The sequence below is a fragment of the Equus przewalskii genome, chromosome 14 (genome assembly GCF_037783145.1).
Source record: "Equus przewalskii isolate Varuska chromosome 14, EquPr2, whole genome shotgun sequence".
NCBI classification, from domain to species: domain Eukaryota; kingdom Metazoa; phylum Chordata; class Mammalia; order Perissodactyla; family Equidae; genus Equus; species Equus przewalskii.
The window spans coordinates 6,106,544-6,178,632 of NC_091844.1; positions in this window are offsets into that span (position 1 = coordinate 6,106,544).

Genomic DNA, 72,089 nt, shown 5'->3' on the forward strand with positions numbered 1-72,089 from the left:
TGTGCAATAAGCAGGTTAGAATTGGCGAAATTCCTAAGCAGTGAGAAAACCTCTCGCTTGTTTCCCATTGATATGCCACAAAAGAGCCAAACTTGGAAACCAACGTGGTTTTTCGGGAATAACTGAATAGAAGCCGCAGGGGCATTTCATTTTCAGGAGTTGGCATGTTGTTCAGTTCTGTCCAATTATCAATAAGTGAGAGGGATTAGCTGTTGGTAATAGAGCAATGGATAAAAGGCTCAGGTCATAAGCAGAGAATTTAGAAAAGTGAGAGTGTACTTAGGGGGGGAAAAGCTTTTCTAAATTAGCAATAAAATGAGATGATTAGGTTAACTGTTTAGTTTCTAAAGTGGATAAATCCTGGCGATATGAATTATACCCTGAGTGGTATGTCAAGGTTCATCTAACTTTCATTTCCTTGCTGAAAAATAATCGTTTAAGCCTTCACCTAATAGACAACAGAAGACTGGGTAAAATTTAAAATGCTTTTGGAAATGGTAGAGAATGACCTTGAGAAGAGAAAAGGAAAAGACAAACAGAGGAAAGTAAAACTCTGAATGGTTAATATAAAGTTTAGATTCAGATTAATGATTTTCTTTGTTTAAATGCCAGTGCCTCTATTCACATGAAAATCTGTCCTTAAAGGTACAGTTAGAACGCATCAATCCTTAAATGCTGCATACCAGAGATAAATGAAAACGCATTGTGCCAAAAAAATGTTGATTTATGGCTGGCAGGAGCTGACTACTAGCTTTTCAATCATCATTTTGGGGTATCAGTTTAACAAGAAAAATGCGCAAAAGTAATTAAGAAAAGCAGAAAATTATGAATTTCGAATGCATTTGGAGACTTTTCTAATCATCCACAATGCTCACATCACATTAGCTAAATATTAAAGCAAAAAAGATAAAAAAAACTTCAGTTTATTCCTTAATCATTTAAAATTAACCTGTATTTACAGTTTTTCAATGGATCATACTTGTCTCTAGGAGGTGATCCAAACTTAATTTTGGAGGTCATAATCAAAAGCCATCTAACTTCATTCATGTCCCAAGTTGTTTCTAAAATATTGTCTACTGGACAAGTGCAATCTGGATATCTAAGGATATTCCAAAAAATGTCACTTTTTTAGAGATTTCTAAATGCACAGAGAAAGCAATAGTTAATATTTGTAAAAGCTTAGCAATAGAAACCCAAGCCAATTGAACATTATGTGAGTTCTGACATCATGTGTTGTATAATTAACTGATAAAGTCCAGGCATTCTCTCTTTTGTACTGTGTAAGACATAACAGTACTTGCAAATCCAATTCACAAGCTGTCTGAATGAATAATTTGTGGGAGGAGTGAGTAGAAAGATGCTAGTATTGTAATATATTTTCGTTTAAAAATGCCAACTTTTCTGCAAGCTGGGCCCCTGGACATAGCTAGTTTCACTTCAGCACATGGAAATTGATATTTCAAGTTAGGTTAAATCTCTAAATAACACCACAGTCATGGAAATGTCCAATGGATGTTTTGTTTTTAAAAATAACTGGTTTAGTCAGCTGCCTCTTAACTCATCTAATTATTGTGTCTGTAATGAGTGCACCTAGTAGGGAGATAAAGGCCAAACTTCTGTCTACTTCCTCTGTGTGATCTGATCTACAAGGGAAAATAAATTTGGAGTAAGGCAGATGGGGAATTCTGTTTTACGGAGAATCTCCTGGTGTTACATAGTTTCAGATATCAGTACATTTGAAATTGTCTATATTGGTACTAGAAGAAGAAATACATAATGTCATCTTATTATCAAAAATGCCCCACCCCCTCCAACCCACCCTCTACTACAATGACCTTCTTTATTGCACTAATAGTACGTCTCTTTTTTTGACTGGACAACTTCCTTTTGACTACCTAAGATATAACTAAGCTTTTTTTTTTTTTTTTGAAAAGAATAGAGAATTATATGCTGTTAGCTAAAGTTTGAAATTTGGGTTAGTGGTCTGGTATATTCTAGTTACGTATTCTGGGATATGGCAGACATTTGCTAAACAACTTATGTTTATTAGCAAGAATTTAATGAATAGAAAGGAGAGACACAAAACCAACACAGGAGGATTGAGAAAAACTGCTGTTTGATATTGAGATAAACAAACTTTGAATAACAGATTCATTTCTTCTTATATGGAAAATTTCCACCCAAAGACTGAAGTCAATGATGCCAGTTCACTAGTTCCAAGAGTTCACTGTGTATTCAGCAGACATTTTTATGTGCCAGGTACATGGGAAGCAATGAAACAAACTGCTGCCTGCCCTCCCAAAGCCCCTAAACCATGACTCTTGGTAATTAAATGCCAACTGAGTGTTGTGCATTGCATGGGCACCACACACATCATTTCTAAGCTTCACAGTTACCCTACCATAAGGTAGGCACAATCAAACTTAATTTATATGTGAAGGAACCAAGATTTAGTGAGCTTATGTAACTTGCCCACATTCACAGCAAAATACTGCGGAACTGTGACCAAGTTCATATTCTTTTCTATTACCACTGAAGAATAAGACGAAGTCCCTGCCTTCAGGGAGGTCTAATGCAGGAAGGAGGGACAAACATGGCAAAGATAATTCAGACCCCAGTGATAGTTGCAGTAATCGCTAAGACTTTATGGTAACAGCACAGCACAGGAAGATAGTGAAGATGACTGAGATCTGAAGAATGAGCAGGAATTCCCAGAAGTGTGGAGCAAGGAGGCGTTTTACAGACATCCTAGCAAGTGTGATGAGTTGATTTCTCTGGGATACATGCATTCTTAGAGGAAAATGACTTGGTTAAGTCATACCGTCTGAGAAGTCAGACAATATCGTGACTTTTGTTTACATACTCTAGAACAATAAAAAAGCATACTTCAAGATCAGTACTGCTGATGTAGGATAAACAGATGTACGTTTCAACCTCTCTCTCTCTCTCATCTCTCTCTCTCTGTTTCTGATAGACATAAGATTGCAGATTAGTACATTCTTCTTTCCACATGAGATATATCCAGTTGTCCTTTCACAGACAGAGAGCTCAGATAAGCTGTTTTTGCTTTTTGTTTTATAGAAATCCATTATTATTATTTACTAGAAATAGTAATAGAATTTAAGACAGTCTATGACTATTACAAGCTAAGGATTCACAGCTAATAAATTAAATCTGCATAATCTGGGTCATATCAATATACTACACATCTCACCTTATGAATAAACTAATTTTACTTCTAAAAATCAACTTCTCTGAAGAAGTCAGTCCTCACCATGTCCTTATCCCATTGCCATTCTTCTGGATGTGTGTAATTGTGATTCCTTACAGATGCCAGCCCTTAGAAGACCCACCTTCCTCTACTACAATCGACAATGTTGAGTTCTTAATCTAAGCATGGGATTCTTTAAAAAGTAAGTTTAGCTTTCTGTTAAAGTATAAGATTAATAGAGAAACAATCACAGATCAAAAATGAAGAGCTTGGGCTAGCCCCGTGGCCGAGTGGTTGGGTTCGTGTGCTCCGCTGCAGGTGGCCCAGTGTTTCGTTGGTTCGAATCCTGGGCGCGGACATGGCACTGCTCATCAAACCACGCTAAGGCAGCGTCCCACATGCCACAACTAGAAGGACCCACAATGAAGAATATACAACTATGTACCGGGGACTTTGGGGAGAAAAAGGAAAAGAATAAAAATCTTAAAAAAAAAAATGAAGAGCTCAATATATCTTCACAAAAAGAAAGAAAAAGAACACTACCAACTCTCCAGAAGCCTCCTCAAACACTCTTCACATTTCTGTGAAGATACTCAAAGATAATCATTATCACCAATGATTTGTTTTGCTAGTTTCTTAACTTTATACAACATGTACTCTTTGATGTTTTCCTCAACTTTACAGCTTATTTGCTGTTTTTGTTTATAAAATTTTCAAATTTTTACAATAATAAATAAAACAATGCAATGAACCCTCATGTTCTCATCACTCAGCAATTAATTTCAACAATTAAAATTCATGGCCAGCCTGGTTTCTTCCATACCCCTCCTCATTTCCTCCTCTCCATATGAATTCAAAACAATTCTCGACAGTATTTTTTTTCATGGAAGAATATTTCAGGATAAGTTTTTAAAGAAAAGGGCTGTCTTAAAGCATAATCACAATGTCATAATTAAACTTGAAAAATTAACAGTCATTCCTTAATATGCTTATTCAGGTATAGAATTTCTAATTGTTTTATAAACATCATTATTTTTAACAGACTGGATGTTCATGTCAAATTCCATAAATGTTTAAATATTATGATTGGTTGATAGATCTCTTAAGTGTTTTAGTCTAAGACTCCATTTCCATCTTTTCTTTTTTCCCTAGCAATTCAATTTTTGCAATAAATTAATCATTTACTTATAGTGATTTCTACAGTCTGGATTTTATCTTATTGCCTCTCAATGATACGTTTATCATGTCATTATATTTTCTGTATTTCCTGTAAATTGGTTGTTGTGTTTACACCACCAATTGTAGGACAAAAGGAAGGACTCTTCCTTCTCTTTCCTCCCACCCCACCCCAACCCCCCATCTTCTTCCTTTCTTTCTTTTTCTTCTGGGGACTATTTAACCGAAAGTGCTATGTTCCTCCAGCAAGAGGCACATTGTGTCTGGATTTTCCCTTTTTTGGAAGCTAACCATTGATGATTAAAGCGAAATTCCATTATATTTTTAGTGACTGAAATATTTATATTCTAATTCTGTCATTTCTTATTCATTTATTATTTGGACTAATTCAGTGAATAGTACCTCTAGAAATTTTTTACAATATGTTTGTAATACAAATACTTGTAATACAGTTTGTATTTAATGAGAAATATAAATGCTTCTTTCCTGTACTTACCAGATTTCAAAAAGTTTGTTCACAGAGACTAATTTTTTTATTGTTGTTGTTGCTTTAGTATCATTATGAGTTTAGCGACTTAAATATATCCAATGTTTCAATCCATTGCAATTATTATTCTTACTGATGTTCAGACTATCCCATTATTAGCAAGAGGGGGTCTCTTCCAGTTGACACAGCCCTTTTGACATGACCCTTTGTGGTCTTTGTCAGTTTCCTTATTTTCTGGTTTGATAAGATGTTCAGGTTATTTATGTATTCCTACTGCCTTTTCAAGGAGCCCTGGGGATAGTATTACAACACCATGATTTGGATGGTGGAGTGCTCATTGTGACTGAACTAGTCATTGCTTCTAGGCATTTGCAGTGGACAAAGTAAGGGTAAAGATAAACATAAGTTTATAGTGATACTTGAAAATAAAATTCAGGATTATAGCCTTGTTTTCATTTAACTTCCTCCATATTACTCCCTCTTCCCAATGAGTCCTCATTCTCATTGACCACGGAAATAATAAAATCAGCATACCTTATAAGTTATTCATTTGCTTTATCCCCTATTACACACACACAGCAGTCTCATGATAATAATACTAACAATACCACCAAAAATACGGTTACAGAAAACAGCTTAAGATTTCTTTTTCAGTTATTTTTGTTCTCAGTGCCTATTAAACTAGAGATGTACAGTGAATTACTATGTTTTAAACTTCTTCAGCGTAATTCCTTTCTTATAGTTATGACACAAATCAAATGTATATTTACATTCATGGCTTCCTAATTTGGGGAGATTGCTTTTAGCATTTAACTGTCTTTTACAATTATATATTTGCATGATTCTAAAGTCAAATCTCAGTAAAACATGATATATCAAAGAAATCCTCCAAGGACAACCTTCCTCCCTATAGGTAGCTACTTTAAAATGCTATTATGGTTTATTCTTTTACTTTTTTAAAATATAACTATACATCTATATCTATCACCTATCTAGTCATTTATCATCAATCTACATAGTTATTTCCTTTCATAAATAGTAGCACACTATACACACTTTTTCTACCTTTATTTACACTTACTAATATAGCGTGGAGATTGCTTATTAGCAGTATATAGTAATCCATCATTGATTTCCACAATTTTCTAGAGTCCACTGTGTGGATGCACCAGAGTTGATTCAACTGGTCCAGTTTGATTGACAGACTTTCGAGTTGTTTCCAGTCTTTTGCTATTTTTTTCTACAATAACAGCCCTGTGCATAAGTCTCTTCATATTTTTCCCAAGGTATCTTTTGGGTAAACTGGGATTGCTAGGTCACAGGTAAAGGCATATGTACTTTTGCTAGATACGGCTGAGCTCCTCTTCATAGGATTTGGCCCTGAGCTAACATCCGTGTCCATCTCCCTCCACTTTATACGCGGGACGCCTACCATAGCATGGCTTGCCAAGCGCTGCCATGTCCGCACCCAGGGTCCAAACCGGTGAACCCCAGGCCGCCAAAGAGGAACGTGCAAACTTCGTTGCGCCACCAGGCCAGCCCCGATTTTTTTTTAATTTTACTGTCTGATAGGTGAGAAATGACTTCTAAGCATGGATACTTTAGACTTGAATTTTTTCTATCATGAATGAGATTAAGCATCCTTTCATAATAAGAGCAATTCGAATTTTTCTGCTGATGCTTTCATCTTTATTTTTTTAAATGTTATTAGGTATATAAACAATTTTCAGTAATATTCACATATGTTTACACACACCACTCATAATCCACTCATACAGGTGTGTGTATACATATACATATATATCCACAAATACATATATATATACACTGGGAAAATATACGTGAATATAAGTACATACATGTACACATACAATACATATGTGTACACAAATATAGACATATATATTATATATGTGAATATATATTTATTCATATATATTTTCCAAGTGTATGTGTCTTTTATTTTGTTTATGTTTTTTTTGGCCAAAGTTTCCTTTTTTCTGTTTTGGCAATCTAATTTTTCTAGCATCAATTACTCCTTTAGTATTTTTAGGTCATGATTATGAAAATTCCCTTCTCTCAAGTTATAAAAGAATTCGCCTATGTTTTTCTTAGTAATTGTAACCTTTTTTTTAACTTTCCATTTTATTTATTTATTTATTTTGTTGGGGGTAACTTTGGTTTATAATGTCATATAAATTTCAGGTGTACATCATTATATTTCAACTTCTATATACACTACATTGTGGCCATCTTCAAAGTCTAGTTTCCATCCATCACTGTACAAATTGTCCCCTTTTACTCCATTTGACCTCCCCCCACTCACTCCCACTTTGGTAACCACCAATCTGTTCTCTGTATGTAGAATTGTTCTGACATAATCTTTTATGTTTCTACATGGATATCCAGTTTTATCAAAAGTATTGACTACCTTTAAAGGGTCAATGTTTTCATAACTGATTTAAGATACTACTTTTAATATATACTAAATGTGTATGTATAATTGGGACTATTTATGGATTTTTTCTCCTGTTCCACTGGCCTGTCTTTCTAAATTTGTGCCAAAACCATGCCATTTTAATTACAGGAAAATTAGGCTATATTTTAATCTGATAGGGCTACCTCAACTCTTTAAAACAAAATTTATTATCACCTTGTCCAACTGCATAGAAATAGTATTTTTGTTAGGATTATATTTAATGTGTACGTTAATTTAGAGATAAATAACAGGCTAATGATCTTGAGTCTTCCTACACAAGAATACCATATGTCTTTCCATTTTTTCAGGTTGTGATTTCTCCTTTCTCAGGCATTTTCTTCCCTCAAGAAAACCATAGGGGCTGGCCCTGTGGCAGAGTGGTTAAGTTCGCATGCTCCAATTCAGCAGCCCAGGGTTTTGCAGGTTCGGATCCTGGACGAGAACATGGCACCACTCATCATGCCATGTTGGGGTGGCGTCCCACATGCTACAATTAGAAGGACCGATAACTAAAAGTATACAACTATCTACTGGGGGGCATTTGGGGAGAAAAAGCAAAAAAAAAAAAAAAAAGATTTACACGTTGTTAGCTCAGGTGCCAGTCTTTTAAAAAAGAGAACCATAGTTTTTCCTCATATAGGTTTTAAATATCACTTCTTGAGATTACACATAGGTACTTTCTTGTTTGATATAAAAATGAGATACTCTTTCTTTATATGTTTTATTTGGCTTTTGTTCATGTATATTAAAGATTATTTAAAGCCATCAAATATACTAAAGAAACAATTCAATTTTCCAGATATGTAATCATAATGTCTTTAAATCTGAATAGCTTTACCACTTCCTTTCCAACATAAATGAACTTTGTAAACATAGCATTAAGCAAAAGAAACCAGACATGAAAAAGTACATACTATATGATTACACTTTTATAGAGTTTGAAACAGGCAAAACTAATCTTTGGTGGTGAAGGTCAGGAAATTTGTTACTCTTGTAGTGTGTGGTAACTTAAAAGGGCAAAATGTGGCTTCTGGGCTGCTGGCAATATTCTGTTTTCTGATCTAGTCACTGTATACAGGGGTGTGTTCCACTTATGTGAATAATTGAGCTATAAAGTTATTATTTTTGTGCTTTTCTCTCAGTGATAAATTCCTCTTTAAAGTTTAAAAACAAACGTAATAAAGTAGGAATTAGTGGATTCTTCCCTAATGTAATTATATAGATCAGAAAAGCCAGCATATTGCTAAGTTGGGAAACACCAGAATCTTTCCCATTAAGTCAAGAATAAGACAAGTCCATAATTTTCACTTTTTAATATTACAATGAAGGAAACTATTAGATGTGCCCTTCTCATCATATCATATCAGGGGCACATGATACCAGTATAATTTGTCATTGGTGATGCTAATCTTGATCACTGGTTACGGAAGTATCTGCCTGCTTTCTCCACTGTAAAATTACTAATTTTCTCTTTTCACTCTTCTTATTAGAAGCGAGTCACTAAGTCCAGGCTTTATTCAAGTAGAGAGACATTAAATTCTACCTCCTGGTAGGGAAGAGCTTCAAAGAACTGTGGTCATATACTAAAATGACCGAAATAATTGGTAAATGAAGGGGAGATAATTTGAGGCTACGTAAGTACCCTATTTCCTTTAAAGTTTCCCCACATGATTTTAACATCGCCTGCTGCATTTGGTACTGTGGTATTCCAGTAGAGAGTTTTCGCTCAGGGATATTTAGGTCCTTCTTTTGGTTATAATCCAATATTATCATTATTTAGTATGTTCTTCACATTGTTCCAGACTTGGCCATTGAGAGCTCAGTCAGGTTGGCCTCTGTGTCCTTTTGACATGCCTTCATATCTTTTTTCTTTCTTTTTTTTTTTTAGCTATTCTTTTTTTTCTAGCACTACAAAATGCTACAGGCTTATCTTGTGTTTTCTCTGTCTGGGCCCTAGAGTTAGCCATTTCTCCAAAGATCCCTGGTTTCTTTTATTGGAGAATGGTATCAGAAACCAAGATCTGGGTACTGAGTATACTCACTACTACTGGAATATCACGGTTTCTAGTTCCTTTCAGGGAACACAATTAGGAAATATATGCATTTATACTAACCAGTTTCTACACACATGTCTATATTTATTTCTGCTCTACTTATCTATATTTGTACATTAAAGTGAACATGAGTTAATACTGTAATCTCCGACTCTAATTCAGCACCAATGGTCCATTCTAGCCTTCCTCTCTTGTTATTTGTAATTTCTTTTTCTTAGAGAGAAACCAGTTCTCATCATCTAAATTTTATTTGCATATTTTTTTACCTCTAGTATACATGTGAAATGGTTTCTGAATTGCTAACCTGTACTCTGTGATAAACAAATGTAGCAACTCCTACTCTGTGATAAACAAATGTAGCAACTCCATAGTAATGTTTATGTACAGTCCTTTTTGTTTTCAGCTTTGTGGCATCAGATGAAAGCACTTTTTCCCAAAGTTACTTAGTTCAACTTCTTTTTTCTCCCCCCTTTGCTGTAGGGTTGTCACACATTTGTAATACAGTTAGAGTCATTTGTCACGATGCATTCAATCTTGGAATTCCCCAATATCCTAGGTAATATGATTTTATTTGAATACAGTTAAGTTCATTCTTTGTTGTATACATTCTATGGGTTTTAATAAACCCACTAGGTTAGTTATCCACCATATGGACCAGTTCCTTCACTTTAGAATTTCAGTTTTGTGGTTCCTTTATCGTCAACTCACCTACTTCCTCCAAACTCTGCCACTCATTAACCTGTTTTCTGTAGCTGCAGTTTTGCCTATTTTCAGAATGCCATGGAAATGTAATCATGCAGTAGTACCATTGGTGTTTAGCTTCTTTCACCTAGCAAAATGTATTTAACTTACATTAAGACTATTGTGTGATACAACAGTTTCTTACTATTGCTAGTTGTGTGAGCATAAGTCTTCAATTCAGTTGTGCAAATACCTTACAGTATGATTGTGGGTCATATGTAAGTGTTTGATTGTCTTTATGAGAGGCTGCCAAATTGTTTTCCAGAGGGGCTGTACAATTTTGAGTTCTCACTAGTAATAAATAAGCATTCCTGGTGCTTAGCGTCTGTTATGGGTTAAATCATGTTCCCCTTAAAATTTGTATGGTGAAATTCTAGCCCTTAGCACTTCAGAATTTGGATATAGCATCTTTGCAAAGGCAGTCAAGTTAAAATGAGGTCATTAGTGTGGGCCCCAATTCAATGTGACTGATGTCCTAATAAAAAGGGGAAATTTGAACACAAAGGCACACCTAGAGAGAAGATGATATAAAGAGACATAGGGACAAGACGACCATCGATAAACTAAAGAGAAAGGCCTAGAATAGATGGCTCCCTCCCAACCCTCAGGAGGAACTCACCCTACTGACCCCTTGAGTTTGGTCTTCTGGTCTCCAGAAGTGTGAGACAATAAATTTCTGTTGTTTAAGCCATCCAATTTGTAGAACTTTATGACAGCAACCCTAGCAAACTAACACTGAGTCCTTGCCAGCATTGGATATGCTCAAATTTATTTTTTTTTGATCATTGTAATAAATGTGTAGTGGTACCTCATTGTACTTTCAATTTGCGTTTCCCTAAAGACAAATAATATTGAGCATATTTTCATACGCTTACTTGATGTTCATATATCTTTCTTGGTGAAGTGTCTGTTCAGATTTTTTGCTCATGTTTTTAAATTGGGATTTTTCTCTCATTGCTGGCTTTGTTTTTTATGTATTGTAGATATAAGTCCTTTATCAGATATATGATTTGCAAATTTTCTCCCAGTTTGTTGTTTACTTTTACATTCTCTTTACAATGACTTTCACATAGAAAATGTTTGTAATTTTGATAATATTAAATCAATAATTTAATTAATAATCTCAGATCATGCAAATTTTCTTATATGTTTTGTTTTAAATATTAATAAATTTTTTACCTTTTATTTTTAGGTCTATTTTCCATTTTTAGTTAATTTTTGTATAAGGTGTGGGGTATGTAGTGAAGTTTATTTCTCTTGCATATGGACTTCTAAATGTTTCAACACCAATTTTGAAGTCTATATTTTCTTCACTGAATTTCCTTTGCACCTTAAAAATAATCAGTTGGCTATATTTGTATGGATCTATTTATGGGTCTCTATTCTGTTTCATGGATCTATGTGTCTGTTCTTTCACTCATCCCACACTGTCTTAATTATTGTAGCTTTATAATATGTCTTGAAATTGAATAGTCTTAGTTCTTCTTTGTCAGAATTGTTTCATTGTTTTAGTTCCTTTTTCATATAAATTTTAGAAACAGCTTGTCACTATCTACAAATAAGATCACTGGGATTTTGATTGAATTGCATTGAATATATAGATCAAATTAGGGAAAATAGATATCTTAACAATTTTGAATTTTCCAGTCCATGAATATGGTATATCTTTTGCAGAATTTCACAAGGAAATATTGAATTTGTATGTCAATAGGAAGAACTCAGAATAGCCAAACAATTTTGAAAAAACAGAAGTTGAAGAACTTACAGTTTTTTATATATATGTAATATATATTATATATAAATATATTTATATATGTAAATATAAATATATATATATATATATATTTGCATGGATCATGTTTTTGGTGTTGTGTCTAAAAATCTGTCACAAACACAAGGTCACCTAGATTTTCTCCTGTATTATCTTCTGAAGATTTTGTAGTTTGGCATTTTAGATCTATGATCAATTTGGAGTTAATTTTTGTGAAAAGTGTAAGGTCTATACAAGGATTCACTTAATTTCTGCTTTATTTAGGCTAAATTGTTTATTTTCCCCTATAGTTTCCTAATGTGAAAATGTAGATTATTATCTTAAATCTTTCTCCTTTTTTTGGTGTGTGCATTTAACGCTATAAATTTCTTAACACGGCTTTTGCTGCATCTCATATATGTTGATGATTTATACTTTTATTTTCATGTAGTTCAAAAATATTTTAAAATTTACTTTGACTTCTTTGACCCACGGGTTATTTAAAAGTATGTTGTCTATTTAAAAATATTTAGAGATATTTTTTCATCTATCTTTCTTTTATTGATTTCTAGTTTAATTCCATTATGTTTTGAGAGTATACTTTGTAGGCTTTTTACAAAATATGTTAAGGTGTATTTTGTGGCTGCTAATGTGGTCAATTTCAGTGGATTTTCCATGTAAGCTTGAGAAGAATAAATATTCTGCCACTATTTCTCGAAATAGTCTATAAATAGAAATGAGATCAAGTTGATTTGTAGTTCATCTCCAGTCTTCTCTATCTTTACTGATTTTCTGCCACTTGTCTATCAATTACTGATAAGGCACTATTGTAGTCTCCAGCGTTTGGTTATTGCATTTGTTTATTTCTCCTTTCAGTTTTCTATTTTCTTTGTTTTATTTATTTATTTATTTTTTTTAGGAAGATTAGCCCTGAGCTAACATCTGCTGCTAGTCCTCGTCTTTTTCCTAAGGAAGACTGGCCCTGAGCTAACATCCGTACCCATCTTCCTCTACTTTATATGTGGGACGCCTACCACAGCATGGCTTGCCAAGCGGTGCCATGTCCACACCCGGGAACGGAACCGGTGAACCCTGGGCCACTGAAGCAAAGCTTGCAAACTTAACCACTGTGCCACTGGGCCGGCCCTCTATTTTCTTCTGTAAGGTTTTACTTCATGCATTTTGATACACTATTGTCACATCAGGTGCATATACATTTAGAATGTTTATGAGTTCTTACAGATCTGATCTCTTTACCATTAAGTAATGCTTCTCTTTATCCCTGATAATCTTCCTTGTTCTGAAGTCTTCTGTGAGTGAAATTAAAATAGCTCTTTTCATTTTGTTTTGATCAATTTTAGCACTATATATCTTTCTCAATTCCTTTGTTTTTAACTTATCTGAATCTTTATATTTAAAGTGGTTTTCATGTACACAACATTTGATTGGGTTCTTTTATCCATGCTGAAAATGCTTTTTAATTGATATGTGTAGGCTATTCATTTTAAAGTAAATATTGATATAATTGGATTAGTCACGTTTGTAAGTTTTCTGTTTGTTACATTCATTCTTCTATTTATTTTCCCCTTTTCTTCTGCTTTCTCTGGTTTTTATTGAGCATTTTATATTATTCCATTTTATCTCCTCATTAGTTTACTTTAAAAAAATAGTGGTTGTAGAGTTTATAATAATATGTTTACCAAATCTCAGTCAAGTATCACCATACAACTTTACATGTAGTGAAGAATATTCTCAATTCTTCTCTTCTATCACTCGTGTCATTGCTGTCATTTATTTCACTTACATATGGAAAAAATCATACAATACATAGTTATCATGACTGCTTTAAAACAAACAGTTACCTTTTAAATCAATTAAGAATAAGAAAACTAAAAACCTTTATTCCTCTCTGGTGCATTATCTTTATATAGATTCAAGAAACCAAGTTTCTTCTCTATATAATTTTCCTTCAGCCTAAGGAATTTCTTTTAACATTTCTTGCAGGGCAGATCTGAGGGTGACAAATTCCCTCAACCTTTGATTGTCCGAGAAGTCTTCATTTCTTTTATACTTTTGAAGGAAAATATTTTTGTATATAGAATTATAGGTTAGCATTTTTTCTTTCAAAATTTTACATATTTATCTCCCCTCTCTTCTTGCTCACAGGATTTCTGGTGAGAAACCCAATGTAATTCTTATCCTAGTTCATTTATAGATAAATTGGTTTTTTTTTTCTGGCTCCTTTCAAAATTTTCTCTTTTTCTTTGGTTTTCTGCAGTTTGAATATGATATATCCACATGTAGAATTTTAAGTATTTTCCTGCATAATATTTTCTGAGATTCCTGAATTCGTGCTTTGTTTTCTGTTGTTATTTTTGAAAAATTCTCAGTCATTACTGCTTGAGATATTTTGCATATATTACGTGTATGTTATTCCTTCAGAAATTGTCCCACACTTCTAGTTGATCTATTCTGTTTTCTTTCATTTTTTTTTTTTCTCTCGGCATTTGAGTTTAGGGAAGTTTCTATTGAATGATCTTCAAGCTCACTGATTCTTTCCTCAGCTACGTCAATTTTATCGATGTGCCCATTAAAGGCCTTCTTCAATTCTGTTACAATGTTTTTGATTTCTATCATTTCCTTTTGATCCTTTCATTAAGTTTATATCTCTCTTCTTACACTACCCATTTGTTCTAGAACATCATCTACTATTTCCTTGAGAGCCCCTAATCTATTAATTATAGTTATTTTCAATTTCCTGTCTAATAATTCCAACATCCAAGTCATATTTGATATATTTGATGCTGGTTCTGATGATTGCTTTGTCTCTTCAGATTGAGGGGCTTTTCTTGCTTTTTGGCACAGCTTTAACTTTTAGTTGAAGACTGGATATGTGGTATTGAGTAAAGACTGGAGATAGACCATTAGTGTGAGGATGTACGCTGGTCTGTCTGGAAGATGGACTATGTTTAAAGTGTACTGTAGGTATACAGGTCAGAAATTTCTATTTCTTCTAGTGCCCTGTTTTTGCCTCTGCTCTTCACTTTGGGCTTCCCTAAGGACTCCTCTTCAGAGACTCTGTGTCTTGTAGCTCCCTCAGGTATACACCATTATTATTATAGTGGAGCCCTGTTGATTTGGTAGTAAAGTGTGATGGAAAGAGGTGGTTGTATAATCTTCTAGCTAAGTCTCATTCTGTAGTATACCTCTCCCTCAGGGCTTTCAGCTTCCAAAGAGTTTCTCCAGGTGTACAGTTTGTCCCCTGTCACCTACTCCCTTCCCTGGCTGCAGGGATCCCACTGTGCTTCCTCAAGATCCTAATCTCCGTTAACAATGTGTTTTTCCCCTTTAGGAGAGGTAGGAATATCTCAAAATATGCTTCTCCTCCTCCTGCCAAAGCCACAAGGATATTGCTTAGATCCTCACCATGAGAACCTGGTAAGCTTCCTGGAGGTAAAGCCCTAAAGAGTGTGGGCTTCACCTAAGACTGCCACCCTTAGAAGTTCCTGACTCTCACAGTAGTCCATACTCTGCTCCAGCAATTTGTCAAAATTGCCATGTAAGCTTTCTTTTGTTTTTCTTTTTTTCACCAGTTTATGACCCAAGCAGCTTCTGTTCCAGAGAAGTAAATCTGGACTGTGTCTTTGTGAATGTACATGCCTCTCTAGATTTTTGAGTTGTTGTTGATGAGTCTATGAAAAGTTACTGATTTTCAACTTCTCCAGCTCTTTCTTATTATAAGACGAAGAGCTGTAAATTGTAAGCTTTTTACATGTTAGAGATGAAAAAAAATCTGGGCAATTTTAATTTATTTTATCCAGTGACTTTGCTAAATTAACACATAATTCTAGGATTTTATCTTTAGGTTCTTTTGAATTTTCTTGTCTTGTCTTTTTGTTATTGCTGTTGTTTAATCTTTTCGTATCCTGTTTAGCTAAGCCTTGCCTAATCCAAAATTGTGAAGATGTTCTACGTACACAAACATGTTATGAGTGAATAATGAGATTCTTCTATTTCTAGCCATGTAACTTGTGTTTCTTTCTCTTGATTAAAGACAGTGGCTCAGTTATCCCAGTATGGCATTGGAACACAGTGGTGCTAGGAGCATCTTTTTCTTCTTACTGTTCTCATAAGGAAAATTCAATATTTCTCAATCAATGTGATGTTTATAGTAAATTTTTTTGTAGATACCTTTTTCAGATTTAAGAAGCACCCTTACATTCTTAGTTTGCTAAAGTTTCTCTTTTATAATCATAGAAGGAGTTTAATTTTATTAGTCATTTTCTAAATCTCAGAGCGATCATATATTTTTATTTCTCCTGTTTTATGTTAATGTAGTGAATCACATTGGTTATTTTTTGAATGTCAAGTCAATCTCTCATTCCTAAAATAAAACTGACTTGATCTTGCTATATCATCTTCTTTATACAAATTGGATTTGGTTTTGATAATATTTAGTTTAGGATTTTTAAAAATCTATATTGAAGAAGGACTTTCGCCCCATTACTTTCCTTTCTTTCCATGCCTTTGTTGGCTTTTGATATCAGATTATCTCGGCCTCACTATAAAAGTTGTGAACTGTTCCTCTTTTTCTACTGTCAAGATGACTATGTGTCTAATGGATGGAGATTCTCCATGAAATACCAACTAATACAGGTCTGTTAAAAATCTCCCACTATAATTGTAGATCATATGTAGTATGGATTTTTTTTGGTCAATTTTTACTTTATAAATTTTTGAGGCTATGGTGTTAGATATAAAATAACAGAATTTTTATATTTTCCTGAAGTATTATCCCTTTTTTATTTTGAGATATTCTTATTTATTTCTAATAAATGCTTCATGCATTGAAAACTATATGGCTAGGCAAGCAACATTTTGGTTTGTATTTCCCTGGTATATCATATTTATTCTTTTATTTTTAAATTTTTGATATTTATCTATTGTAAGTAGAATAAGTTCGTTTTATTCTACATGAATATCTTTTGATTTTTAACAGAAGATTTATTATATTTACATCTAATCTTATTTCTGGTATACATGTGTTTAAATAGATCACTTACTATTTGCATTATATTTTTCCCACTTGTTCTATAGTTCATATACTCTGTTTAATTGCCTCATTTTAATTAATTAAGTGTGGTTTACTATTCCTTTCTTACCCTATATTAATTTCTTAGATTACTGTTTTTAACAACTATTTTAGAGCTTACACTAGGTATTAGAGAATATCTGTCAATATAAATTTGTAGATTTACCATTTTCTGGTCAAGAAAAGGGTACTATAGGTCTTCATTTTTTATTTGCCCTTCAAATTTTGTATTTTCATCATTCATATCACTGATATATATAGTTTAATTCTACATGACATTATTCTTAGTATTTTATACAGTTAATATTAACTTAAGGTTAGCCTTATAATTATTCTTTCTGCAACTCTTTATTTCTTCCACATTTTCATTCTGAGAACAGATTCTTTTAATCCAAAGAAATGTTTCAAAATGACTTTGTTTTCCTTGTAAAATTTGTGTCCTAGTGATATTTTTTTTCAATTTTGGAGGGAGGAAGTGCAGAAATATCTATATTTTTGTCTCTCTAAGTTTAGAATTTTAGATTGGAAGCACTCTAATAATTCTCTTCAACTAACGTCACACTTCCATTGTTTCTTTTAATTATTCAACTGTTATTATTATTGTTACTTGTTTTAATGCAATATGTCTCTTTTCCTTTTTATGGCAGTTTTTACATTTTTAACTTCTCCTTTTCCAGCTATTTTAAAGTGAAGCGCTAAAGTGATTTTCTATGTATTTATCCTACCTGGGATTTGTTGCTTCTTAAATTTGTGGTTTGATGTCTTCCTTCAGTTTTTGGCTGATATTTCTTCAACTAATACTTTTGTACTATTGTATCTCTTTTCTCCTTCTTTGATTGCAATTACATATGTATTCAGTTTTTCATTGTGTCCTAGATATATTTTATGCTTTTTTCAGTGTGTCCTTTTATACGCTATCTTTCAATCTATACATTTTCTAATTAGCTGTATTCCAGACCAAGTGTTCTCTCTTTAGCTATGTCTAATCTGCCCTTAAACATAACTGTTGCGTCCTTAATTTCAGTCAGTTTATTTTTAAGTCATACAGCCACAAGAAGATGAATTTGGTCAACAACCTGAAGGAGCTTAGAAACACACTTTTTCCCAGTTAAGCCTCCAGGTGAAAACATAGCCTGTCTAACATAGTGATTACAACCTGTGAGACCCTGGGCAAGAAATCCAGCTAAACTGCCCCCAGACTCCAGGCCATGGAAACTGAAAAAATCAATGTGTGTTATTTTAAGTCATTACATTTGTGGTAGTTTGTTATTCAGCAATAGAAATGCATACAAGTTCACTGGTTATGCTGTTCACATTGTCATCTATGTTCTTGAATATGTAAATCAATTATTCTAAAGACTGTGTATGATGATCCTAATAGCTTGATTGCCTTTTGGTGTAGTTCTTTGTCATGTATCTTAGAATTCTCACTGACTTTTTAATGAATAATACAAATTCTGTATTAAAAATATGTATAAACTCTGGACAAAACTTTATCTTCCAAAAGACATTTAGAACAGAATCAAGTAATCCTAATCCAATCAGAAGCTGAGCTACTGCAGGCCTAGGTTTCCAACCTCAGAAGGACTCATTCATTTCTTATTCCCTCTTACTCAGGCCTCATATTTCAGGTCTCTCAATTGAAGATCACCAGTTTCCTGGATCCTGTGGAGAGCTCTGAACTCAGTCTGGATCTCCTCAGTCCTTTGAGACAACTAAAAGCTGTATCTAGCTCGTCCATTTCTTGGTTTCTCATGGCTAGTGGCCATAAGGGAGAAAAGCTTGAATAATAAATCAGGGCAGGCTTTCAGGCTGACTTCTCTGTGACTCTCTTCTCCAAGGGATCTTACCTCCCTTCACCCTTCCCCCAACCACACGCAAGTTTTGGCTGCCATAATAGACCCAAATTTCAATTTTTTTCCCCTTAGGCCAGTGAGATTCCCAAAATATCAGGAAAGATTATGTGCCTTTTAGTGTTTGCTTACTTCTTAGCTTCTCAAGATTTCTCCTGTAGTGCTTTAGAAGTACCAAATGCTTTGAGGGAACAGTTCTGTAGAATGTTAGGCCCACTTCAGTGAGTTTCCTTTTTTTCTAGGATATTAGCCTCTAAATTTCTAATTGCATTGGTAGTTTCCTGATTCCTTCAAACAGATGATTTTTTTTTTTATAAATCTAGCTTTTCCAATATTGCATGTGAGTATTGTAATCAGCTCCAAGCTAGTCTACCATTTCCGTGAAGGGAACTCTTCCCCTACCATAGTCAGTGCTGGAGTTGGTTTTACTGTCTTGCAAGAGCTGAATGTACACATCTTTGTCTCAACTCCTTGCACAGTGGCATCATGTCGATGACCTGAAAGTGTCCTTGGTGAGAGTATTTGCAACATGGATATTGGCAAATGCTACAAATCAAAGCTTTCTATTTTATTTTTTCCTAAAGCCAGTCTACATTCATACCACTAATGTGGTGTGTTGTTTCAAGCTTAAGAAAAATTTGGCAAATTGAATGTGCTAGACAAATGGTTCACAAATTTTTGTGTGGAGAAGAAGCTACTATTCTTATCTATTTCCTGAGCTTATCTCTGAATATTCTGATCTCAGAACTCTGGGATATGGCCCAGATATCTCATTTTTTTATTACCACCTTTGTGACTCTGCATCATGTGACTGAACTATGAGAAACACTGGCCTAGGCATTCTGTAGGCATGTGGGCAAAATCTTGACATTCTTTAACTTCCTTCTTTATTGTCTTTTTTTTTTTTTCTGGTTTTATTTTAACTATCTTATCCACTGGTCTACATTCATGATTTTCCTGCTCTAAGGTAGATATTTCCTTGTGGTTTTCTCCTGCTTTTATCCCCTCTTTCTTCTGTCCTAATGGATTTAGCATTTCAAAATAATTTGAGGAAGCAGTTTCCAAATGTGCACCCCTGAAGTATCCTTGGGTTTTCCAAGGAATTTTAACAGAACCAGTTCCAAGATCCTCAGCTACAACATGTACTTTCCTAAAGTCGATCTGCCTGAGAACTCTCGTGTGCCATGCTGGTTCTCAAGTCTTCTCTCATTTCCTCAACATTCCTGTCATCTATTTCCCCAGCATGGAAAATCCCTTGAGATATCAAACAAAGGGATGGCTTTAAAAATTCATATAGGTATTATAAAAGTGAAAAACTCCAAAGTCTAGGTAATAAATACTTTTGCAACTCAGGCGATTTCCAATTCTTTGTTTTCAGTAAAACTCAAAAAAGACCTAATCCAGCAGGAAGTTGATAAATCTCTAGAAATATATGTTTTTGTTTTTTTTTTTTTTACTGAGGAAGATTAGCTTTGAGCTAACATCTGTTGCCAATCTTCCTCTTCCTCTTTATTTTTGCCTGAGGAGGATTAACCCTGAGCTAACATCTATGCCGGTCTTCCTCCACTTTATATGTGGGTTGCCAGCACAGTGTGGCTGACAAGTGGTGTAAGTCCCCACCCAGGATCTGAACCCACAAACCCTGGCTGCCAGAGTAGAGCATGCCAAAATTGACTGCTACGCCGTGGGCTGGCCTCCTCTAAAAATAATTTTGGCTGACAGATCACTATTAGATTTTTGGAAAAGAACGTGGATGGAATGTAAAGGAGCAACACTGTCATGACAAAACTTATTCCATTTCCATTTTCTTATTTATGAACAAGTTTTCTCATAGCTTACTATGATAGAAACAGAAAACAGGAATAAAAGAGGATAGAATACAGGTGAACTCTTGCTTATTCCAGCAAAAAGTATTATTTATTCACATACCCATAAACTAATTGAAAAAATAACCTCCATCTATCTCATTAAAATATTTATGTTAAAAATTTATTTTTATTTTTAAAATTTTTGATAAAAACAATATATTTTATAGGTTTTTACTAATTTTAACTATAAATATAAAAATCTATAATAATATTTTTAACATTTAGAGCCTATGGTCACATAAAATAAGATATATTAATATTAAACTTTTATTTACATTTTTATAGCAGAAAAAGATGATGGAGTGATAATAAAATACTTCTAAGAGTCTACTACTCAACTCAGTAGTAAGAAGTAAGTTTTTAGTAGGAGTTTTAGTAAGTAAAGTTTGTGATGCTCTGTGTCTCCCCAGTCCCATCCCCTTGCCACCCCATCCAGGGTCAAGAATATCCTGAGCCTCATGTTTCTCATTTTCCTGCTTTTTAGAAATGTGAGTTTTATTTTTTATGTATATTTTTAAAGTTTAAAATAGGAATAACATTCCTTTACTTACTTAGGATTGATGGGACATCAGAAAATGATTTTCCAGGACTAATGAGAAAAAAAAAATTCTCTCTCTTCCCACAAGGACTGCTGAAGGTAATTATTCTCTTACTCATGGGAGGTTAGCAAAAAGCCTGTAAATTCACAAGAGAAGCCAGTCTCAGTGTTAGACTATGGAAAGTAAGCTGACAGAAGAAAAGAAATCTGGTAGTGACCATTAGGACACTGGAAATATCATATCTGGAGTCCACCTTACTCTTTGTTTGTTTGGTGTTTTTTGTATTTGAGTCAATACATTTTATGACCACTTTTTTCCCCTTCAGTTTGAGTTTGTTTTAGGTTTTCTGCTTTCTGCCACTAAAAACTGTTAGCCTGTACAGATACTGAATTTGGGATCCTTCAGGTCTTACTAAAGATCTGGTCTTGCAATTTCATATTGCCCAAGTGTAGATAAAGTGTACTACTTTCCAACTCTCCCCCACCCAATCTCTAATCCACTCAAACCTTCTGAATTATGCCTCCTTGTCTGCATCTCTCTGCAAGCCCTCATTCCATCCCTCTGGCACATGATACTATCCGTGATGGGTCTGTGCATATTTGTGTACCAAACAGTCAAAATAAACCACTCACCATTCAACCATATGCTATGGATAGAGAAAGCCGTTTCCCTGAAGAAGAATGCCACAACATGGTACTGCACATGGCTGTTGTTCAACAAGTCACCATGATAAGTTTCTGTGTTCCCAGTGCTCTGAGAGGAGGATGGTCGAGATCCTGAGAGCAGGTACCCAGGGTCTCTGCTTATCCCTGCCCTTTCTGTACCCATCATAGCACTTACCATGTCCATGTGTGTGGTGACAGGTAATCATCCGAAACAGGAGACTTTGGAGAGTTAAAGAGAGAGAGACTATTGATAATTATTTCAGATCCACAAGTGAAGTGTGCCAGGAAACCTGAGATGGTTGGTCACCCTACCCATGACTCCTTCTGAGAACACAGGGAAGGAGACTAGGAACCTGCTGGCATTCCTTCTAACAATATTCTAGCTCTATTTTTTTTTAAAAGATAGAATCTTTTGACTTCCATAATCTCGCATTTCTAATAAATTGCCTCTCTACACAAGGGGGTTATTTTTACATCTGTTGTTATTTCTAAATGAGCAAACTGAAATTCTAAATGAGAAAACAAATAACTATTTCATAAATCAAAATGGGGCAGTGGGGTGGGAGTCGGGGGCATTGTAAAGCACGAAAGGTCCTGCTGGCTAATTAGACATCCTAATCTGCTCCACAATCCACGCGGAAGCTCAGGAGTAGAGGAGTCAGTTGATTCACCGCAGGGCCTAGTGCAAAATGAATATTGGGGCCACTTGTTCAAAACGCAGGAAAGAAATGCTGTTAGGTACTGGAATATAAAGTTTCACCTTTTTCCTTGGTCTCTCTCTCAACTTGTCATAGTGTTTCTATTTATATTCAAGAAAGCTTTGCATCTAAGGGCGAATTCATTTTTGGTTCCAATCAAGATTGAACAGAAATATCAGTTAATAAATTTTTCAGGAAAAGCATTACATTTTATTTTAACATTTATTGATTAAAAAACAGTAATGATGCATATGGTTTTATGGTTAGTTTCAACTTTTTTTTTTCCATTTAGTAAAGTAATCCTGACAAGGACACTGATAAAATGGCTCATTGCTGGTCATTTTGATTTATTCTTCATAAATTAACAAGCAAAACGGGAGTTTGCATTATAAATCTGTTTATCAGAATTACGGAGGGCAGAGTTCACTAATGGGCAGGAGTTTGCATACATATCGAGGTTATAAATAACCTCATGCGAGAAGACCATTAGGTTTAGTTCTGTGCATCTGATAACATAAAGATGAGGTCAATAAATAGTACTGGAGGAAGTGGATGAGTAAACTGGTGTTTGAAAAACAAAAACAAAAACAAAAACAGATAATCCTGACTTCTGTCTATATCACTGCTCTTGACTAGAAATAAATGCATCTTTATGCTGCTATTTACATTTCCTGGAGCTGTATAATAATGAAATAGAAATATATGAAATTATAATGCAGTGGGAATCAAGATGCATTCATAGGAACAGCAATTTGAAAATATGTATTTTGTGTGCCTCTGATTTTTATTTCTTTCCATACCCAATTCCCAACGTTCCCCCTGGATGTGGTTTAAAGACTGCTGCCTCATCTCAGTTCCCTAGGGACAGCAAACATAGACAAAGGGCTGCAAAATGCAAACTGAAGCCTCTTTACAGCCACTTCCAGTTTGATAAAGAAGAAAACCACTGGAACACAGATAGACTTTAGAGCATGTTCTTCAGACGTTTGTGGAGAAGGCTTTCTTAGGTTTACTTCAGCAGCAATCAAGCAACTCAGCACTCACTTAGATACAGCCATTTCACCCAAAACCGAAACTCGTTTCTGAGCAACATGCACTATGCCAATGCTGCTCAGCCTTGAAGCACATGAACTCCGAGACAATCGTGGTAAAATGCAGGTTCTAATTTAGCTGGCCATGGGTGGGCCTGAGAATCTTCTTTTCTAGAGAGCTCCCAGTATGTGAAGTTGCTGGTCCTGGAACCAGACTTGGGGTTGCAAAGTGCTAGGAGATGCCAATGCAAGTATACTGTAAAGACCAATGTAGTCAGATGAAATAGTTGGGAAAGGTAGTTTCTTGAGAAAATCCAGCCTAAGGAAGCTCCTGGTCTCACACTGGCACAATATTTTCCCCCACATTTGCTCTCTGCTATGGAGAGAAGGAGGCTCTTCTATGTCCTATTAGCAGTTTTTTTGCAAAACCAAACTATTCCTCAGAGGAATGCTTTGTTTGGATACAGTATAAGCAATATTAAATGATGTCACAGAGATGCCTTTGAAAGGAAATATGGATTAGATGCAAGAATATTCTCCAAATAACTGATTATTGCTTCATTGTCCTACGCTCAAAAATACGGCTGTGTCTTCAGTTCCATCTTCTTTGTTTTCTACAGATTTGCTTCCCTCATATCCTCGGTCTGGAAGAACAGTAGCCCCCACTTCACCACCCCATTCAAGACTCCTTTCAACAACTACGTAGAAAATTCTGCTCTTTTCCTGATCCTTTCAATGAATCTAAGATAAAAATCACTGACATTCCCTCAGATAATTTGATATATTAATACATGAGTGAATGATAAATTTTGCCTAATATCTATAGGTAATGCTTATATATCCCTGACACTATTCTAACTGCTTTACAAATAATTACTAATTTAATTCTTAAAGCAACCCTGTGAGGCAATTCTTATTATTCTCATTTTAATGATGGAGAAATTGAGATACAAAGAGGTTAGTTCACTGTCCAAGGTCAGATATCAATGTAAGGTGCTGAGACGTGGACCCAGGGAAGCCTTGCCCCGGGGTCTTCACTCCACAGCACTATATTGCTGTGGTATCAGCGATCTTCATTATTGAGCACCACGTTGTGAGGGCTTCTCACTCTTCCCGGAGGGTCTGTGAGAGGTGGTGTCAGTAAGCAAAGCTTGTGGCCTCTGTTTTCAACACCTCTGTGGCTCACCTGACATCCAGTGGTCTCTTTTCTGATTACAGTTATGGTTATGGTGAATAATTCTTTGAAGCCTTCCAATGGTTTTGTGGATGCAGTACTTCACCTTAACTGTCCACATATCTCTTGCTGCCCTCACCAGGCTGCTTTGACAATCCCCTCTTGGTACTTCACACATATGCAACCTGGAAGTGCAAAGGAGCTCATGTGAGAGGGGCAACCTCAACCAACGGGGCAGGGTGAGCATGAGTGGTGTTTCCCCTTGCCTTCCCAGATGGACAATTCTGAGAAGATCCTATCAGCAAACTCTTATGTCAGCTATGCTCTCGGGGGACCATGACCAAAAAATATTCTTCCCACTCTATTGAAAGTTGCTTCCTCAGTGTGAACTTACGCTTGGTCCTGGCCTTAGTCTTGTATTTGTTTCCTTGAGAATTAGGAAACCTGGGTGTCCACCATTTTGTCTTTTTGTTGATAGATGGAATAAAACATTAGATTTACTTAAAACACTTAGAGGAAATTGAAGTTCCTTATATTGCATTTATGTTTAAATATTTGATTTGTGAAGAGATTACTTTAGAAGAATACAGTAGTGCCTTGAAGACTTATCTGGTAGAGAAAGAACATTTGGTCCTGTTGTGCCTGTTCATCAGGGAAGTAGTAATATGTTTCCTTGGTCATCTGATTACAGTGTTCCTTTAGCCTTTTTACAAATCTATTAGGATGTTGCTTTTTGGGTTACTGTTTCCATTAAAAGAAGGACAACTTATTGATTTAATTAAAAAAGAAACCTTAATTCAACACAAATGAACAAAATTATAGCTTTGTCCCAATGATAACTTAGAGTTAATGCATTTGAAAGTAGTTATCACAGGTGTAATTCTGATGTAGGTGAATTGATTATTACTCTTACTTGTGCCCAAATATTGTTTCACATGTTTCTATTATTAATTAATGTGAATGTGACCATTTCAATCTTTTCTTACTAGAAATCTGATAAAATTGCAGCACCACCCTCCTAATCATTTGACGTAAATCAATTTTATTCTTTTTCAATTCTGTGGAGGAATAATCACCCCCCTTATTGACACTTCAAAGAAATTTAAGAAATAACTTCTCTGTAAAAAGAGAAGTTAGAAGACCTAACAACATACAAATGCCTAAGAATTCAGCGCTGTTTGTGAATTGCTACACTTATGCCCTTTGCTGTGACTATGTTTGACAACATGCATGTGATGTATGGACTCTCCGTTACAAGTCATTAGCGTCTGGCAATATGTGGGCAGCGATAGAGAGTTCATTCTGATTCTCAGTAGCTAGCAAAGAACACAGTAAAACAGAGACATCAGCTAATAATTCTAGAAATAAGAAATTATCTTTTCTAATACTTTTGTGTTGATGGTCAGCAAAATGAATTAAATATTTACAGTGATACTTCTAGTTTACTTAATCTCAATATAACATTAAATATATGTTATATATAATATGTCTCAATATAACATTAAAAGTGGCCAACATTTCTAAATCTCATTAAAATCATCCTAAAAACCACAATATGGAAGGAAAGGGATTATGTAGACATCATCCAATCTCCCTAAATAAAAAGAGCATCCACTAGGTGTAATTCAGATATTTGGATACTGTGAAAAGTACAAAGAATGAAAAACCAAGCTCTTTTCCTTATGGAACAGTCTATTCTGGGTGGCGTCACACAGAAAAGCAGTCTGCAGAGGGTTTGCTTGGGCCTGATTTAGAGTAGCTGGACCAGTAGCAAACTGGAGAGTGTAATTCTTTCCCAGGGACAACAATAGACCTCTGTTTTTTAACCCATTGTTAAGCAAACAAAACTTAGCTAGCTTGCCACCATCAAACTGACTTTTCTCTGCATTGTCACTACTGGCATGTGAGAATTGTGTTTGCTCATACAGCTTCTGAACATTCTAGCCCACCTTGTGGATTCATCACTACGTCAACTAAAACAAAGATGTCTTAAATTTTTTACAGGGCTTTAGCACCTAGAATCTTTTTAATTACAAAAGATAATTACATTAAGCATTTGAATCAAATCCTCATAAAACTGAGCTGGGTAAACTATATGGCATGATGGACAATAAACTAATCTGTGCCGTGTTTCTTACTCCAATCTTTATTTGGTGGTTTTGACAATCTTTGTTTGCTGGAATTTCTATTTCTGAATATTCCTTGGCTCAAAGAGGACACCTCCATCACCATTTTCCAGTATGCATGCCCAGAACTGAAGAATTCCTTGACAGAGGGAGCTTCTTGATCTTGTTCAAAGCTGTATCACCAATCCCAGAAGAGTGCTCAGGAGTATGGAAAGTACTCAATACCATCTGCTGAATAATAAAATAAATTCAGTGGTTCAACCACTTGTGGGTGAGGTGGAGGGGATCCTGTATAATTTCTTCATTAAATTTTTCAGGATTAAAGTTTCAAAGAGAATTTTATGGCATCCCTGAGTGTCTAAGATGAGTAGGACAAATGGGATAATCTTCCTGTCATAGTCATGGCCCATGTGGTTCTCATAGGGTTGTTGAAGCCCAAGGTGGGAAGATGCCTTAGAGGTCATCTAGAACCTTCCTATTTCTGATGCTTGAATTCTGTCTTAAATCTCCATCAAGCCAAAGTCTGACATGTGCCCATTCCTGTGGCAGACGAATCATTGCTCCCCAAGATACTTCATGTCAAACAATCTTTTCTTATGTTGAGGTGAAATATGTTTCCCATAACATTCACTCTGTCGTCCTTTGGTAACTCCTGGAATCATAAAAAGTTTGACAGATCTCTTTGTAACCCAAAACTCCTTCAAATATTTAAATTCAAGGATATTATTGTTAGCTACCCTGACTTTCCAGGCAAAATACGCCAATTTTCTCACCTATTCCTCAAATGACACATTTTCAGGCCCATTATTATCTTACTTTATCCCTTTAAATAATCACCTGTGCCTCTATCAATATTAGCTCTTCACTTGAGACTTAGGTTTAGCAGACCAGGAGAGACAACCTCTACCTTCTCAAGAAGATGAGACTGATGTTAAATCAATCTTGTCGTTTGCAGCTACGTGATGCAGTTGACTTCACATTAGCACATAACACATAAACACATTAACTTCACAATCAACTAACATTCACGCTTTCTTTAACACATAGTGTTGTTAATTACACATTTATTTCATGTTTCAAAATTAATTTTAGGAACTAAAAGTAGTACATAGATACAATTTTAAAATTACCTTTTGTTCTAGTAGATGCTGTTGCTGTGCCATCCAGAGCCTTCTCCCAGGCAGGGGAAGTCCCTCTGCAGCCGCTGTGACTTCTGACTGCCAATGGATCACAGCTGTCTCCTGTTCTGGAGACTAGTTTTTGGCGGAGAGAACCCCTCACCTCCCCCACAGGGCAGCTGCAGACAGTAATTACCGGACACAGGTACAAAAGCCCTCTCCTTCCTGTGTGATTCGCTGTGTGGCGAAGTCATTGCCAGAGCTCCCAGGAGGATCAGGACAAACTACCCTCCCGCGGGGACAGCCTTTGCTTGCTCTCTCCTCCTTCCCCATTTCCATTCTCTAGGGAACATTCTCTCAGTACAGCATGTGCCCTGAAATCTCCATCTCAGTCTGTGTTCCATGGGAACCTAGGCAAAAGCAGTCACTAAAAGGATTGTAAGGATTATAATAAAATAGTGATGTCTTGTTGGTTCTCACAAGTAACCACATTGAATCCTTTAAGCTCTGTGACTGTGTTTGCAGAGAGGCTGTTTGAGGGGGCTTAAAGCATTCTTAAATATTCTGCATAATTTTGCATTTTTTGAATCACACATTTTATATTATCTTTCGACTTCCATTGTGTGGAAATAAGCCCTTTATTTTTCTTAACTTTACACTTCTAGTAATCATAACTTTTGCTAAAATGAGTTATTGATGGTTACATCCTCATGAAAATATTAATGTTTCTCAGACTTGGATCAAGTTTCATGGTATGAGTACCCTTTCCCTCATCCAAATTTTTCTGACCTGATAACATTTTATTTTTTTTATTATCTTTTATTATGTACTTCTCATTGTTTTATTCTAAATGTTTTCCTTTGTTCTTTTACTTGCTTACAGGCCATCACATAATCCTGCTGGGACCCTGCCCCACATGGAAGCTTTCTCAGTTCAGCCTGGTCTCACTAAACTGGGGTGTGGGTCCATCTCTAGACTGCTGTGCCCCTGCCCAGTTGAGGCCTCTCATGGCTGTCCTCCTGTTGGCCATGTTCCATTTTCTCCTTTTCTTTATTCTACCGAGCTTCTTAGCAGCTTCCTCACAAAGACACTCATGAGCTAAGTCATCCTTGTGTGTTTAGAAACGCCCTATTCTATACTTATATTTTATTGATAATTTGACCAGTCATAGGACTCTCTGTTAAAGCCTTTATTCTCTCAAGGTTTGAAGGCATGCTGTATCACACATGGCTGCCGTCTTTGCTGCTGAACAGTCTAATGGCCATCCCCGTTAGCTTCTTGGTATATGGCTTCATTTGTCCTCCTCTCAGCCAGCTTTTAGACTCTCTTCTTTATCTCTGGTGTCCAATATTTCTAATATTTCCCCTGATGTGTGTATTTATTTTTCGTTTGTTCTGCCTGGTGAACCTCTTCAATAACGTGCATTATTTCAGTTAATGCTCGTAATGAGAGTGGCCAGTATTATCCTCAACTCTCCAAAGAGGGAAGGAAATTTCAAATAAGTTGTGGGATGTATCCAGGACAACGCAGCAGAAATATCAGAGCAGATTCTGAAACCTGCACTTCAACTACACACCTGAGGACTCTTTCCCTCTACCACAACTTCCAGCTAATTTTCATCTCACACATTTTGACCTTCAGTTGTAGGATTTTGTTTATTTGTTTAATTGTGATCTTTGTGGAACATCAATTGTAACATTTGTGTAATTCTGTTGAGTTAGTAATCACTATAAGCCCCCCCCTCTAATTTTACAAATATTTCTGGATACTGATTCCATCATTAGTTGCGTTAATGATTACTCTCAGCTTGACGTCATCTCCAAATCTGATAAGTAAGCCATAAATTCCTTTTGATAAGAATTTTCCCTCCAATGACCTTAAGCCTGTCACCTGTGGACCCTTTTGGTAAGTCAACATTAAATGACCGATTGTTTAAAAACATGGGCTTTGGGTTCAGGCAGCCCTGAGTCCAGAAACCAAGAATGAAATGATTTCTTAACTCTTCAGAGCCTCCTGCCCTAGAATATGGAAAAATACCTGTTTCAAAAATGATATAAAAATTTACTGACATAAGAAATGTAACATGAATATTCAAGAAATGGCTATTTAGATTTTTGAAGGCAATTTCTGAGGTAGTTGATGTGTATTCCTGAGAGAACTAACATAGAATTAAGGTGTATTTTGCATACTGTGGAGCAGTAAACAGCCCTTCCCTCAAAATATGGAAAACTATGGAATACTATATATATATGTGTATATATATATATATATATATATATAACTATATTAGCCATAGGAATCCTCTTCTAAATGGGCTGAATTTAATTTTCTTTCAAGCTAAAGAATAACATCTGCAATTTTTCAAACAGATGTTAATAATAACTATTTCAATTAAAGATAACTTATTTTAAGGAATTTTTAAGCTATATAAGATTAGAATATTTCAATTCTTTGCCAACTATTAGAACCCAGTATTTGAATCCAGGAAATTCATTTGTGTGTCTGTGTGAGGGGGTGTGATAAATTCTACCTTGGATGTTGTTTGTTGGTGACATTGTGGCTTTAGGTAATTCTTGCATATTATCTCAGTGATGGGTTCTCATAATCTAAAATACATATGTTAAATAGTTATTTCAAACATTATTGATTGTGTGCGTGTGTTTGGAGAGAGAGTGGCATTGATTTTTTTTTCCCCCTGAGATATCTAGTTGCCACCTTACTGAGGAAGTTACATTTGAAACTTCATGTGATTTTTTTTTCATTTTTATATTAAATTCTTGTGTTTGGATAATGTCTTGAGAAAAGGATAATAACAAACAACTATGAAAATATTGGTGAAAGATCCTATCTTCAAGGTCTCTTAATTAAAAGTGCATATTTTTAAGAGGCTCTTATTTTCTTAGAAGAGACTGTATAATTTTAAGTGGAGTCAAAGGAAAATTTGTCACTGAGTCTGATATTGCCGGTATTCATTGAAAAAATCAAGGCTAAGAGTCCAAATATCTCCATTGCCATTTGCTGAATATTTTACCAATGATACTTATATAAATTTACATACTCCACTGAATAACTTTGCACCTCAAAGAAGCTAAGAATAACATTTTATTTTTTGGTAGAGACCTTTTCTTTCATATTAATTCATCTTGATTAGACCTGTGCCAATTGTAGACACAATAAACGCTATAGGCAGAGCTGTATGAGAAGCCTAATGTAACTGTTGACTCAGTGCACCTGTTATATCTAACTTTCTGAATTAGTAAGACTAACCCACTCTGTTTAGAAACTGCAATTTAATCTAGTTACCTAATAATAAGTTTCATTTCCAAAAATTTTCTTTTTTCTTTTTTTAAAGATTGGCACCTGGGCTAACAACTGTTGCCAATCTATTTTTTTTTTCTGCTTTATCTCCCCAAACCCCCCCTGTACATAGTTGTATATCTTAGTTGCAGGTCCTTCTAGTTGTGGGATGTGGGATGCCGCCTCAACATGGCCTGACGAGAGGTGCCATGTCCACACCCAGGATCTGAACCCTGGGCCGCCGCAGCAGAGCACGCGAACTTAACCATTCGGCCACGGAGCCGGCCCCCCAAAAATTTTAACAGAATCCATTTTGGTAGAATAATGATTGCTAGCCCTTTTCTCCTTTTTAGTAAGTTTTTTCGTTGTTGTCCTTCTGCAGTTACGTCTTCAGAGTGACTCAAGTAGGCAATAGCACCGACGAAGTGAGTCCGAAAGGCCATGTACTTATGAATCTGGAATGAAGGAGAGCATCATTCTGACAAAATGGTCCCTTGTTTTTGTAAACATTAAAATAAAGCTTAGGCTAACTTAATGGCTTTCTGCTTGCACATCTGTTGGATTGTTTTCCACAGTGCTATTGGAAGATTTGCACATTTTCAAATAAAATAATTTATGGAAAGATTAGAGGGAACAGTTGTTTAAAAGGGCACAAAACAAAGAAAAATAAAACAAACTTCAAAGGAAATGTTCATTCCATGCTGAACTTTCAGCAACTACTAAGAACTTCTAAAACACATCAGAGAACATTATATGAGAATTAAACCAGTGTCACAATGTGAGTTCAAAAATAACCCAGCGAAAGGAAAATAAATTTAATTTTCTCTCTCTCCGTCTCTGTCACACACACACACACACACACATCTATATATATATTTGAAAATCTCTATCTACATATATATTTGAAGAATCAAAATCACTGTAAGGTTTAAAAACAGTGCCTCCAAGAGTGTGAAAAATAAAATCTGTTCCACCTTCCTCCTACACGGCTTTTAAGCTTCCATTCTGCAGGAAGTAACCAAAGCATTTAGATCATTCATGAGTCTTTTATGCTTAGAAAGGCAAGCTCTGTGATGATATTGATTGATTTCAAGGCATATTAGAGATGAAACCAAGTCTCTGGAGAAAGGTTGCCACCACCTTGACCTTGGGTCAGCGTTAGACTACTGACCTTTGAACCTAAGACCTATCTACCAGATTCTGATATCTTCCATGCCACCCGGGCAAGTCAGCAGGGGACACATGTCGATGTGGCTCTTGCCAAATCAGAATTGACGGGCCAGTAGGAAGCCTGCGAGCAGCGGGAAATGTGGGTTAAAGTATGTCAATAATGTTTCAGAAGAACGATTTCTCCCAAGAATTGTAGCTGTTGGAATGTTTTGACATTTATTCGGTAGAGAAATGTAGCATGTTTTGTGAAGCACTTCAAGAGCGCTGCTGCTAACTGCTGTGGTGTATTGATCCTCCTGTTAAATTGCATGGGCACACTTGGGAGATCATTGAGATTCAGGCAACGGGACAGAGAGGATCGGCTGCACCCGATGGTCACTAATGGTAATTGGTTTCGATCCTTGCACTTGAAGAAGCCATGATTTACTTGGTTCACTGATGAATTGTAGACACTAAATATTTTGAAAAGAAAAAAATAGAGGTTTTTTTTTTTTAGCATTTGCAAGGCAGCACCTCCATTCTTGAATGTCTCATATATATATAACAAATTCAGCGATGTCAAAAATATACTAAGTCATATCATTTAAAATTCTGATTTTTCTTGCATGTGTTGCTACTCTTTAATTACACCATTTGCTTGTTCATTGGTTTGTTTCTCAACTTGCTCATAAATGATTTTAAGGCAGTCTTTGTATGTTTTCACTTAAACTTTGTTTTATAATTATAAAACAAATATATACTCACGGTGGGAAAAACAAAAATAAACAAGAGTATGCAAAAGCATAAAGTAGAAACCAAATGACCTCTCCTCTATTCAGTCATGTACTTTTCCCAAGATTTTATTGTACTATAGAATTGTTTTAACTTATTATAGCATTCTTCTATACTAACACATATACCAAATAATTCATTATTTGAGTTATTACCGGGTGAATAATAGTATAGTGCTTGCTTGGGATCAGTATTTCAATATTAGACTACTGCTAGGTGTTTTATTTCTATTGTTAGTTCTAACAATTCTGCTATGTTTATATATATATACATGTGAATATATATAGCAGAATGATGTTTGTATGTGTGCACAATGTGTGTATATATAAATTTATATCTATATTTCTATCAGAATTATTAGAGCTAGCAAAGGGAATTTAAAAATATATCACATATTCTGATATTCTGAGTTCTGGTGTTGGTTTATTTAGCATACATTCCCCAAAATGTAGTCATTTTTTTTTAAAAGACTGGCACCTGAGCTAACATCTGTTGCCAATCTTCTTTTTTTTCTTCTCCCCAAAGTGCCCCAGTACATAGCTTTATATTCTAGTTGTAGGTCCTTCTGGCTCTACTAAGTGGGACGCCACCTCAGCATGGTTTGATGAGCAGTGCCATGTCCACGCCCAGGATCCGAACTGGGGAAATCCTGGGCCACCAAAGTGGAGCAGGTGAACTTAACCACTCAGCCATGGGTCTGGCCCCCTGTGATCATTTTACTTTTGATAAATATTTCCACATTCCGTTTTCAAATAATTGCACCATTTTATATCATTTTTGGGTCTATTTCTTAACTTTTTCTATTCATGTTTATGATCCTAAGATAATATTAACTAAATTTGAATTACTTTATTGACTCGAATGTAATTTGGGGATTAAAATATTAAATAAATATTAAAATTAATTGAAGAAAAGAATTAATAGAATGATAACCTTTACAAACCAGTGAAAGATCTTAAACTTCATTAACATCACATTATCAAGTTGATTTGTACTGCGTAGTCTCATGCGTGTTCTGGAGTTTATAATAATTCAATGAAGAAAAAAGTCCCCTATTATCTAAAGTAGGTTTAACTTTGATTCAGGGTCTACTTTTAACCCACAGCTAGATGCGAAAAAGATCTTCCTGATAAGAAGCACAGAAAAGAAGGGAGAACTGCTATTGGTTAATAAACATGAGGATATTTTGCAAACTTGTGTTACACAGGAAACCCCTTACATATTTCACTGAACCACATTCATGAGGAATACAAAGCACTTAGCTGTCTCCATTGTGTTAAAATGTAAAATGTGCACTAGAGCCTCTTGGGAGCTTTTCACCAAGAAGGTAAATAAGATTACTACTTCTTTGCAATCTCATTTTCCATTTCTGGATGAAGATAATGGTCATAAGAGGCATCGGCAGAAGTCACAGGAGGCAAACCTCTGTAACTGCTGCCATTGGGGTAGTGGCAGTAAGCTTGCCTTACTGATTCCAGACAATGTATTTCAATCTTCTTTTCTGGGGGGATCAGCAGGGGTGGAGATAAGGGGATTATCCTTTCTGTCCATCCCACTTGCAGGATCTCATTCAACCTTGACAATAAATGTGCTAATTAGAGCTAATTGCTCTAATGGACGCTAGTCTGGGAGGACTCAACAGATACCACCAATTCATTCAAATAGGAAAATATTTTGCTGCAGGCCATGAGTACATGGATTTCTACCATTTACCTCAAAGTAAAAGAAAACTATACTTCCAAATCTTCTCATAATTTCTATTACTTATTTCTGTGTTTTGAAAGAATGTTTAAGATAAAATAGTTTCTGGTTGATTGTCTAATTTCACCAATGGGGAAAAGTAATTTTCTCCCACAGCAATGGATTCATAAGAAAGCAGCATGAAACTAACGATCCTAGATGAGATAACAAGTTTCTCCCTTTCCTAATGCTTCATATTCAGTTCTTCCCAGTCATTTTTACATTGCCCGATATTTTCCATAGAATTATGTCTAAGTATTCTTCCTTCTACTAGAGGTTTCTCAACCCTCAGCCTCCAAGTGCCTTCTGAATCTTAGAGATATAGATATAGATATAGATAGATACAGATATAGATATAGATGTAGACACAGACACAGATATAGATGACATAAATATAGATATAGATACAGATATCCATCTGGCAGTTTGGTAAGCAGTTGCCTTAAGCCCATGAAATGGAATCACAACCAAGTTCTCAGGTCCACTATTGCCTACCAGAGCTGAACCTCCTGGTCCAAACTGTGTTCTACAAAGAGCTTGCAGGATTCCCATAGCGTGAGGATGTTACCCACGGATCTTCTTTATTTCTATCATCATTGTGTTATAATTCTAGGTCTTTTTCCTTTCCATATAAACTGTTGAATCAGGGTTTGATTTCCAGAAAGTAACTTGCTGAGACTATGATTGAGATTCTGTTGAATCTGTAATTCAAGTTGGGAAGAAATGACGTTTTAACAATATTAAATCTTCCTGTACAAGAATGTGGATTATCTCTCCACTTATTTAGATCTTTGATTTCTTTCAACATCATCATATTCTACAATCGCTACATAACTCTTTTTCTTTATAGAGAGAGCCCTTGAAAAAGCTGAAGTAACCATATTAACCAATGAAATAGTTCTCAAGTGGAATTGAAGCTATTTGTAGGAAAGAAAGTTGTTTTATTTTATTCTTAATGCTGTAAACTCACAGTGAAGTACTATTCAGGGACCTACTCAAAAATTATACAAGGACATGCTCAGGAGAGTATCATATAACGATTTCTGCTATATAATTGAATAGGTCCACTACATGAGAATGTGAATATGTAGACACTCAATTTTTAAAAATGATGAATATTCTCTCTCACTTCAAAGAATCACTCCTCCTCTAAGCTGGATTGCAAACTATATTTATGCTTTTCCAATATAGTCCATTCGGTGTCAAAAGGTGAGAGTGACCAGATAGAGGAGGTAAGTCAATATGCTCTTGCACAACACTTATGGCAATGCGATCCCTTGGAGCATTTGGTAAACTATGGATGTGCCAAATTAAGGAAATTGAATCAACTCTTCCCAATCTTTTTTCAGAAAAATCTCTTGAAATTTTTTCCTAAAATAAAAATTGTCATTTTATAGTGTTGAAGAATTGGATCAAAAAATGTTACAATATAGGAAAAAATGTTAGGAGAAATGAAAATGGATTGACTGTAATTTTAATCATGATGCCTCCTCTTCAAAGCGGTCGATGTGATCCCTGGCTCCATAGTATTTACAATTGATTACATACAGTTGGAACTTCTGAAATATTTACAAATGTTGGATAATGGCAATGCCAGGAGATAATGTGGGAAACAGAAGACAGCCCAAGGCAATCACTGATTAGATCAGATCCATGTGGTCTGTGGGCTTCACTTGAAAATCCTTTACTAAAATGTCTTCGCACATGGTTTGGACTTTGGGGTAAAGCAACTGTTCACCAAAGGAAAGTAAGGATTACTTACTGCTATCGTAACAGGAAATTCAATATTAAATGATACAAAGGTTATTATTTATCACATATTAAATTTACCAGAGTTATTTGATAGCTCTGATAGCAACAGATCCCATCTTTAGCTGCTCCAAGCAGTCCTTCAGGTAAAAATTCATGTGATCACTTTAAAGGACTCTGTACTCTTAATCAAGAAATTTTGCTCCAGGCCTCATGTTTGTCTTTCACTTCAGGCTATTCAGCACAGTGCAGAAAAGGCTGAATCTCACAGGTCTACAGCTCAAGAGTGAGCCATCTTGGGCTTATGTGTTTGTGTCAGCAAGTGACTGCAGGTGAGTCTGGGTTTTTGAGTGGGTGTAGCAGCTTACTGGTTAGTATGTCATTGGTTAGGAAAGCCAATAAACAGGGAATGATTTTACCCATGTACCAAACTGAATACTTGATTGTCATTTCTCATGTCATGTTTATACAAATACATATTTTCTACTCAAGCTCTCTCTTGATTTGTCTGTTTCTGATGTCTGATGAAAACCATCCATCCAATGCAATATTGAAGAACAACTTTAAATGTTCAAATATTAGTGGATTTCCTAACCAGGAATTTGTTGCTCAAGTAAGTAGATCCACCTAACTCTCAAGTTTGTTATTATGAAAATTTCTCATAAATTTCCAACATTATATTAAACATGTCATTTTGGAGTATCTATATTTGCCCAATACGCTGTGAAATTCTTTATATTCATGAGCCTATTGTTGAGGAAGGCATTATTTGCGTTTTACTTAGGACTGAACTGAGAACATAGAGTTAGCAAGTAGAGAAAATTTGGATTCAAATATAGGCTCAGCAGAATCCATATCTCATGCTAATACATTATTCATTTATTCGTCAACAAATATTTATTGAGTGTGGACCGTGGACCGTATGCTTGAGCCTGGGAAGACAGCAGCATCTTTACATAAATAGAGCTTATATTCTAGAAAGGTAATAATGATTGTCAGCCTCTTTCTGTAGAGGCACCTACTGAGATAATCAGATTCTTCAAATTGGTATCCTCTGAAGCAGCCATGTCTGCATTTGGCTCAATGTCGCATGATCCATTTTGCCACCACAAGACTGTCAGGCCAGTAACTGTCTACCTCACCCACTTCTCTAACTATCTCAGGGTACACGACAGTGACGTGACTTTCTCCTCACAGTCTTGAGTACATAAGATTGCTGAAGCTTTCCTCAGTCACCCATCTGCCATATTTACTTTAAGCTATACCATAAAGATAAAGTTTTCTACACAAGGCTTATACCCTAGCAGAGGGAAACAAATGCAAATGGGAAAGAGGAACTAACATTCCAGCTTCTGCGTTGGGGTTCCATTATCCAGTATCAGTATTATTATTCCCTTCAGGAAGGGGACAGGGCAGAAAGTTTCTTTTCTGAGGCCTCATTCCACCTTTTTATTCTGTGCCATTTCTTCTCTCGTCCAGTCAACCTAATCTCATTTCTGAGATTGGAAATTGTGGGTGATTTTGACCAAAGTTTCTTTTGTCTACTTTCTTGAAACAGCTGAGATTTAGAAATTCATTCTGAATACTAAAATCTAGGGTTTATTTTTCTTTGTTTACCAATCTAATCTTCTCTTTTTTCCCCTGATCCAAGAGACGAACAATTGACACCTATAGAAATGTGTTGTGGTTGGCAGTAAAAATATTCTGTGTAAATAACAAAAATCTCTTTCTGGTGTGTGTGCGTGTCTGCATATACTCCCTATTTTCTTTTCCAACAAGTTCTGTTTTGTGGTATATGATCTTACCTAAAAGATTGCTTGCATTCTTTGTGTGTGTGTGTTATTTTCAAACGGATATTCTTTGTTGTATTTAAAATTCTTGGTTATGTTTGGAAGACCACAATTTATACTGAGATCTAATATACTGTTGACAAGATAGGAACTGATATCTTAGAATGAACATTTACATATGTTAACATTTTTAAGTCAAGCCAAAAAAAATTATTTTATCAGCAAGGCCTTTGAAGAAGAGTATTGTCAGAATCATAAAAAAAAAAAAAAAAGAAAACCGCTTCTTAAGAGAATTCTAGTAGCATTCATGTATGGCGGGGATAAATTAAATTACCTGCCAATATGATCATCAAACTTTTCAAATGTAGAAGGGTGGTTCCACTATATCTTATCAAAGCGCCACAAAATTTCAATGTTTAGAATTCTTCCTAGTAGTTAACAAACTTTAATTTGTGCTGTTGTCATTTAAGTTTATATATCTTCTTTATCCATGAGTCAAAAAAAGTTATACTTGAGACTGAAATTGTTTTCCATTATTCTTAATGCCAGAGAATATTTTCAAATATACATATAAATTCTGTTATAGATAGTTGTTTACTTATACTTCTGTTTAATTATTAAAGCAACTTAATCTCTTCAAGATGGAAGATGTTAATTTCGTTCAATGATGTCTTGAGAGGTTCTAATTCCTAACGTATTTTCCTAAAACGTAAGATATTTTTCTTTATTTATTTTTTAAATAAAAGTTCCATATTATTTGAACCTATGGTCTAAAACCAACTGCTCAGTTAAGGTTAGTATCCTTAGTGTTTTCATCTGAAAAATTAGGTGGCTAGACTAGATGGTTTCAAAGACTGAAGTTGTAACACTCAAAGCTCAGAGCATCTCGATAAACATATGTTGTAAAGAAAAGACTAAAAGAGAAAATGTATACTATTTTAATAAACGTATCTTGTGCTCTGAACGTGACTCCCATTTTTCACAAGCCCAATAGAAGCAGTATCAAAGCCGGCAATATTGTGCCTCAGCTATTTGCCTGTTTCTACCCTGAATTCAAATAATTCGTTATGGACATCAGCACACTGGGACTGGGTATGAGGATCAACAGTGAGTAAGGACATGAGAAGATAACTCTTTGAATGGGAGACACAGAGGTAAACAAACACTGATGATTCAAGAGAGACGCACACTGTGAGGGACTAATTGCTGAGAAGGATGGGGGAGAATGACCCATCATTCTCAGAGAGATTGAACTGTATCTGAAACCTGAGTGTTATTTTACCCAAAAAAGAAAAGGGATGGAGTTTTGCAAGGCAAGGGACATCATGAATAAATGCACAGATACATGAACTGTGTAGGTCATCTTATGGTTTAAGTAGGAACTGTACAGCTGCTGCTACTCCTGATAAATGTATTATGAGATCCAGCTAAGAATCCACTTCATAAAAATTAGATCAGATAAGATTATAGCTCAAATCTTACTCATGTGATCACCTTGATGCTCTATATTAAACTCTGTACTAGATCCAGTTTGTATGTCTTCTTAAACCGGCATGAGCCCACAGGTCTCCTGACATTGGCTGCTTGCTCATTGGAAACCTGGCCTCCACTACATACAGTTATCTCATCTTCTGATGCCACAAATCTTTATTTCTGCAGTGGTGAGGGCTGAGTGCTAACTCAGTTCTTATCATGGCTACAGTAGCAGGAGCTCCAGCACCCAGGTCCCTGTCACCTGTCTACTTACAGACTCACAGGAAGTTCTGTGTTGGGAGGCATAGAGTCTGGTTCCCCAGTGGCTGAGAGAAGGAGAGAGTGAGGTAGATTGTTTCCAAAGTTAGACAACATCTGTTCCTCTCTTCCCTCCACTCACTTGTCATGACACTCCTCTCGTGAAGAAGTGAAGTCTACTTCTCATTTTGAATCTTGAGTATGGCTCAACCTTGGGACTTGCTTTGACCAACTTCAGGCATAGGCCTAAGAGACCTGTCTGTTTCCACATTCATTCTCTTGTTAGCCACTTACCAAGTAAACAAGCTTGGGTTAGACTACTGAATAATGAGAATCTATGCAGGGACAGAACGCTCCAGCCAACACGCAGCCAGTCAGCCACCCCAGTTGAGTTGATACTTATATTGATACTTATATTGATTTGACATCTCAACAAAGAAAAAATAAAATTATTTTAAAATTATTTTAAATATTCTAGGATACTTGATAAATATATATCATCCTTAAAAGCCTAAACATATTAAAGTCATCACTAGTATACACATTGCCTTTGGGAAGAACATAAGTGTCGAGAAGGGGGCTTTTCATGTGCTATAATATAAGTTCCCATCACAACGTCCTTAGATTGTTATGAATCTCATTTGTTTTTAAGGCAAAAGGCATAGCAGTCTGAGAGTCACTTTTCATTTAATTAGAATATTTTCAAGAGCATGAGATATTTAAAAATGCCATTATCCTTTCAATTGCATGCCATAGATTTTATAAAGTGGAATTAGCAGTTTTCATTAATTTCCAGCAATTCAATTTAAATCTTAAGAATTATACATTGTTTTTCCAGATCTAAAAATTAAAAGAAGAAAATGATCTTTCTCTCTTTAATCACAAAACTTCTTCTTTTAGTAATATTATCTATTGTAATAAAAATTAGAATAAGTTTATTAATTAAGATTTTACATAAATGTTCAAAATATTGAGGTTTATATAAGGAATATTGTGTAACTGACTTCTTAGAGAGTCCATAAGTATCTATTGGCTTGAGTCTAATATTTGGATAATTTTGCTTAATATCTTACAATTAAAGAAAGAATTGTGTTTTTGATGATTGAGAGTAGAAAATGTATCATCATATAGGCTTAATGAGAGCTCCTTTCTGAACACATGATGAGTCTAACAAGCATAAACTAGGTCAATTAATCTTCACATTTGCAGCACAATGTCCAGCTAACATTCACTAGGAACTTAAGAAATGTTCACTGAAAACATGTCTTGTAATACCAGGCACCCGAAATAAGCACTTAACCACTTATAGCGCGAACACAACTCGGCCAAAGATGCTTTCCTTTAATTTTTATGATAATTTAAAAAAACTAATATAAGACAACAGAAACTACAAAATCAAAATTATAAGATGTCATTGAAAAGTAAATCAGATCATAATTCAAACACGAGGAACAAAAAGTAAGGAAAATGGTTTGTAATCAACAACACCTAAGCATATTTTATATTGAGTTGTTTAAATGACTATTAAAATGACTATGTTTAAATAACTATTTAAAATTGCCTGTGTTCTTATTATCCAGTTAGGATTAGGTATGAGTACAAATGATGACATCTCTTAGAGTTACACAAGATGGAAGCTTGTTTCACTCTCATGTAGTTCACTCCATGCTCTCAGGGATCTAGGCTCCTTCTCTCTTGCTGCCAACCCACAAACAACCTCGACCGCATGGTGTAGTCCAAGATGATAACACCCACACTCCAGATGAAAGAAAGTGAAAGGGACAAAGAAGAGAGCAAATGATGAATATGGGCTGTTTCATAAAGAAGATTCTCAGAAATTGTCATTCAGTCATATTATCACACCTAGTTGCAACCATGACTGGAAAATGTAGCCGGTATTTTGAATGGACATTGCCTTGCATTTTTATAATAATGTGAGAAGGGTATAAAGATTGTTAAGGGAAAACTAGCAATCTATGCCACACCCATGGTGGCCACAATTAATGTATTAATATCCTCATTTTAATTTTTTTCTATGCTCATATATGCATGAGTTTATATAATATTAAGAGATATCCTGAAACTATTTTTTTCATTTAATTTAATTAATGAAAATATTCTTCAATTCTATCTTATGGATAGGCCTTAGTTTATGTAGGCAAATTCCCGATTTGAAAACTTAACTTTTCTCAAAATTCTGTTAATATGACAAATTTTCTTTGATAAACATTATTTTACTGAAATTTTTGTGTATAATTAATAATTATAAATTAATTATATTTTAATTTGAAATAGGCCTCTTTGGCATGAAGAGGAATACTTAAATTAAATATATATTTTTAATCAACTGTCAAGTCATTCAAGTTATACCTTAAAATTTGGGGTTGTGTTAGGCTTTTAAGCTCAATTTATAGATCATGTTATTTAAGCCAATTAAAAACTTTAAAAATGGTAGTATTTACAAATATAAAATCAATCACTTTTTCTCACATTTTGATTAACTTTTGATTTACTGATACATTTTAAAAGTAAAATTCCCCTATTATTTATTGAGATTTGCCAATTTCATTAACTAAATTCTTTTAGATAACAAACTAAAATTTCAAATTCAACATAGTTGATTTTTATCTTAAAAATTTAATATGGGCAATTTACAAGTCTAATATAATGACTCAACCCATTTTAAAACTAATAAATATCTTAAGCATTTCATAAATCTTAAACAATTTAATATAAAAATATTTTTTAAATATAAAAACTAGTGATTTAAACCTGCTACTATGATACTGCTTACTAAAAATATACTTATTTTTTGGTATAACTTACAAGGATTACACATCTACTCTTATCACCAAGAAAAACCGAAGTTACCATTATCTGAAATATGGATATTCAAATCATCAAACAATGATATATATTGCCAAAACAAAAACTCAAAATTTTACTTATTCTGAGATTTATTTAAAGGACACTACAGAATACAATGGATTAATATTCCAGTCACCTGACAGCCACAGTAAATTGTGACACATCTTAGGAATTAAGAAATATGGTGATTTCTTGCCCTTTGTTATGTGAATATATTCATTAGTAAAATGAAATCAGAATACTACCCTTGACACCAAAGTGCCTGAAATCACTGTTCTATCTATGATTCATTTACATAATGTTGTATTGCACTAATTGCTTTTGTTCCTCGTTATATATTAATATCTTAACCTCTTTTATCCACTGAACTAAAACTGTATTCCAGATGACATCAGTGACTCAGGTAGGCAAAATAATGCCCCCCCCAAAGATTTGCAGGTCTTAACCCTCAGAATCTGTTAATATGTTACTTACGTGGAGGAAGGAGGTTTTCAGATGTGATTGAAATTATGGACCTTAAAATGGGTAGATTATCCTGGATTATCTAGTGGACCCAATTTAATCTCATTAGTCCATAAAAATGAGAACTTTTCACAGCTGTGGTCAGAAAGAGAGAGATGTGATAAAGAAAGAAGAGTTAGAGAGATTCAATGTTGCTGGTTTGGAAGACAGAATGAGGGGGTCACTAACCAGTGAATGCAGGTGTCTTCTAGAAACTAGAAAAGGCAAGCAAACAAATTCTTCTTGATAGCCTCCAGAAAGAAATGCAGTCCTGCCAATACTTTGATTTTTAGCCTAGTGAGACAAGTGTCAGGTTTCTGACCTGTGAAACTGTAAGATAATAAGCTTGTGTTGTTTTAAGCCAGAGTTTGTAATAATTTATTACGCAGCAATGGGAGAGTAACACAGTGACCTCTATTGCATCAAACTCAATGGGTTAGGTAAAATTCTTATGTTCCCTTATATTATCCTACGATACCCCATCTGAATTCTAATCATGTTGTAATTTCCTGTTTGACTATTTCTCCTTCTACAAGCTCCCAGAGGACAGAAATGATATTTTGTTCAAAGGTGCATTCAGCACCATGGACAGTACTCAAAAACTGTGTTGAATGAATTAATCTTTTCCAAGTTTTTGTTCCCAGGGACTTCTGCACTATTTGACCCAACTAAACACGTTAACTTCCACAAATATTTGAATGAATATTATAAACAAATTTTAGTTATTTAGGAAATGCAAATTGTAGTAAAATAACCTCTACTTCAAAGACATTTGTAAATCTAGATAGGTTGGGAGCTCAATAGCTAATTAAGGAAACTGATCGATTAAATCAGAAAATGTCTAATCAAGGATAACTAGGCCAAAGAGGAGAAAAGGTACTGGGTTAGGAGAGACCAACTTGCAGGTGATGGAATCCAGAGAATATGAACATAATTTAATCACTTAAACTTACCTTGCTAATGGTCTCATACGTGATTTCATACAGTAGTGCTCCCCACTGTATTTTTACACTGTAAGCTTGAGTCTAATTTCTTCCTCAGTGTACTTGCTTACCCAGTTATGCAATAGCTCCAGTATTATCTTCCTCCACTCATGTGTCTAGCTTTAATAACTATTTGTTAGCATTGATCCCTGGTCTGAAATTCTGTTTGAGTAAATTTTGTTTGGCTGGTTCATATCCTTCTGTCCCCGTGCCACATCCTTTAGTTCAAGTGATGAGTTTCTGCCTGGATATTTTTTCCTTGACTTAATTCTGACTTGATAGCTAGTTCCTTCATAAAACTTGGATTCTGCCTTTCTTTAATCATCTCTGATGAGCTGGTACTGAAAGAAACTCCTGGTTCCAATTACTCAGGAAAAACCTTTCAGATGCATGGCTAGATAAAATCCCACCTGTGGCTCGGGCCTATGTTATACATTTTAGTAACATTAAGATGCACTACTCAACACTTAGACTCATATTAATTGGAACAATTCTATTTTGTTTTCTCCCATCTCTCAGAAAATTACTGTCAGCATATACTACTGGGTAGTTCCCATGAGCTTGTTTCTCTGAGCAGTTTTTAGTCCCAGATTCTAGCTGTTGTCCTCTCCTTCTGTTCTGTTGGGATTTATAATATAATCCCAACCTATCTTCTCAGCCTTATCTCCTGCTTCTCCCAAATGTATAATCTGCATTCTTACCAAACCCTACTCCTACTCTCTTCTCAGAAAATGCCTGTTCTCTGTCCCCAGAATACCCTTCTCAAACACTTTAACCTTTCTTTCTTTATCTGTTGTAATACCACTTTAACTTTCATGGCCTCTCCTTAAGCTGTTTCATTCCTTTAGTAGCCAACAACCCCTATTCTACATTCTCGCTATACTTCTTTCTGGGAAACATATTACGGTGTATGATATGGGTGTCTATTACGTCTGTTAGTGGAGTTTTCTCATCTCAGACTGCTCAAATTAATTGCCATTTCTTTGGCTCTCAGGCCTTGTTTTACTCAATGTAGTAGTTTGGATTATGTTTGGTTGTGACAGGAAAACAAAAGTAACTGTGGCTTAAATGAAATAACAATTTACTTATCTCTCTTATACAAGTCCAGAAGTCAGTGGTATTGAGTACATAATGCTCCACAATGTCAGAGACCCAGGAACATTCCATAAATGCTTTCTCTAAGTGGCCTTCATTCTCAAGATCACCTCATCATGTGCCACGGCAGTTGGCAGTTGTAATTCCAATTATGAAGGCTGCATTCTATCCAGCAGGAAAGAGAAAAGAGACAATGCCTTTTAAGGGCATCAGTGCTTTTAAAGCTATTTCCTGGAAGTTGAAAACATTATTTGCATACTTCGCATTGATCACAACTAAGTTACATGACTCCATTTTCTTACGTTTACTGCTCACAGTTTTTAAGCCTCATCCCTCTCTCTTCCCCTTTGGGGGAAGCTGATAAGAAAACCTAGGTGCTCCCTACTTTGGTTCTAGCGGGAGGTTGAACCACAAAAGCCTCTGCCAATTCATTTATACCCTCACTCTAGCCCCACTACCTAACCACCATAAATACCTCAAACTAGTCTCATTTCACTCAAGCCAGTTTTGAATCTGCTCAGAAGTCACTCTGCTCTACCCATAAAGCCTCATTATGTGAGTAATAACTCTTTCACACATTCTTGATGTTCATATATAGCATCATTGGTTTTGACATATAAACCAGATTTTGGGTGGGGTTGCATCATGTTTTTGCAACTACCCAGGAGGAATACTGAAAAATGTAACCTTTATTCTGGGGCATCTATGTGCCCATCACAAATCTGGTGGTTCTATTACCAAAAAAGATAGAAAACTGCAATTAGTTTATTTTTCATGTCTTTACTTTGTATGTAATAATGATACTCTGCAGTGAGTAAATTTTCAGTATATATCCATTAAAATTACTGTACTTTATGTACTTTAATTTTTGTTTTATATAATGTGGTAGTTTGTATTAGATTCTTCTGCACTTGAGCAAAAACATGTTACTAAGTAAAAATATTTTTACACACACTTAATGCTGCTTAAAATACCTTTTTTACACCTTAAGAAAACACTAGCCCTGGACAGGCCAGAATGATTCACACTATAAGTCAAAGAGGCCCTTTCAGCAGGACAAGAGAGCTCTAGGACTTAGTACATCAGCTCATTGTGGGAAGACATCATCAATGCACCTTTTCACATTTTATAACTAAATGAAAGTTTTAATAAATGTTTACACTAGAAGAGTGTTACTTAGATGTGCTATGTGTATCAATTTTGAGGATATTCTTAATTTATTATTTTTAACCAAGCTTTTGACCTATGTTAATGCCATTGAATTTAAATATTACTCATCTTCATCTATCCTGTCTGTTATCTAGGAATCGTCTTTACACATAGTAGGAGCTCACTTATTGCTTCGATTTCATTGATTCTATTATTTAATTAAATAATAACTTATTTCATTGATTCTAAACTGCTCACTTTAAAAAGAAACTTGGCATATCTTAAACTAGATTGTTTCCTCAAAGCAGTAGCATATAATTATTTAATTTGTAGGGTTTTTTTCTCTCTGCTGGAACATAAAATAATTAATGTGGTAACACTAGATATGTACTTTGGACTGCTTGAGATGATGCTATTCTTGGACAATCATCAATAGTCCAAAGATATTAAAACTTTAGGATAATATGTTCTGGGCTATGGGAATTCCTCATTGCGTAAAGAGAATCTCAGATCAAAGTTTCCTCATGGCTGACAAGCACCTCATTTCAATTGGTTGTTTAATAGTTCACAATCTAATAAGAAATATGTATATGAAAATTACCGTAGTTGACAAATTACAATAACTGCTTTCTAATTTTTTCTCAAATAAGAGAACTAGATATTGACACCTCTGCCCAAGAAAGAATCATCTGTACCTCTGAAATGAGTGAGTCAAGATATATTTTCAGCTTTATTAAGCATGAGAAGCAAAATCAAGTTCCATTAGTTGTTGGACCCTGAGGAAATAATTTAAGACTTTCCATTGTGAGTGTTTTATTTTGGGATGACATAGCAGGTTATCTTGTGTGTCCAAGAAAACATTGCTGGAGACACATGAGAAGCTCTGGAGATATATGCACCATTAAATAATGGATATATTTTTATTTAGGCTTATTTTAAGCTACACAAAATAGTAAACCTAACTCTAGTGGCTTAAAATAACGGAGGTTTATTTTCCCACAAAACAAAAAGTTCTGATGTAGGAAAGCTGGGTCTCGCTTAATGGCTCCACCGTGTCCTTGGTTCCCATGTTGCATGTTTTCTCTGCTCCACCATACTTATCTATGGCTCTGATGTCATCTTCATCTGATGTTATTTCGTGTCTGTAAGATGGTGTGTGATTTCATTAGACTACATTGTGACCAGGGTGAATCTATGTTGCCTACCATCTTACCGTAGTATCTAAATAATTCAATAAAAAATCTTAACCTGATTAAATAAGAAGAGGACATCATCTGTTTTATTAATTTGATACTGAAGGATGTCTTATGTGGAAATTATGAAGCATGCAGGCAGGCTGGTCTCACCTAAGAAGAAAGAAATTATAAAATAAGGTATAAAATATCCATTCTCATGCTGCTATGATTGCGCAAAATTAGGTGGAAGTACGTACTTAGGAGGCTTATGGTATTTGGATAAATCAATTTTAAATCCAGTTTAGAAAAATAGACTCTTGCCAAAAGGAAGAAAAGAAAGAAAACTAGTAAAAGAAGAAAGTCACAGAGGAAAAAGTGAAGGAGAGGAAAGAGAAAAGAAAAATAGGTAGCGATGGAGAGAGGAAGAGAAACCAGAACAGGTTAATAAATTCTGTCCTTGTGGGGTAACAGTCAGGGTTTCCCCCAAATTAGGAAGAATTAACAATAATGATGAGGCTAACATCTAAGAAATATATCTTATGAAAAGAATAGTTTGCAAGTGTTTTTGATTAAAATTTATGAAATGCAAATTCCCAATCAGATGAACCATGGTTAGAATTATAATGTTTAAAAAAATCTGTGTTCCTATAAATGTACTGAATCTGTCTGAGGAAACTGCATGTTTAAGGAAAAGTGATTGTCTACATGAAGTCTAGAAAAAAGATGATTTAAAAAACAAACAATTGGCCATCTGCCTCCAGCCTTCTTCCTGGTAGAGAGTGCTCAGAGAAGCTGAAAAAAGTATCCAGTCAGCTCAAAAGTTCTATTTCTTATTGAAAATTAATAAATTAGAATTACAATATACATCTGATATACAAAAAATCATGTACTATTCTAAATACATGTATTCATCAAATTAAAGTGTCTAGTTTGGATGATTATTGGCTAGCCATGAAAATATTTTCCAAAAAGAAGAATGCTGGATGTCATAAAACATTACAGCAGTTGTTGTGAAGTCTCATTTGTAGTTCATTAAAATAAGCTCTGCCTTACAGCTTTTGAACTCTGAAGAATGAATACACATATGTGTGGTGGGGCTGGGCTTAATTACTGCGTTTCTTTTATTTCAATACTGAAGCCTTCTGAGTACATTGGAGTTGGAACCATATTGCTATTATCAAGAATTATTTGAGGTAAAATGCTATGGAAAGATTGAAGCAATATCATAGAAGCCAGAATTTAGAAATGCTGTTTTAAAAATCAGCTGCTATTGCAATGTAATGCAGGCACACATGTAAATGAATATCTTGGAGAACCTAAATGGAGTTGTGAAATAAGTATAAAGGAATATCAACATGCCTAAAACTACCCTTGTTGACAGATTTATAATGGCAGAAAAATCAGAATTATATTACGGATTGGTTTCTAATGTCAATACTACACTAGAAATGAACTTTACAGTGAGCTATTTAAAGCCATCATTGAAGATCCTCTACAATTAATGGAGAATATCTTCCCACCTTTTTTTTCAAAAGTGGTAAATGTCAACAAAAATTGAAGTATTTTATGTTTCATTCTAGAATTAATACTTTTTAAAAGCCTGAGTCAGAACCCAGAAAACATTAGAATAAAAGGGAGTCACAAGCATAGAACAATTGGGAGTCTCACTGAGGAAAGGACACTTTGCCTCAGTCCCAGACAATCGGTGCTCCAGCCCCGGTACAAACTATTGGGACTTCCCCGGCTGATTGCGGTGTGGATGTTCTAAGTACCGATTTGTTGTTCTTTGTTTCCTGCTCCTCGTTCTGTTCCCCTTTATTAATAAACTGATTGCTTAAACAACCAAGTAGCCTTGGCGGTACCTGTCATTCCTTGCCCTTTGTGGCTGCGGACAACATCCTGATAATAGACATGCAGCAGCAGCATTTGAAATCTCTCCTTTTGACTAGCTTAATTCCCTCTCTGGACCTCATTTTCTTATCTATACAAGGTAGATATTAACACTTAACTCCTAGGGTTGTGTGAGAATTCAATTATATGTGTTAATATAATTTAAAAGATTAGCTCAGTGTCTGGGACATAAGAATGTGCTTGATAAATGATGGCTATTACTGTATTTGTTTACGATTATTTCAATTTTGTTATTTGAGTTACATATCTCCTTCCAAGTCCAGAAAAACTTCTCTGAAGAGGACAATTTTTTTGAGCCAGGATTTTAATTTCTGAAATACTCACCAATAAAAAAAGGGTAGAAATATTGATATTAGTGTATCAGTTTCCTATGCTGCTGCAGCAAATTCCCACAAGCTTGGTGATTTACTACAACAGAAATTTAATCTCCTACAGCTCTGGAGGTCAGAAGTCTGAAATCAAGGTGCCAGGTAGGTTGCATTACTCTAGAGGCTCCGTTGCCTTGCCTTTTCAGCTCTCAGAGACTGCTTGCCTTCATTGATTCTTGACCATTTCCTTGCATCACTCCAAACTGTTGCTTCTATTTTCCCATCTCCTACTACTGACCCTGATCTTCCTGCTTCCCTCTATAAATACTCTTGTGATTATATCAATCCCACCCAGATAATCCAGGATAATCTCTTTTCAAGATCCTTAATTTAATCACATCTGTAAAATCATTTACTAGATAAAGTACATATTCACAGGTTCTGTGGATTATGACGTGGACACCCTACTGTCCACGTGGGGCATATTTAGGGGGCCATCATTCAACCCACCACAATTTGTTTTGTTTGTAATCTAATTCTACAGAACTTCCACAGTATTTCCAGTAGAATTAATTTGCTGTCATTCCCATTGCATGCTACTCCTTGGCATAGGCTGACCAAGGCAGTCCTTGTCCTCCATTCTCCTAACTTGTTTTAACTTTAATAAAAAATGGGATGTTCAAGTTTTAAATATCGCCCATTATACTCTTGTTTTGAGAAGTTAACTCTCCCTGATACTTTGTTCTTAAAGTAAATAATCAGAGCCACATAAAAGCTGGGGGTTTTGTTTTGTTTTTCCTTTATTTTCTTTGATTTCAAAAATATTTCTCATGAGTGAATTCTTCTGAATCTGTTAGTTTCATTTTTTTATTATATAAATTACTGGTGTACAGCCTTATAATTTGATATCTTTTAAAAAAGTGATAAAAAAGTGATATTTGTATACATTACAAAGTGATCACCCCCAAAAGTCTACTTACCTCCATCGCCATACACTTGATCCCCTTCATCTTTGTCACCCAGCCCCCAGCCCTCTAACCCTCTGATGATCACCAATCTGTTCTCTGTATCTATGAGTTTGTTTTTGTTTTGTTTTGTGTTGACATTTTTAGATTCATATATGGGTTAAGTCATATGGTATTTGTCTTTGTTGTTCTGATTTATTTCACTTAGCATAATGCCCTCAAGTTCCACCCATTGGTATGGGTGATACCAATCATCCATAAATGGCAAGATTTCATTGTTTTTCATTATATATGTGTGTGTATATATATATGTGTGTGTGTATGTATGAGAGAGAGATATATATATCTCTCACATCTTTTTTATCGATTCATCCATCAATGGACACTTAGATTGTTTCCATATCTTGGCTTTTGTAAATAATGTGGCAATGAACATAGGGGTGCATATATCTTTCCAAATTAGTGTTTTCATATTCTTTGGATAAATACCTAGTGGTGGAATAACTGGATCATATGGTAGTTCTATTCTTAATTTTTTTCTCCCCAAATCCCCCCAGCACATAGTTGTGTATTTTCAGTTGTACATCCTTCTAGTTGTGGCTATTCCTAATTTTTGGGGGAATCTCCATACTGTTTCCCACCATGGCTGCAACAATTTATAATCGGTACCAACAGCGCACAAGCATTGTCTTTTCTCCACATCCTCTCCACACTTGCTATTTCTTGTCTTTTTGATAATAGCCATTCTAACAGCTGAAAGGTGATATCTCCTAGTGGTTTTGATTTAATATGCATTTCCCTAATAATTAGTGATGTTGAACATCTTTTTATGTGTCTGTTGGCCATTTGTATGTCTTTGGAAAAATGTCTATTCAGATCCTCTGCCCATTTTTTAGTTGGGTTGTTTTGTTGTTGAGTTGTATAAGTTCTTTACATATTTTGAATATTAACCCCTTATCAGATGTATGATTTACAAACACCTTCTCTCATTTAGTAGATTGTCTTTTTATTTTGATGATGGTTTCCTTCACTGTGCAGAAGGTTTTTAGTTTGATGTAGTTCCACTTGTTTATTTTTTATTTTGTTTCCCTTACCTTTGGAGTCAGATCCATAAGACATCACTAAGAGTGATGTCAAGAAGCTAACGGCTTACATTTTCTTCTAGGAATTTTATGACTTCAGGTCTTACCTTCAAGTCTTTAGTGCACTTTGAATTAATTCTTGTGTGTGGTGTAAGATAGTGGTCTAGTTTCATTCTTTTGCATGTGGCTGTCCAGTTTTCCCAAGATCATTTATGGAAGAGACTGTTCTTTCTCTGTTTTACGTTCTTGGCCCCTATGTGGCAAATTAATTGTCCACATATGTGTGGGTTTATTTATGGGCTGTCAATTTTTTCCATTGATCTGTGTGTCTGTTTTTATGCCAGTACCATACTATTTTGATTACTATAGCTTTGTAGTATAGTTTGAAATCAGGAATGTGATACCTCTAGCTTTTTTCTTAAGATGGCTTTGGCTGTTCAGGATCTTTTGTGGTTCCATACAAATTTTGGCATTATTTGTTCTAAGTCTGTGAAATATGCCATTGGAATTTTGATATAGATGTCATTGAATTTGTAGACTGCTTTAGGTAGTATGGAAATTTTAACAGTATTAATTCTTCCAATCCGCGAGCATGGAATATCTTCCCATTTATTTGCGTCTTCTTCAATTTCTTTCATTAGTGTCATAGGTTTCAGTGTACTGGTCTTTGACATCCTTAGTTAAATTTATTCCTAAGTATTTTATTCTGCTTGATGCAATTGTAATTGGGATTGTTTTCTTAATTTCCCTTTCTTATAGTTTGTTATTAGTGTATAGAAAAGCCATACATTGCTGTATATTGACTTTGTATTCTGTGACTTTATTGAATTCATCTATAAGTTCTAACATTTTTTTGGTGGAGTCTTTAGGATTTTCTATATGTAGTATCATGTCATGTGAAAACAGTGACAGTTTTATTTCTTTGCTTCCAATTTGAATCCTTTATTTCTTTGCCTTGCCTAATTGTGTTGGCTAGGTCTTTCAGTACTGTGTTGAATAAAAGTGGTGAGAGTGGGCATCCCTGTCTTGTTCCTCATCTTGGAGGAAAAGCTGAAAGCTTAGAGTATGTTGGTAGTTGTGGGTTTGCCATATATGGCCTTTATTATGTTGAGGTATTTTCCCTCTACACCCACTTTGTTGAGAGTTTTTATGATAAGTGGATGTTGAACTTTATTAAATGCATTTTTTATATCTTTTGATATGATCATATGATTTTTATCTTTCATTTTGTTAATGTGATGTATCACATGGACTGATTTGTGGATGTTGAACCATCCTTGAATTCCTGGAATAAATCCCACTTGATCCTGGTGTATGATCCTTTTAATGTATTGTTCAATTTGGTTTGCTAATATTTTGTTGAGGATTTTTGCTTCTATATTTGTCAAGGATGTTAGTCTTTACTTTTCTTTTCTTTTTTTTTGATGTTCTTGTCTGATTTTGACATCAGGGTAATGCCGGCCTCGTAAAATGTGTTTGGAAATGTTTCTTAATCTTCAATTTTTAGAAGAATTTTGGAAGAATATGTATAAATGATTTGAATGTTTGGAAGAGTTCACCAGTCAAGCTGTCTGGTTCTAGACTTTTGTTTGTTGGGAGGTTTTTGATTATTGATTCAATCTCCATACTAGTAATTGGTCTATTCAGGTTTTCTATTTCATCATGATTCAGTCTTAGAAGATTGTATGCTTCTGGAAATTTATCCATTTCTTCCAGTTTTTCCAAGTTGTTGGCATATAATTGCGCATAGTATTCTCATGACTATTTGTATTTCTGTGGTATCTGATGTAACTTCGCTCTCATTTCTGATTTTATTTATTTAAATCCTCTCTCTTTTTTTCTTGGTTAGTCTAGCTAAAGTTTTGTTGATTTTGTTTATCTTTTCAAAGAACCTCTTGTTTCATTTATCTTTTCTCTTGTTTGTTTAGTCTCTTTTTCATTTATTTCCATTCTGACTTTTATTATTTCCTACCTACTAAGTTCGGACTTTGTTCTTCTTTTTCTTGTTCCTTTAGGTGTAAAGTTAGAGTGTCTATTTGAGATTTTTCTTGTTTCTTGAGGTAGGAGTGTATTGTTATGAACTTCCCTCTTAGATTGGCTGTTGCTGCATTCCATAGATTTTGTGTTTATTGCATTTCTGTTTTCATTTATTTCTAGGTATTTTTTATTTATCCTTTGATTTATTCAATGACTGATTCAATGCTCAGTAGCATGTTGTTTATCTCCATGTTTTTTCCAGTTTTCTTATTGTGAGTGATTTCTAGTTTCATACCATGTGGTCAAAGAAGATGCTTGATATGAATTCAATCTTCTTAAGTTCATTGAGACTTGTTTTGAGGCCCAGTATATGATCTATCCTGGAGAATGTTCTATGCGCACTTGAGAAGAACATGTATTCTGCTGCTTTTGGATAGAATGTTCTGTGTATATTTATTAAATCTATCTGGTCTAATGTGTCACTTAAGTCTAATGATTCCTTATTGATTTTCTGTCTGGGTAATCCATCCATTGCAGTAAGTGTTGTGTTCAAGTCCCCTATTATTATTAGATTATTGTCATTTTCTACCTTTAGGTCTGTTACTATTTGCTTTATATATTTTGGTGTCACTTTGTTGATTGAATATATATTTTTAAATGTTATATCTTCTCGCTGGATTGACCCTTTTATCAGTACGTGTTGCCCTTCTTTGTCTTTTATTACAGTCTTTGTTTTAAAGTCTGATATGAGTATAGCTATAATCAGCTTTCTTTTTGTTTCCATTTGCATGGGATATCTTTTTCCATTCCTTCACATTCAGTCTGTGTGTGTTCTTACATCTGAAGTGAGTCACTTGTAGGTAGCATATAGATGGTTCTTGTTTTTTTTTTTTAGTCTATTCAGCCATTCTATGTCTTTCGATTATTGAATTCAATCCAACTACATTTAAAGTAATTTTTGATAGGTATGTACTTATTGCCATTTTCTTAACTGTTTTCTGGCTGCTTTGTAGTTCGTCTTTGTTGCTTTCTTCTTCTCTTTCTCTAATTTCTTGTGATTTGATGGTTTTCATTAGTGTTATGGTTAGATTCCTTTCTCATTTTCTTTTGTGTATTTACTCTAAGTTTTTCTTTGTGGTTACCATGAGGTTCACATATAACATCCTATATATAAATAACATATATATATATAACATATAACATCTCTTTTAATTTGATAACAGCTTAAATTTGAACATATTCCAGAGTTTTACATTTTTACTCCCTCCCATGTTTTATACTTTTTGATGACATATCTTACATCTTTTTATTTTGTGCATCCTCTGACTAATTATTGTAATTTTAATTTTGCTACTTTTGTCTTTTGACCTTTATACTTATTTTATGTGATTGATCCACTATCTTTACTATATATTTACCTTTTCCAGTGAGATTATTCCTTGCGTATGTTTTCTTCTTATTAATTAACATCTTTTCTTTTCAACTTAGAAAATTTCCTTTGATATTTCTTGTAATACATGCTTAGTGATGACGAACTCTTTTATCTTTTGCTTATCTGGGAAACTCTTAATCTCTCCTTCAACTCTGAATGATAATCTTGCCAGGTAAAGAATTCTTGGTTGAAAAATTTTTCTTTCAGTACTTTGAATAACTCATGCCACTTCCCTCTGGCCCTTCTGTTTCTGCTGAAAAATCTGCTGATACCCAATGGTATTCATTGTGCATAGTAAGTTGTTTTTCTCCTTAACTTTACCACTTTAATTATGATGTGTTTTGTTGTGATTCTCTTTGAATTTGTCTTATTTGAAACTCTCTGGGCTTCCTGGACCTGGCTGTCTGTTTCCTTTCCATGATTAGGAAAGCTGTCACTCATTCTTTCTTCAAATAATTATTCTGACCATTTCTCACTCTCTTTCCCCTCAGACCACTATAATCCAAATGCTATTCCCTTCGATGTTGTCCCAGAGGTCCCCTAAGGTAACTTCATTTAAAAATTTTTTTTTCATATTGCTGGTCTGTCTGGGTGAGATCTACTGCTTTGTCTTCCAGCTCCCTGGTTGAAGATCTTACTTCATCCATTCTGCTGTTAAACCCTTCTACTGTATTTTTCAGTTTAGTTATAAATTCTGTTTGGTACTTTCTTATATTTTCTATCTCTCTATTGAAGTTCTCACTGTGTTCATTCATTCTTCTCCTGAGTTCAGTGAGCATCTTTATGACCATTGCTTTAAAGTCTTTATCAGGTAGGTTATTTATCTCTGTTTCTTTAATGTCTTTTCTGGGAATTTGTTTTGTTCTTTGGTTTAAAACATATTGTTTTGTCTCCTCATTCTGAATGGCTCTCTATGTTTGTTTATATTTATTAGGCAAAACAGCTACCTCTCCCAGTCATGAAGGAGTGGTCTTACATAGGGGATGATCCTTGGGGACCAGAAGTGCAATGGCCCCTTGCCTCCAGAGCCAGGTGCTCAAGGGGCATCCTTGTGTGGGCTACGTGCACCTGCCAGCTGTGGCAGGTCTGCAGCTGTGGTACAAGCTGAGCAGAGCTCTTACCCAGCCAAGCTGCAGCATGACTGCTTTGTGGGGAGGGTGGAGTGTAATGTGCTCACCTGGCTTGGATGTAGCATGGCTACTGCACAGATTAGGCTGGGCATGGTGCACTCAATTAGCTCAGTTGCAGTCAGCTGCTATGAAAGGAGGGCAGGACACTGTACAGTCACTCAGCTGGCTACAGTGCAGCTGCTGAGGTGGGCATGACTCAGAGCATTAAAGCTGTTTTTCAAGTAAAAAGAAGAGGAAAAAACTAGATAATACAAAATCTACCTTGGAATGTCTCTCCACTGGACATATCAAGATTTCTTTTTAAAACTGCAATTTCCTTTGTTCACTGGATTTCCCATCTACCTCTTATTCCACCTAGGTTCTGGTACTTTATATGGTGAAGGAAGGACTTAATGGATTATCAAAGAAAATGTTCTCATCAGCCAACATAAGTGGTTTTTAACATTTACATCACTTTTACAAATTCAAACAGAAAGGTATTTTTAATTCTGTGATTACTAGTTGTTCTGGATTATTTTTGTAATTATTATTCTATTTTTTAATGAACACTTTCTCATTTGATCTTTTAGTTCATATTTCAGCCTCTGTATTATTTTACTATATAACCTTTGAATGTTTTTCACCAGGAAGCTAAGGTGATAATATGAACCAGTAGAAGAGGCAGGTGGAGTTTTGTAAAGTGAGTGAATCCCAAGAACAGAGAACTCAACAAACTCTTGAAGGTTTATGGAATGTATTTTCCTACCTATCATACCCTGTCACTTTCCAGGTGATGGATCTCTTAGTAAAAAGTCAAGGAATGTACAAAATTTTCTATACTTCACCAACACTCATTCTTCAGCTTCCTTTTTTTAATATTAAAAGTAGATATATTTAAAACAATGTGGATTGATAAAAACCCGTATTTTACACAGCAGACTCCAGTTGGTCAGAATGGATTTTTTGTCATAGCACAGTGTGGACAAACCAGAATGTAACATTATGTGGTCCTTTATCCAAATACTTGCAGTATTTATTTTTTGTGCTCATGATAGGATCCTTTTGCTTAACATCTTAAAAATAACATATTACTACTTTTAGGTTCAGAAGATGATTCTATATTTGTTAACAATCCAAAGGATCTAATACTTTATATGGTCAATATCTTGCCCTTATGTGTTTTGGGAAACACATAAGTCTTTTATTTTGTTGACTTATATTGTGATAAAGGTCTTATAAAATTACAAAAATTGTCTTCTACTTGCTAGTGCATAAATGGGCAATCTGAGAATGAAGTTAAGTCAAAGAAGTCACTGTATATTTAAATGTCTTCCTTCTTTCTTTTCCTTTACCATATAAAAATAATCCTCTTTTATAAAAGAATAATACAAACTTATGGTATTTGAAATATCATCATCCTTATTTTCGAGATAATAAGATCAACTCTCAAAAAAGTTGTGAAACTTGCCCAAGGTCTCATACCTGGAATGTGGCAGAGATAGGCTTGGATCTTGGTTGTCCTGTCTCCATACACAGACTTCTTTAGCATCACATTATGGCCCTTCTCCTTTGTTCTCCCATCCCTTCCTTTCTCATTTTTAAATTACTTTATACCACTGTTAATTGTTGATATTAAAAATTTCTAAGACACGCTATTTACAAATTAGAGTTCTGTGCTTTAATTCATTAAATTTAATCCAAAGATTATCAAGGGCACAGACTTGCTTATACACAACATCCTGTGAGGGAGAGTTTATGGTCCATGGCCTGTTTATCTCCAAAACTGACTTCTCTTATGCTCTCCCCATAAACTTCTCTTTAATTAAACTTCTCACATGCCTCCATATTCAACATGAGCACACATTCCCTGCTCACACATCAGAGGCTCTTGGTGCTGGAAACTTAAAGAATCAGAAATTTAAGACCGTGGGAGAAAATTAGGAGCACAATATCTCTTCTTGTTAATGTCAAACTTTGAAGATAAGCTTGTTGACTACTCAGAGATTTTCACCCTCACAGAGACATGGGCTGGCAGAATAAAATCTTAGAGAAAACGAGGATCGGGAGGAAAAAAAAAGGAGAGTAGTGAAACTTAAGGTCAAGACAATATTTGCTAAGAGTGGGAATTAGACAAATGAGCCCTGAAATATTGCTGAAATCATTAGAAACAAAACAAAACAACAGCAAAATAGAAAAGAAATTGGCATCATTGGCCCACTAGGGTTGTGAGGTAGACATTCTCTAACTTAATTCAGCCATAGCTAGAATTTAGCCATTTGGAAGGTAATTAAATGTCAGCTTCTGAAAAATATGACTTTGTGTGCTTTTAAGGAAAGTCATGACATTAGTGAATTTCTCAAGAGTACAGGCATACGTTCTGAGTTTAGTTCCAGACCACTGCAATAAAGCAATTGTTGCAATAAAGCAACTCACACAAATTTTTGGGTTTCCAAGTGCATATAAAACTTATGTTTACACTATACTGTAGTCTATTAAGTGTGTAATAGCATTATGTTTAAAAGAACAATGTACATGCTTTAATTAAAAAACACCTTATTGCTAAAAAGTGCTAACCATCATCTGAGCCTTCAACGAGTCATAATCTTTTTGTTGGTGGAGAGTCTTGCCTTGATGTTGATGGTGCTGACTGATCAGAACGGTGGCTGCTGAAGGCTGGGGTGGCTGTGGCAATTTCTTAAAATAAGACAACAGTGAAGTTTGCTGCATGGATTGATTTTTCCTTTCATGAATGAGTTCTCTGTAGTATGGGATGCTGTTTGATTGCATTTTACCCACAGTAGAACTTTTTTCAAAATTAGAGTTAAACCTCTCATTCCCTGCCACTGCTTTATCAACTAAGTTTATGTAATATCCTAAATCCTTTGTCATCATTTCAACACTCTTCGTAGCATCTTCACCAGGAGCAGTTTCCATCTCAAGAAACCACTTTCTTTGCTTATCTATAAGAAACAATTACTTATTCATTAAAATTTGTCATGTAACTCTAGCAATTCAGGTGCAATAAAATGAGGTATGCCTTAGTTGGAAAATAGATTGGATGAGTTAACAGTTACTAGTACAGATTAATTTTATGTGAAGCATAAGGAAGAGGTAATATGTGTAAAAGCATTTTATAAGTGTTAAAATGCTTTCCTCAAACACACATGACCATTGAGCAATATCTATGAATAGAAAATTTTAATTATTGAGCTCTAACTTTTAGGGTATAATCTATCATGGAGAGTAGTTACTGTCAGTCTGAGATTCTTGATGGTTTGTTTGTGAAAAAGTTTTTCTGTAAAATTTTGCATAGGAATATGTCATTTATTGAAATATAATGTTTTTGTAGGTCATCTGTTGTTGGGAAATTTTGAGATACTTTAAGTACTAGCAGAAATTACTATGAAGGTCTATTTCAAATTTTCATATTTTTCACTGAAAGAAAGAAATGTGATCATACTCAAATTTTTTAATTTGTTGATTATTTCTTCCCTATGCACTATTTACCCAAGTCTCATCAGGAGTCATATAATCAGGGGCTTGAAAAAAGCAAACCAATACATATCACAAAAATTATTTCATTTATAAATAAAATAAATTCTCATCTTTCCACCTTCATTTATCATTTATTTATTTCATCATTAAAAGTTTATTTATTAAATGTCAATTTTATGGTGTGATAATTTAGAAAATAAAATTCCATCCCTACTAATTGTGGTAGGTGAAATTTTAAAGATGCTCTTCCTCTCACACCTTCCTCACCCCTCTGTCCCCAAGATTCCCATGCCCTGTTTATTCAATCAAACATAGACTTCTGTAAAAGAATTTTGCAAATAAAATGAAAGTCTCCAATCAGTTGGTCTTAAGATACAGGGGTCATCGAGATGGACCTGACCCAGTCAGGCGAACCCTTTAAAAACATAACACTTTCTCTGGCTGATGGAATAGGAATTCAGATTCAAAGCATGAGGAAGTTCGACACGCCATGGGTAGCTTTGAAGAGGGAGAATGCTACATGACGAGCAATGCGGGTAGCCTTTATGAGCCAGGAATGGCCCTCAGCTGTCAGTCAGCAAGGAAGTGAGGACCTTGGGCCTATAGATACAAGTTGTTGAATGGAGTTGGCCAACAACCTAAATGAACTTGTTTGTGGATTCTTCGTTGGAGCCTCCAGGTAAGATCCCAGCCTGGCTGACCCCTGATTTTGGCCTTGTGAGACCCTAAGCAGAAAGTGCCTCTGAGCCTACCCTCAAATTCCAACCTACAGAACCGTGAGCTAATAAATGAGTATTGTTTTATGCTGTTAAGTTTGTGGTGATTTGTATGCAGCAATAGAAATCTAATAAACTTTATGAAGTGCCAGCTACATGGTAATCTACATGATAATGTACCTATTCATGTTCCTAGTTTTCCTTGCTTAGTAAGGTAGGAAGTATTTTGTCCAATTTACAAATAAGTCACAGAAAGAAGTGACTTGAGCAAGGATTTGAAAGTCAAGACTACAGTTTAGATCCCTAACTTTTATTTAAGATCTTTTTTCACATTTTACTCTTTGTTGTGTAAAGTAAACACATGATGTTTGATTATTTTTGTTTCTCATCACTTTGTGCTTTATTGAATCTTTCCCGTCACGTAATGATATCTAGAGCAGATGCCAAGTCTTTACTTTCCAGTAGTTTTCAGTAATTAAAACTAATCTTTTTCAGCATAAAACTTAAATGTCACAAACAATTCATAGTTACCCCCTCACCCAACCAAAGCTGGATGTATAGCCTGAGAGCACGGAGCTAAAAGGGAGTGTGGATGTGGAGCTAGTCCTTCCCCTTTCTCTCTGCTTGGTTTTGCATCCTTTATTGATGGGAACTGTTTAAAGAGTTGGGTATAAAAACAACAAGCCCCTTTCTGAACTACTGTGATCCCCTTTGTGCTGGTTTTTGATGATTCTCTAGCTAGGAACAACTGTCCGTTAATATCCTTCAGAAGGTGTCCAGTCATAGAGTGGTGCAGAGTGGGAACTTTGGAGGGCTCTGCCAGGACTTCCTATTGCAGAGTTCCTGGCTAGACCTTTTAAAGGTCTTCACTATTACCCTCATTCAGATTTCGCCCCATTCAGTTTTGCTGCTGAGGGCCCTTGTTTGGAGTCTGTTCTCTGAGATGTAGTATGGGCAAAGCTTCTCAAGGCCAGTACTTTCTGCAGTGTCCACGGAAAACTAACACAATCTTGCCATACCCAGAACTGGGTCTGCAGACAGCTATTGCTACCCCATGTTTGTCCCCACCATCTGTTTCCAATTCTCTTCTCCCTGATGAGATAAGCATAGGGAATGATGAGCATGTCTGTTGCTTAAGGCAAGATCCCAGAAGGGAATGCATAGCTAGCCACTGCTTCTTGTAGTCATCCCTCCATGAATGAAGCTCTGACTGCTCTTTCATTTGTTTCTCAGCATAAACACTGCATTCCCCACACAATTTAGGGGACTCCAAGGTCTCTCAGAATCCTTATTCCTCCTTCCTCCTCACGTTTTAAATATAGAGTGGGAGAGATGGCTAACGATAGTAGGAAAAGTTCTGCCACTTCTTGTCAAGGCAGTATCTGGCACCAGTTATTGGTTGCTTGCCTTAGAATATGTATCACACAGTGTTACTTGTTTTCAGCTGAGAGCTCCAATCCTCACATCTGGGACAAAAGGGAAAGTCTCACCAGGTATTTACAGTCATACGCCACATGACAAGATTTTGGTTAACGACAGATTGCATATACAGTGGGACCCATAAGATTAGTACCATCTAACCTAGGTTTGTAGTAGGCAGTACCATCAAGATTTGTGTAATACATTCTATGGTGATCACAAAATAGCAAAGTTGCCTAATTATCCATTTCTCAGAAATGTATCCCCATCATTAAGTGACATATGACTCTATTATGCTATTCAGAAACATTCTATTATAGCTCAACCTACAGAAGAGGAAAAGGGAGAAGTGATTTACCTGTCACATCAGAATTTGAACTTCAACAGTTACTCTTTGTTTATAATTTCACCTGTTTGAAGCTAGATATTACTAAAACAGGATCCAGGAAAAATTTATATGGTTATAACAAGATCTGTATTTCAGCTATCATCTGTGAGTTCTGCATTGTCTGAGATCTTTGGAATTGCATCTTGATTTAAGCATCTGAATAAGCAATAAAATTTTGGGATTAGAGTACAGCAGCCTTTAAGAGATAAAGAGAGGTGACTATGTTTCGTGTGGTTTGTTTTGAAGTTGTTCAAGTTTATTGGAAAAATATGAACTGCTAGTGTCATTAGAAACTTGAATGTTTTGGGAGAAAACCCACAAAATGATTCAGTATAGAATATTAATTCCTAAACTATGTATAAATCCAGATATAGTTGCACTCAGGCACTTACTGTGTCTCTATTCAATTGACAAATTTGTAGGAAGCTGGCAAAGGAGAGAGATGGGAGAGAGATCTGTGGCTTGTGACAGGGCCATCCCAGGTTGATTGTGAGACAAGAAACCTAACAAAAAATAAACGAGCCTGCTAGAATTGACAGCCAAGCTGAAGTTAAGCTGAAGTCTCTAGGGCCGTCAGAGTGGAAGGGGAAAGGTCAAGAGCACTGATAAAATCTGAGATGTCCTGGAGGAAAGAGTTATTAGTCCAAGATGGCACATAAATTATAGCCCCTATGGTTGGGAGATAGTGAAAGTGCATGGGAAATATTTCATTATTATATTTTATTTTTGAGTGCTGTGCTGGCATTGGATTTTGGATTATGTTAAGTAGGATGTATAAAACACTACTATAATCCAATGCACTAATGGATTTAGTTACACAGACCAGCAAGGGGAGAAAAAAGATTCAGTGACAAACAGTAAATGAGATGATGATGCTCTTTTTTCCATTTTTTATACTATGTGTTCTTCTCAAAATAAATCGTCAAGTGAGAGAAACTTGTTCATTCATTAATTCAATAAAAATCTGTTGATTTTCTACTATTTGCTGAACATTGTACTAGGCACTGGGAAAACATGCATAAAAAGCCTTATATTGTGTTCTTATAGAAATCACTATTTAGAGAAGGAAAGGGATGTGAAAACAATAATTAAAACACTACACAATAATAGTCAGCAGTGGATATTTGTTGCTCTGTGGTCCATCATACTTTTTTATGAAAGTAGTATTGCTTTCTGGTGAGGGAGTGTTGCCCCCAACTTTCCTCTAACTATTGTTTCTATATCTCACTACCTGCCTCAGAACACAAACCTGACCACTCAGAGTCAAAACTTTTCTCATTGTGATCAAGGAAGAGGCTCAGACCTTCCAGGGGGTGAAGCTAGAGTTGTTAAGAGTCAAACATTCCTCTGAGTGGAAGAATGCAGGCTGCTGTAAGAGATTGTGAAGCCAATAGTCTGAGAGACACTGGGAGGATTGATGGTAACAGAGCCAGCAGTAGTTCCATTATCTAGATGATCATCTCTGAGATTCAGATATGCTCTCACCTTTGGTTTGGTGTTTTTTAAGATAATAATTTTTCTATGACATTATTTCTAGCTTAGTTTTTAAAATCAACTGTAACAATAAAAACCTGACTGCATTTCTACAAAGTTATTATTTAGACAAGCATTATCAAAATTTTAATATGTGGTACATGGGTAATAGAACAGTATGAAAGAAAATGAGAGTCCTGGTTCACGATTGGGCATTTCTAGCAAGGATTCTTCTCCTAACGACCCTAATGACAATTTGTTTTGTTCCTGGTATGCAAGGACAACAGTTGGTACTATTTCATCCTCCCTGTAAAGCTGTAAAGGGGGTTGGTATAGCAGAAAAGCAAAAATCTTTCAGGGACAACAAAAAGTGACAATGAGAACTGGGATGTCAAGGAAAACAACACATGCTCCTCAAATGATTAAAAAGGGGGAAAAGACAGAGATATAAAGGAAAAAGAGAGAAAAGGAAATGATCAAATGACTTTGTATAGTGGAATTAACACTTTAAAATATGTGCAAAGCAGTAGGAAATAACAAGACATGGAAATACATCATAGAATGCGAAGTCCAAGTAGAAATTAGATAGAAAATACCATCTATACAAGGGACAGACCTCTGTTCCCTACCATTATGGGCCAAATATGAGGAGTGGTAGGAATGAGAAAAATAAAAAATATTCAAGATGAGAAATTCAGCCTTTAAAATGTATTTAAAGTGAAATGATAAAATACATCTTATAGTATTTTGGAGATTATATAAGCCTCTGTTCACAGAAGCTAGGGAACTATTTCCTCAAATATTTCAGTTGCTAGCTTTTGAGACTCAGCATATTTAGAATGTTCTTCATTTCTAGATTTCTGCTTCTTAGTTTTAAACTTATTCTTGAAGTCAGCAGTTGTAGTTTTTGTATAAAATGCAGAATTTGAAACCAGAAAAGAATACTTTAAATAGACTGCCCTTTGAAATATCACCTTGTCCTGGGCACTAACACTTAATACTTTATTTCAATAAGAAGAGACATTGGCCTATGGTGTTGTCAAGCCCATGCTGTAAAAGATGCAAAAAAAGTTGACAACAAAATGGTACATTGCTTGTAAATTCAAGCAAAACGCTTTTCTCTAGGAAAACGAGAACTGAGAGAGTGAGGTTTTTGCATTGTTTACATCACATTCTTAAACTGCTTACCAACAAAATGATGGAAAATAATAACAGTTTTAAAAGCATGATTATAAAAGTCATTGTTGGGGACAATATAAAAATTGATTTTATATTAATTACCCTTAGTGCCTTTATTCAAATATTTAGTAGAGCTTTAGTAGAGCACTAAAGCCAGGGAGGTAAGATGTTCTTAACTCACTATTATGTGAAACATATTTTGATAAAACTTTTACAACAGGAGTCAATAAACTTTTTCTTTAAAAGCCCAGATATTGAATGTTTGCTAGCCATATTATCTCTCCCGCAACTAATCAATTCTGCCACTGTAGTGTGAAAGCAACTATAGACAATACATAAAGGAATGAGCATGGTTGTGTTCTAATAAAACTTTATTTACAAAACAGGTGGTGGGATGGATTTGACCCACAAGCTATAACTTGTTGACATCTGCTTTACAATACGCAAAGAGAAACATGGCTTTCATAATTAAGCTTTTCCCTATTCTCTTTCAATTGATGTATTTAACAGCAATACAGGACAGGTGCCACAGTGAGGTAATAAAGAAAGGGACTGCATGAAAGAGAACTAAATAACTTTACCAAGTATCCCAGACATTAAGGAAGAATGAAAACAACAGTCCAACAACACTCAGTTATTAATATTAACTGCAGTCATGTTTCTGAATAAAGATGTCCTTGGCCTTCTGGCAAACCTCAATGCATTATTAGATGGCCAGACCAGCCTTGAGCACCCAGATCAGGAGGTAGCAGCCATATATGCTGCTCCTTGCTTCTGTCTCTCCATTAAGAATTTTCCTACCTTCTAGTGCATGCTAAAGTCTGCAAATGATACAATAATTCAGTCAAATTTAACATCCCTTTTCTAATATTTTGTGTTTGGTGTTTAGGCCTTCTACAAGTTGGAGAATACCAAATACCAAATAGTATTCTGTTGGCTTGTAGTTTGTATGCAGGTGGAATGAGTTTAAAAGTAGACAAGAAATAAGGAAATGGTAAACAAAGGATTTTATGAACTACTTGGCATGATTATATTTTTCAGAACTTGAAAGAAATACTCTCTGTTTATAAGTGAAACTTGACTATGCCCTACTCACTAACTTAGAGATTAGCTCCAACAAAAAATGGATAAAACAACTTTATTTATTTTTCAAAAATGCTAATGAAGATGATTAGTACTCTTTAGCCAGAACAGCTAGACTCTTTGTGTAGTTACTCTTTTGGCAGGAGCACAGTTACTCCATTAAAAATTATTTATTGCGTATTTAATCATGAAAACTACTATAGTAAGACAACCCAGAAAATGCAGAATTGGAAGAAGCCTTTTTAAAAAATCTGCTGAAGAGGAACGAGATATGAACAAGAACTCACTAAGTAAAATTAACAATAACTCTCAAGAACTGTAAACTAGTGTTATAAAAATGGCATGTATATATCCTGATGGTTAAAGTTTGCAAGAGCAAAGTGGTGAAAATGGAATAGGGCCAACCAAAGAAGCAAGAGTAAAAACCTGCTGTCAAGCTAGTAATAAGTGTGAATGGAGGGAGGAAGGTATTTGTCCTAGAGAACTCAGTATGGAGATGAATCCAAACAAGATACATTGAGAGAACTGTCAGAAACAGCTCTGGTGAAAGTATCATAGCAGGTGACAATTGTGGGGGACACAAATTCACCTTTAATGCCTTTTCATGCTGCTGTGGCATCTCAGTATGTCTTTAAGTCATTAGTATGTCCATTCATTAATTTTTCATTTATCTTATAAACATTCCTTAAGTTCTTTCTCAGTGATAGTTGTCACGGCTACCATGATGCAAAGACTATCAACCAAGCCCAGACAGTGATACCAATGCGCTAGTTCAGGTAAGTGTAGCAGGAATCTTAGCTGGAAGATCAGCTGTGCTCATCCTAGCGAACCAGTGTATCTGGGCTTGATTAGAAAGGGCTTTGTGTGCTGAATCACTTGGGAAGGAATTCATCATAAAGGAAGAGAAAGTTGAGGTACAGTAAGAGAAATCTAAGAACAAGGGCCTATAAACAAAGGAGAGAGAGAATGTATCCCCAGGGCCTCCGCTCTTTATTACAGCAAGCTGTGCCACTGTCCTCACAACTGGAGACTGAAATTAAGGTAAGGGAAATATGTTTAAAAACCTTATGAAAAATACTGACAGAAAGTGTCAAAGAAGAATTAAATAAAAGGAAAGGTATTACATGTTCATGGACTGGAATTGTCAGTATTGTTGAGATGTCAGTTCTTCCTAATTTAAACTATAGCTTCAACAAAACACCAATAAAAATCCTGGCAAACTATTTACAAATATTAACAAACTGATTTTAAAGTTTATACAGAAAGGCCAAAGACCTAAAAGAGCCAACAAAATACTGAAGATGAGGAGAAATATATATGGAGGAGTGACACAAAACAACATCAAGATTTCTTATAAAGTTGCAGTAATAACACCAACATAGTGCTGGTGAAACAATAGAAATTCGCAGCAAAACAGGAGCCCAGAAATAGATCCACATAAATATAGTCAAATGAATTTGACAAAGGTGTGAAAGCAATTAAATAGAGTGAAAATAGTATTTTCTACATATGCCGCTGGAACAAGTGGATGTTCATATGTCAAAGAAAAAAATTTAATAAGCATAGACACTGACCTTACAACTAACACAAAAATTAACTCAAAATGGAACATAAATGAACGTAAAATTGAAAATATTTAGAAGAAAATATATGTGCCCTTGGGTTTGATGATGAGTTTTTAGATACAACATTAAAATCATAGTATATGAAAGAAAAATTTGATAAATTGGACTTAACTGAAATTAAAAAATTTTACTCTTTCAAACACACATAAAAGAAATGAAGAGACAAGTCACTGACTGAGGGAAAATATGTGCAAAACACACATCTGATAAAAGATATCCAAATTATACAGATAATTCTTAAAGCCAAAATAAAAAAACCAAACAGCCCAATTAAAAAATAAGCAAAAGATCTGAATAGACACCTCACCAAAGAAGATATCAAGATGACAAACAAACATATGGAAAGATGCTCAACATTATTTGTCATTGTGGAATTGTAAATGAAAATAGCAATGACATACAACTACGCATCTATTAGAATGGCTAAAATCCAAAAAATTTACAATACCAAATGCTGACCATGATATGGAACAGCAGAAACTTTCCTTCACTGATTGTGGGAATACAAAATGGTCTAGCAACTTTGGAAGACAGTTTGGCAGTTTAAAAAAGCTAAACAAAGTCTTACTAGTCAATACAGCAATTGGAGTTCTAGTTATTTATCCAACTGATTTGAAAACTCATGTTCACACAAAAACTTGCATGAGAAATTTTATAATAATTCCATTCATAATGTCCAAAAAACTTGAAGGAATCAGGATCTCTTTCAATAGGTGAATAGATAAACTGTGGTATATCCAGACAGAGAAATACTATCAGTAATAAAAAGAAATGAGCTATCAAGACATGCAAAGACATGGATGAATGTTAAAAACATATCTCTAAGTGAAAGAAGCCCGCTTGAAAAGGTTATATAATAGGTGACTAATATTATATGACATTCTGGAAAAGATAAAACCATAGAGACAGTTAAAAAGATCAGTGATGGCCAGTGGTTTCGAAGATAAGGAGCATAGGGGATTTTTAGGGTATAATACTGTAATGGAGGATACACAACACTTTGTAGTTGATTAACCCATATAATTTTACAGCACAAACAGTGAACCTTAATATATACAAAAAATATCATTTAAGAGTAAGGGGATCCCAGGATGGAATATAGAATGTGACAACAACAAAAAAAATCGAACTATTTTAAAGAGTGTGAAATGTCAATGAAAGGGGCAAAGGAAAAGGTGCTGACCTAAGTACTTATTGAAATGCATAGAGTTTGTAGGAATAAGGCAAAATAAATCGCACCTAGGAACTATATTTTAGCTGATAAAGTTGTTTCTCATCAGGGATATGGATTAACAATTTTGAAACCTCTGTACATGCTTACTGGAATTGAACAACCATCTAAATGGATGTTGGAAAATTGAGGCCAGTCTTCTTACTGTTATGTGGAAGTTTAAAGATAAGCAAGAGGAGAAGGCTAGAATGATCCATGTGGTAAAGGATGAATGTTGGAGAGATCTGTATGAACTCATGTTTAGCTTAATATTGATACAGATGGTGACATATAGAAATATTTACAGTGTATATACATGGACTAGTATACACACAGATTTCCTTGTACTGTCAGCTGAGAGGGCTTAGAGCCAACAACACCAAAGTAGCAATGAATATATCTAGTGCTCAGATCTTGATTTCTAATGCTATTCTCCAATACAAAAAAAAAGCAAATTTCTTTGGAAAAATGGCTGATTAGCTGATTATAGGACTGAGGCAGGAAATATACAAGATGATCCTGGGACATCCTGTAGTGCCAGAAACAACAACAAAATAAAAAACACTCATAATTATGGGGTAATGTCACAGAGACACACGAGCCAGCTGAAAGAGCTCTTATTGGCCATAGATTGAACAATTTCAGCAACGAAGTAATGTAACATTGGATTACAGCCCAAAGTATAATATAAATATCAACGAGTCAATACTGATAAAATAAAGTAATTGAATATATAAATAAATGGAGAAGAAGGAACAAATCACCCATGTAAAAGAATTTATTTCAATTCTCCACTCTTAAGGAACTGAAGCATAACTCCCTATTCTGTAAGTGTGATCTGTGCATAATGTCCTCCCTCCAAAGAGTCAACTGTGGAGAGCAGGTCGGAGGGAAAGAGTAAGTTTACGGGGGAAAAACCTGATAAATACTACCGCAGCCAGGTGATCAAGACTAACCTTAACTGCAATGTCATGTTGATAGTATGTGCCCTTGATAAGCTGTGATGAGAACAGCACTTCACTCCTGTGGTTTTCCTCCTAAAATCTCCTAAGGCCAATCTTACCTATGAGAAAAAAGTCACACAATTCCCAGTGGAGGGGCATTCTACAAAATACTTGACCAGTACTCCTCAAAACTCTTCAGGTCTTTAAAAATGAGAAAAGTCTGAGAAACTGTCATAGCCAGGAGGAGCCTTGGTGAATAAATTCAACGTGCCATTCTGGATGGAATCTTAGAAAAGAAAAAAGGCATTAAGTTAAAAAAAAAAACCTAAAGAAATCTGAATAAATTATGGACACTAGTTAATAATAACATATCAATATTAGCTCATCAATTGTGCTAACTATATCATACTATACTATAAGATGTTAATAATAAGGGAAATCAGTATGGATAGGGGATATATGCAAACTACTATATTTACAATAATTCTCTAAATCTAAGTTGTTCTGAAAGTGATTATTAAAAACACACTCTTTGAGACTCTGATAACACAAACTGGACTTCTTTGGGACTCCTGAGCTGAATCCACACATAAGAAGGTGACAGTGGCTCTTCCATAGAGCAGGGTCTGTGCTGGCTCCATCAGGCACCCTCAAGGGCAATGATTATCAGGCATTATCTTGCTGAGCAGGCTGGGGAATGGCGTTAAATAGTAACAGATTTCTGCAGGGTTTCAGGACAGAGGAGAAAGAAACTAGTGAGTTCCATGGATCGTTGAGGGGACAATATCCATGAGTACATGTGAGATAGCCTTGAGTGACCAAAAAAACTGACATATTTTGAGGGATGATTTGAAATCTGTCCATTAAGCAGCATGAAGAAATAGAGGGCAGAGCGACAGAACTTCCAGGTGTGACTGTTTCTGTGGGCTATTTTTATATCCGGGTGGGTGTGGATGTATAGACTCAGCTTCCCAAACATAAGCAGAAGGACACAACAGTGCTCAAGGAGGCAGTCCCGGAGTTAGATTTTAGATATACGAAACCCAGTTTTACAATTTACTAGTTGTGCAACTTTGGACAAATAATTTAAACTTTATGTGCCTTAGTTTCCTCATCTACTAAGTTAGGATAATAAGAATGCATACCTCTCAGGGTATTTTCAAGATTAACTATGTTAAACTACTTGTAAGAATGCCTGAACATAGTAGGCACTCAATAAATCTTAGCTGAGATTCTTATTACCGCACAGCCCTACTTTAGATGTAGATTTATCAAAGGTTTCCATAAAGCACCTCTCCATTGTTCACAGTCTTTATCCCAGTGTCTCCCTCAGGACAGAAATTTATATCTTCTACCCTTTCCCAAGGTTGCCTTCTTGTCTGGAAAATATGAGACTGTGTGGGGAATTGGGTGCGAATGCTCAGGGTAGTTTTGGGGATGATTTAGACAAGGTGTATGGTGCCCCTTCCACCATTTTTGAGACATATCAAGAATTCCTTCATGTGATTTGGTCATTTATTTTGTGGGGAATTGTTCCTGGTTTGTGATAATGAGGTTTGGATTAAGATTATGAAAACAGAAATAAAAGAACTTCGCTCTCTATGTAGTATTTTCCTAGAGTTTTATATTTCCTTTATAAACTTTTATTTTATGTAAATCTAGATGTTATAAAGAAGGCAATTTTAGCAGTTA